Here is a 72089-nt window from a genome sequence, read left to right as displayed (position 1 = left end):
GGTTAAAGTTCTAACTCATGAACGCGAGTTACATGAGGTAATGGGTTCAAATATTGATGTTTGCATTTCTTCATGTTTTTATAAGAAAATATTACTCCCTCCGTATTTTTTTAAGAGATACACTTGGCCGGGCACGGGTATTAAGAAGAATAATTGAATGAAATAAAATAATAAAGCAAGTGGGGTTGAATAGATATTTTAATAATTAAGCATGTGGGGACCATGTCATTTTGGTGGGTGGAGGATGGGGTGAGTTTATGAAATTATTTGTTTAATAGGATGGTGGGTGATAGGTATATTAGATGTATTATTTAATTAGATGGTGGGGTTGATAAGTTACTAAAAATGGCAAGTTTATCTCTTAAATAAATACGACCGGAAAAGACAAGTGTATCCCTTAAATAAATACGGAAGGAGTATATGTCAATGTGGATATGACTTGACGCCATGGCACTTGCAATCTAATGCGGACGACATTTAGCTAGATGACATGAAATGTCATTAAATGTTAATAATAGTATAAGTACTCTCTTTTAAGTGTGGATACTATCAAGCCCAACTACATATAGAAAGTACTACATTTACTCAGCGCCTTGGGCTTGAGAGGAAACCATGAAGGCCTTAAGATAAGAAAGTACAAGCGTTGAGGTCACTTGGAATAGTTTTAGATAGATAGGATCGCAAGACAAAATGAACCACGTTTTTTTATACTTTTGTGAAATGGGAAAATATTATACTTCGTATTTGGCAGAATACATCAGTTATTTTGTTTCCTCCCATTTTTTATGGATAACAATATTAAAAGGATTATTATTAAAAATAACCTCAGGTCTTTTATGTGACCAGCAACACCATCAACTTGATGGTGTGGCATGTTCACACTTATAAATAAGTCTAGCGCGTTTAAAGCACAAAAAATAAAGTAACATCAGTATATACAAAGAAACTCTAACATGAAATTGAAGAAAATTCAATAAAACAAGAAAAATAACAGCGAATACAATGTATAAGTAACACCGGCATAAGAAGTCAAGTAACACCAGTCTATATGAGGAACCTCTAACATGAAATTGAAGAAACTGTAATAACTAAAAGTATCATGAGCATAAAAAGTCAAGTAACACCAGTCTATATAAGGAACCTCGAACATGAAATTCAAGAAATTGTAGTAAAACAAGAAAACAACAACGAATACATTTAATAAGTAACATCATCATAGAAAGTCAAGTAACATCTGTCTATACAATGAACTTCTAACATGAAACTGCAATAAAACAAGAAAAGTAACAACGAATACAATATATAAGTAACACCAGTATAGAAAATCAAGTAACACAAGTCTATACAAGGAACCTCTAACATGAAATTCAAGAAACTGCAATAAAACAAGAAATGTAACAATGTATAACTAACACCAGTATACAAAGTCAAGTAACACCCATCAATAACTTTCTTCATATTAGCAGCGCGCGTCACACCATCAAGTTGATGGTGTGGCTAGTCGCACATGAGTCGCGCTATGAAATAATGTAAAAGTGGAGGAAAACACATGTTTTAAATACTGCTACTTGGTGGCAGGGGCGGATCCAGAAAATTATATACGGGGGTCCAAAAAAATTATGATTTTATTTCCTTTTAGTGGATTATATTTGAAAGGTAAATAATCGAAATATTATAATCGCCTTAATAAAATATGTAGAGAATTTAAGAACTTTAATTTTAGGTTTTCATAACAATAAAATATACCTAGTCCAAATTACGACAAAAACTTGACGCGATTTCAATTTAAAATGAAAACGAGTTTTTCATACTTTGAAGGAGATACTTTATTAAAATAATTGGCATTATATACGAAGTAATTAATTAGACCTCTAAAAAGTTCAAAGTAACATGCAACTATAAGTCTATAAAAGTGAAGTATTACATACTTCCTCCGTCTTTTAATACTCGCAACGTTTGGACTTTTGCCACTATTCATATAATTTACTTTGACTATTCTTAGTGCTTTTTATATAAGATAAAACATAGTCATGTGGGATCTTGTTAGATTCGTCTCAATGTGTATTTTCAAAATATCAACTTTTTATAATTTTTGCATAAAGAAAATTTAAGATATAAATGATCAAAGTTGTACATTGGCATGCGTGAAACTAACAAACTTTGCGAGTATTAAAAGACGGAGGAAGTACATTATTAGAAGTATATCTTATGGAAATTCCAAAAACTTTTTGAAGAAAAAATAACACTACTATTTATTTTTTGGGTTTTTATATAGCAAAATCATAAATCATTATAGAAACAAAAACAATGAAAAGTGAAGAAGAAGAAACGACTTACAAAGGGAAAAAAATGAAGAATTTAGAGGATTAACGAATGACAAATAAAGTTAAAAGAAATTGTAAAAAATGTCTTTGATGAGGATTCGAACCCAGGTTGCCTAGATAAAATATAAATCAAGGAACCACTAAGCCAGAGGTATTTCATTGTCATTATTGCAGGTTTATTAGATATATTTTAACTATTTTAAGTGCAATTAATTATCTCAACATTAATTTAGCAAAATTTTTTGAAAAATAATGGGGGTCCCTTTGGACCCCTCTGGGGTCAAGTAGGTCCGCCCTGCTTGGTGGGAATAAGTTTGTCCCATATTGGTAGAAAAATGAAAATTTCTCTTGTTTAAATATGGACATGTGATGTATATATACTTTGAAATACTTCCTTAGTGGTTTGGGCTAGAAGGGGGCATCCCCACACGCGTCGTCTCTGCCGCCCGACAAGTTTGGGCCGTGACACGTGGGTGGTGTGATGGGGCCGCCTTTTAGAAGGGCCAAGTTGTAAATTGGACGGTCTAACCCTTATGAGACCGTCCAGTTACGAATCTCACTCAACAACCTTAATTGCTTTTGTAACTGTTGGAAGATTTTCGAAAATGGTCATTTGATTTCCGTCTTCTGTTTAATTGTCTCCCCTGATTTATTTCTTCGCTTACAAAGTTTTTCTGACTTTAAAATCAAGTTTTGGGTTGGTTTCAAAAGACACCGAAATATCTTCTTCCCCCTCTCTTCTCTTTTCTGTTGTTCTGAGCATTGTTAATGAGTTCCATCGTCCTCCTTAGTTGGGTGCACATTTTAGAGAATGGCCCTGTTTGGCAATTGGCTGTTGGCTGTTGGCTATCGGCTGTTTTACTTGGCTGGTTTGACTGGCTGTTCAAGTTGGCTGCTTTTGTTGGCTGTTTGACTATGGATTGGTTACAAATATGTTTGGTAAAATCAGTTGTTGGCTGTTGGCTGTAGCTATGTAAAATGACATTTAAGGACATTTAATGTATTTTATTCATTTTTCAATACATACTTTGTATTATGTACGGAGTAAAACGTAATTACAAATAAATAAAATATAAATTTAAAAATAAATTACTTTATGCAATAGTATTAATAAATTATTATTTTAATTAATAATTATGGAGTAATAATTAATGACTAATAATTAATAATCAATGATTAATAATTAATAATAATTAAATTAATAATAATTATTAATTATTAATTAATCATTAATAATTAATGATTAATTATTATTAATTAATAACTAATTATTTATTAATTAATCATTAATAATTAATGATTAATTATTATTAATTAATAACTAATTATTTATTAATTATTCACTTTTAGTTATTAGTCATTAATTAATACGGAGTACTCCGTAATTATTAACTTTTAGTTATTAGTTATTAGTTATTAATTAATAATTATTAGTTATTAATTATTAATTGTTAATTATTAATTATTAATTATTAATTGTTAATTGTTAATTGTTAATTGTTAATTGTTAATTGTTAATTGTTAATTGTTAATTGTTAATTGTTAATTTTTAATTATTAATTATTAATTATTAATTATTAATTATTAATAATTAATTATTAACTATTAGTTAATTAGTAAAAAATAAGGACAAAAAAGTAATTTAGAAAGTGAAAAGCCAAAAGCCAACTCCAAAAAGCTAGTGTTACTAGCTTTTCATTTTTGGCGGAAAAGCTGGCTTTTTAGCAAGATAAAAAGCCAGTTACCAAACATATTTTTTGGCTGTTTGACCAGATTAAAAAGCCAACAGCCAAAAGCCAACCAAAAAGCCATCAAAAAGCCATTTGCCAAACAAGGCCAATAACTGTGTTAAATTTTGGGGCATCGCACTATAGTAGAGCCGAGTTTTGCTTCAAAGACAATGTTCATTAACACGTCACGACGTTGTACACACATATCAAATATTCGGCCCACATTTCCTTAATCACATTCTGATTTTGCAGATTATATTTCCTACAATTATGTGTTTTGTTACCCCAAACCAGTATAACCAACTAATTAAGTAAAATTAAGTGTAAGTAGAAACTACAAAATTTGACATTGAAACTCATTTTCATTAATCCATTGGTACATGATGTTGATGTTTTGCTACAACGTAAGTAAATTGGTTTGGGTAGTTTGATATTGCAAGAGGAAGTCCAAATACATGCCTGGCATGTATTTGCAAAAACATGCCAACCCCAAATAAAAAGATAAATGTAAATGTTAAATATTTTTGGGGGAAAATGTATAACGGAATTGTAAATTTGTAAAACGGGGTGGTGATTTGGCATTGCTGAGTTGGTATTGGTATTACAAAAATGGTATTGGTATTACAAAAATGGTACTAAACTTTTTTTAAATGGTACTCGTTTTGTACTAAATTTTATAAAGTGGTATTAATATCACAAAAATGGTGCTAAATATTTTAAAATGGTATTCATAGGATCCAAGTTGGCAAACGGGGTTGACTATTCAACAATTTCAAAATGGCTGGGAAATTACAAACAAGCCCATGGCATGTATTTCATCATACATGCCTGGCTGCGATTTTGACGCCCTCATATTGCAAAGCTTCGTCACAAATGGTGCCTTGGTACGACTAACGAGGAACCTTCAACTTTTCTTTTATTCCAATCGTTATTTTTGAAATATTTGAGTAAAAGAATCCTCTATGTTGTACCTCCTTTATATTTTAAAAAGAGATAAATTTTGACCGACATGTAATTTTAGGAGAGTGGTCGAGTAGAATTAATTAAATTAAGTTGAAAGTTAAAATTAAGTTGAATTCATTAAATTAAGTTTTAGGAGAGTGATCGAGTTGAATTCATTATACTCCCTCCGTATTTTAAAAAGAGATACACTTTCCTTAAACGGCAATATTTTAAAAAGAGATACACTTTCCTTTTTTGACATGTTTTGGTCCCCACTTCCATTATATTAATATTTCTCTCTTTCTTGTGGTCCCCACACTTACTCACATCATCTTTTACTTTAAATAAATAATTCATCCACTACCCCACTTTCATCTTATTTTAATATATTCAACTCAATTTCCTAAAACTCTGTGCCGGTCGAAGTGTATCTCTTTTTAAAATACGGAGGGAGTACTATGTAAAAGTTATTTATTTTTTAGTAATTAAAATTTCTTTTTAATGAAAAGTAGAGATGACAAAAGCTGCCCCAACCCGCCAACCTGACCCGAACCCAACCCAATAATAAAAGGTTGTGTCAAGATTTTCACCCGTTTAATTAAATGGATTGGATCGGGTTGAAAAATCAACCCGCCTAACGCATATAACTATTTGGGTCAGGTCAATCCACATAACCCATATAAAAATTTAATTTTAATTTTTTTTTAGCTTTTACAAATTATAAATATAAAAAACACTTAACTAAGAATTAGCAGTCGTCACTATCTAACTTTCCATATCTATTTTCTCTACTTCATCTCAAATACTTTCAATCTAGATTTGTTTCTATGTTTGCCTAATGAAGCAAAAATTACCCCTTTTTTTTTTTTTTTTTTTTTTTTGGTGTAAATGAGCCACAAGGGCGGGGATGAGAATCGATCCCAGGATCACCTGGAACCGGGATGGAAGCTCTAACCAACTAAGCTATCCATCACTCTCAAAAAATTACCCCCTTCTTAGTCTCGCTTAAATGTCGTCTTTTCTTAGACTAATTTGATGACCAATTTTACTCATGACTTTTCTTCATTCATTTTCTAAAAGTTATTATTGTTGAATTATTGCACCAATTATTCAAAATTCAAGCAAGGATAAATAGTGTAGATCTTTAGAATGTTATTTGAAAGATTTCAACATTGAATAATTATTTGAAGTTTTTATATTGAAGTATTAGTTTTTTCTACGAGATTTTACTTGAAAACATTACCCTTAACTTTTAAAGTCAATTCAATTAACCCTCAATGGAAAAAGAACCTTAAACGGGTTAACCTTGGTCAACTAGTTTATAATCGAGTTGGGTTGGGTTGAAAATCTCAACCCATTTAAGTAAACAGGTTGGATTGTAAAAATCTCAACCCGTTTATAAGTGGATCTACATGATTTCGACTCAACTCAACCCATTGCCAACTCTAAAAAGTATCCCTTCATAACTTATTCATAATGTATGGAATAAAGGTAATCATGTAATCCTTTAAAAAATTTATCCACAAAACATTATTGCATAATATAAAAAATGAATCAAAACACGTACATGTTAAAAATTAAGAAAAACTGGGTAAAAGTTCACTCAGATTAGTGTGGACCGAGTGCATCCTTATAATATGATAAAAGTCAAGGTACGGAGTATCACTGATGGAGTGAGTAACTAATTATGAGTTGACAAGAACTAGTAGTTAAAACTACTTCATCGTATCAAAATAGTTGCATTACCTTGATTTTTATATTTGCCAACACATAATTTTTACCATCAATATTAACAATTTCGTGTTAGTAAAAGTTTTAAAAAGTTGATATATTTAAAATATAAATTGACACAAACCCAATAACTTTTACATAATAAAATTTTATTTTTATTTATAAGTAAAAAATTATGGTCACAATAAGATAAGTAAATAGTGTTAAAAGTAAAAATGATGTACTCCCTCCGTTCTTGAATGTTAGTCCTCTTTCTTAGTTGAGTTGTTCTTTTTTACTCCCTTTGTATTTTTTTAAGGGATACACTTGTCTTTTCCGGCCGTATTTATTTAAGAGATACACTTGCCATTTTTAGTAACTTATCAACCCCACCACCTAATTAAATAATACATCTAATATACCAAATCACCCACCATCCTATTAAACAAATATTTTCATAAACCCACCCCACCCTCCACCCACCAAAATGACATGGTCCCCACATATTTAATTATTAAAATATCTATCAAACCCCACTTGCTTTATTATTTTATTTCATTCAATTATTCTTCTTAATACCCGTGCCCGGCCAAGTGTATCTCTTAAAAAAATACGGAGTATTAGTCAATTTTGGAATATTTCATTATTTGTCTAACATTTATCCCCTTTACACCCTTATAAATATCTCAAAAGCACACTCGTGTACTTTCAAGTAAACTTTTATCAACATTAAACCCCCTAATTATTTATCTCTTATACCCAAATGAGTTATATTCTATGAAATTCATGTGACAATTATACTTTTCTTGAATTGTCTTAGATTCCAAAAGGAATTAACATTAAAAAATAGAGGGAGTAACTATTTAGAAATGAAGGTAATACTTGTTCGTCATTAATACTAGCTTGTACTCAAATTTGAGTACATTAAAGGATGATTTCATGATTGTATACATCACTGCATAACTATTGAATGAGGAAATAAAAATGCATTGCAAAATTCGTATTCAGTGCATAATACTTTCACTATTTAGCGCAACATCCCCGGAAGGTCAAAATTTACGCAACCTTACCATTATGTCAAAAAGAGACATCAAGTTTCACTTTTCAGGGATCGAACCCATGAGAGCATCAACAACCTTGACAGAGGCCTGCTGTCAAGGTGTATTTTGACCCTTCCATTTTTGTGCAATGTTGACAAAGAGAAATGTCAAGTTATTTCTAAACTTGACTTGGGTAAGGTGACAGGCTAAAGTCGTATCACCTTATCAAAAATAAACATAAGTCCACTAGCTAGGTAGCAAGGAAAGTCAGGATCGAATCCACAGGAAAACAGTGTTCTTTCTATTACTAAGAATGAAATCTAGACTATTGGGAACAAGAAAGTTGGCTGATTTGTGTACTAAAGCTACGACAATAATTAAACAAATAAGAATTCAGATATTAAAGAATCTAGGGCATAGGTTAACCATCAAATAACAATCCAGGATGATAAACAATCGACAATAATCAATAAAGTAATTAATTAGACTAGCATGCTCTCTCGAATCGATACTAATCATACTCTTAGAATTAACGGGCTCTCGCTACATATTAATCCTAATTCCACCTATTGACACAAGCCTAAACATCAAATTGCATCTCTCGAAACTTAACTTGATATTGCTAGACTATCACAATTAAACCTGCGCAAATCTAATCGCATAGTAGAATAAACCAATCAATACGAATCAATTACAATTACCAACATTCAACAATATTCAATCATCCCTTCATAATTATTCATGGATCCCCAAACCCTAGACTACTCACACATATTACCAATAAACAAAGCAACTAATATGATTGAAAACATGATTAAAGCAAACAATAAATTAAAGTAAGAAGCAATACCTAATTGAAGAACAACGAAATAAGAAAGCTTGAATTTTTGATTGAAAATAAAAACTAAGTCTTGGAACAAATTTAGAGAGAATAAACTAAGCTTAGGAAAATAAACTAAGTGCTTAATACTAGAATGAAAGATGTCCACTAAAAATAAAAGGGCTAGTATTTATAGTTTGCCCAAAATACAAGCCAAAAAACGGAAAGAAAACACGCGCATAAGCAGCAGGGGTTGGCGTCGCCCGATGGGGCGGCGCTTCGCCCGATCGGGCGAACTGCTCGATAGTCGGCCCGATCGGGCCGAATTTCGCCTGATCGGGCGGTTGCGAAAAGCTCACAGCAAGGCCTAAAATGACCGCCCGATCTGGACCGGGCGAAGCCCTCCCGATCGGGCGCGTATGGAAGACTTCAAATCCTTTTGTTTTCGCCCGGTCTTCTCATTCGCCCTCAGCTCAAAGGGCGATTTGCAAAAGTCATGATCCTTCGCCCATATCATCGAGTCTAACTCCCGGGGCTCAACCGTAAGCATCTAAGGCTCCCGAAAGTCGATGATAATGGTCCCGAACTTCCTCGGGCTCATGTAGTGGCCTAAATCACCATGAAACGGGTCTAAAAAGACCAATTTCTCACCAATTAATCCTGAAACTCAAGGCACACTCAATAACACAGATTAGTACTAAATACGGCTCCTAAGAGTTCATTTGATGCATAAAAGTACTAAGGGACGGGGGTAAAACTCTATATAAAACACACATATCAAACTCCCCCAAGCTAGATCCTTGCTTGTCCCTAAGCAAGGAAATCATCGATGAATACAAGATCAACTTCACCCCTAACATATTTCAAAACGAAAGACATAATTCAAGGCAAAATTCAACGAGCATGCATCAATGTCAACCAATCAAATCCACCCAACCACAAGTCCTCCCTAACAATCGTCACGCAAAGCGAACCACAAGTGCACAATGTAATTCAAGACTAGTGCTCACACACTCGTCACTCATTTATATGGCGGGTAAAATATGTACCCGTTCGCTCTCCTCCCAACATATAAGTGAACAATGCCCTCCCAAACTTACAACACTCGTGTGTCTAGAAAAACATACACTCAACCTAGTAGTCGACTCGAAATGTGTCATGTCATAACTTGCATTGATAAACAACTACTTTCATAATAATACGACTCTATGCACAAAGGTCGGAAGGTCTTCAAAGCTTGTAATGATAGGCTTAGGTAAGAGTGCGGTAAATTTGGGTAAAATGTGAGCTTAAAGCCTTGGCTTTGGGGAGCATAAATCCTAAATATAACCATGATCAACCAAAATAATGACCACAACTCTCCCACTCAATACATGACAAAACAACAAATAACAAATACCATACTTTCTTGCATTTTTTCACCATTATAACCAACCACTCATAAGGATATGAAATTACAAAACTTGAGTGAAACAATACTTTGAAAATTTTCTGAGAGTAATAGATTTTTTTTTACAATCTCCCTTTTTTTTTTCCTTTTAGAAACCTTCACATTTTTTTATTCTCCTCATCTCTTTCATTTTTCTTTTTCAATAACAATCATGATAAGAAGAACTCCCTTTTTTTCAATATTCAATATGCCCAAAATGTACCACACTACAACTCCCTCACCTCACTACTATTAGCTCCCCCAAGCTAGGCTTGAGACTAGTAACCAATGGGGCTTTCACAGGCTTGTAATATGGTTAGTCACCGAATAAAGGGCACAATCACAACATGGGTAGAAAAAGAGGGAACAAATGTATCTAATTTCATCTGAAGGCTACCTAAATAGAAAAATGCCTTCATCCTCCTCAATGTGCATGTATATGAGTCATAAAACATTACTGATAGTTGCAAACCAATACTCATAATCAACGTCACACCAGGAAACTATACACATTCCTAACCAAGTCAACTAGCCAAGCACCAAGTCCACAAATAGTTAGTCAGAGTTGGCTCATGTTATGGCATCAAAGTAATCAAATATCATATCATGGCTAACACATCCACATTGCTCGTCATCTACCAAGAATCAAAACAATTTTCAATCAAAGAGGCATAGGAAAGCATGATTTTGCATTCATCGGAACGTATTTTTGTATTTTTTTTTCTTTTCAAAGCGATAAACTAATCTAGAAAACAATAACACACCAAAATAAACACACCAAAACAAGTAAATGCAAAAATGAAAAGAAAACATACCTAATATGTACAGGTAAGTGAACACCCCCCCCCAAGCTAAATCAAACAATATCCTCATTGGCTCAAGGGGTACCGAACCATCTCTATCATCCTCAGCATCATTGATGGCCTTAACCATCATCACCATCATCACCACCGCGACCAACATGACCGCTAGGGCCCTCTCCATACCCACCGTAGTAGTGGGTGGGTGTGAAAGTGCCCATGGCACCGAGAGCTCCATATCCCTCAGCGGGATAGGTAAACCAGGAAGGGTGCTGGGCATCCTGAGGAATATAGCCCTGCCTGGCGTACTGATCATAAATAGGGAACATGGCTCTCTGGTGATCACTCTCAAAGTGATCAAATCTGATCTCGAGCCTTTCCAACCGCTCTTGAATGGAGCGTTGCTCCTCCTCTGGTGTCGGGCCACCCTGCGACCTCCCCTCATCCTCACGACGCCCCCTCCTAAAGTAGGTGCGAGGCTCGGGCTGAAACTGGTGGGTTTCTGGCTGTGGGTCGGGCTGGGGCTCAGGCTCCTGCTCTTGCTCAATCTCAACATACAAATAGTGAGCCTGGCCGGGTCTAAAACGGGTGCGGCCCTAAGGGTCAGCCAAGGTGAAAAGCATGTTCCCCTCAAACATCCAATACATGGCACCCGGGCGAAATAACCCATGCTCGCCCTGCAAGCGACGAAGCCCAGCAAAATAGGACAAATCTAGCAAGTTGTTTCCCAAAACTGGTGTCTGGTTGGCCTCTACAAACCCCATTGTGGCCATGGAAATGTGGGTGATCAACCCACCAATGGTGATGCGGGTGGTGTGTGGGAAGCCATATGATGGGCCAAGTTCATTGTATACTTATCCTCCCCCTCTAGCACATAACCACCCAAAATCTCCAACTCCGTACTCCTAATATTCTGGTTCTCCTCCCTTCCAAAGATGGTGACCCCAAAAACCTGTAAAATACAATGGGGACAGGGTGTTGAATCCTAGAAGCATGCAAGTGTTGCATACTACCGGGATCACTGTTTCAGGTCAGCTTTCCCCATATTTCATTATTGTTATGAGCATTCCCAGCCTTCCTACTGGGGGTAGTTGACAAACCAAAAATCCTACCAAAATCACTAATATCCAAATGCACATCTTGGTTCATCAAACGAAAATGAACCGACGAAACATCCCTATAACCATTCTTACGCAAATACATGGAACTCAAGAACTCCAACGTTAATCGCCGAAAAGTAAGACGTAACATACTATACATTCCTTTCATACCGACACCATAAAAGACTCGTTTGACATCATGTTCAATACCCATTTCATTCAATGACTTTTGACAAATAAATCGGGTTGGAATTACCTCCCTCTTTTTGAGGTGGGCGAGTCGTTCCTGTTGCCAATCCGTAGTGATGATAATATCCGGAAAATCCCGGTCAGATTCGAACTGGGGCGGCGGTGGTGGTGGTGTCGGCTCACGAGCCCGGCTTATAGAAGCCTCTCGTTGATTCCTTGCTTGGATGGTGCAATTTCTCTTAGGACGGTTAAGCATGGTTGAAAAAATCTGAATTTTTGAAGGGTTTTGGGGTTTTGGGATTTTGGGTGAAATTGGGGATTTTGTGGAGAGTGGAAGAATCTGAAATTAATTAGGTGGAGGTTGTAGAGGATGATGAGAGGAAGATTTTGATGTAAGGTATGTTGAATTTGGTGAAGAAATGAGTGAGATATGAGGGTTTGAAGAATTTTGAAGTTGGGAGTTTAATGGAGGAAGAGAGAGAAATTAGGTTTAAGAAGAAGATGAGAGTAAAGGAGAAGTGAAGCCTCGTGCCTTATTACCCGCAGAATCGCATTCCGCCTGATCGGGCAGCAGTTCGCCCGATCGGGCGAAAAAATAAACCTCTGAAACTGTCAACGCGCGTCCGATCCGACGCACCTCGCCCGATCGGGCGCCTGCAAATATCTGCCAGAACCTCCCCCTTCAGCCTAAATTTCAACCGCTTACCTCAAAGTGACGTCATCATCATCCGGCCGATCGGGCGAAATTTCGTCCGATCGGGCATTCTACTCGACAATCAGGTCGATCGGGCAGCAATCGCCCGGTCGGGAAAAAATCAGCGTCATTCCTGCTTTCAGCAACCGCCCGATCGGGCATTTCACTCGACAACCGGCCCGATCGGGCAAATTTCGCCTGGTCGGGCAAAATTTGATTATTTTGGACACGTCGGTACGCGCCCGATCGGGCTCACCTCGCCCGGTCTCCACCGGGCGATTTGCAGGGTGCTCCGTTTAAGCTATAATTTCACTTTTTCGAACTTGGAGACTTAGGCCTGCACACTATTAAACACCCAAACAACGTAATTCCCTCTTCTCACCTTTCCAATACCAAAAACCACACTAAAACACACACTTAAGTAAAACTTACACTAAAAACACACAAAAGAAAGCAAAAATCCAAAAAAGTATACTACTAAAGCGATAAAATACGGGTTGCCTCCCGCAAAGCCTGGTTTATTTCTAGGTCCCGCTCGACCTCATTACCTCAAATATGCAGTTCATGGGGCGGAATGATTGAGGCGTTGAACCTCAACCACTCCTACAGTAGCCCCTTCATGGTACAACTTCAGACGTTAACCATTTACTTTGAAGCGCTCACCACTGTTGTTTTCTACCTCAACTGACCCAAATTTTCTTACCATAGTCACGGTGAACGGCCCAGACCATCTAGACTTGAGTTTTCCAGGAAACAACTTAAGTCTAGAATTGAATAATAAAACCTTGTCGCCCACCGCGAACTCTCTGTGCAGAATGCGACTATCATGCCACCGCTTAGTCTTTTCTTTGTAGATTCGGGCACTATCATAAGCTTGTAATCGAAACTCATCTAGCTCACTCAATTGAAGTAGCCGCTTCTCACCGGCTAACTTAGCATCCATGTTGAGCTGTTTGATTGCCCAATAAGCTTTATACTCTATTTCTACCGGTAAATGGAACGCCTTGCCATACACCAACCGATACGGGGAGGTACCAATAGGTGTCTTGAAGGCAGTTCTGTACGCCCACAGAGTATCATCAAGATTATCGCTCCAATCCTTCCTAGACTTTGCCACCACTTTCTCAAGGATAGATTTTATCTCCCGGTTGGAGACCTCAACTTTCCCACTCGTCTTAGGGTGGTAGGCTAGTCCTGTGCGATGATAGACCCCATACTTGCGCAGGAGCGCATCCAGATGCTTCTCATGGAAGTGTGACCCTCCATCACTGATCAAAGCTCGCGGAACTCCAAATCTAGGGAAAATGACTTTCTTGAATAGAGAAATGTGTAGGGGAATACAGTTAAACATAATAACATATGCGGAACAATACCCAAAGCCAGGAAACATGTATAAAGCACAGATTAAGCAAACTTACATTCGAAGCGTGTTTTCCACAATAATCTGTCAACGAACACGAACAACCCAGCAGGCTTGTCGTCGCCCGGTCGGGCAGCCAACCGCCCGACGGGCGAGACGCTCGAAATCCGCCCGACGGGCGCAGGTCTGCCCGGCTGGCTGAGGGAGAAACTTTGGAAATCATCTGCACGCGCCCGGTCGGGCGCTCCTCGCCCGTCGGGCGATTGGAGATTGCTCTTGCCTGCTGCTTCGCTGGGCGCCCGGTGTGCACCGGGCGGTTGTCTGCCCGTCGGGCTCCGAGTGGCTGGAGAGTTCTTTGGCTTGCTCGCACGGTGGGCGATGGGAGATCTTCCGGGCGAAAAGCTAAATATGTCCGCAACACCGAGTCTAACTTCCGGGGCTCAATCATGAACATCTAAGGCTCCCTTAAGTCGACATTGATCGTCCCGAATCCCCTCGGGATCGTGTAGTGGCCTAAATCATCTTGAAACGGGTCTAAACAGACCAATTTCTCACTAAGTAGTCCTGAAACTGAAGGCACACTCAAATACACAGATTAGTACTAAAAACGGCTCCTAAGAGCTCATTTGACGCATAAAAGTACTAAGGGACGGGGGTGAAAACACTATATAAAACGCACATATCAAACCTCCCCAAGCTAGATCCTTGCTTTTCCCTAAGCAAGGAAATCATCGATGAACACAAGATCAACTTCACCCCCAACATATTTCAAAAATGAAAACATAATCCAAGGTAAAATCTAATAAGTATGCATCAATGTCAACCAATCAAATCCATTCAATCGCTAATCCACCTTAACAATCGTCACGCAAAGCGAACCACAAATGCACAATGGAATTCAAGACTAGTGCTCACACACTCGTCAATCATTTATGTGGCGGATAAAAGATGTACCCGTTCGCTCCCCTCCCAACATATAAGTGAACAATGCCCTCCCAAACTCACGACACTCATGTGTCTAGAAAAACATACACTCAACCTAATAGTCGACTCGGAATGCGTCATGTCATAACTTGCATTGATAAACAACTACTTTCACATTAATACAACTCTATGCACAAAGGTCGGAAGGTCTTTCAAGGTTGTAATGATAGGCTTAGGTAAGGGTGTGGTAAATTTGGGTAAAATGTGAGCTTAAAGCCTTGGCTTTGGGGAGCATAAATCCTAGCAAATCCATGACCAATCACGAATGATGACCACGACTCTCCCACTCAACACATGAATAAAACAACAAACAAACCACACTATACTTTCTTGCCTTGATCTCATAATTATAACCAATCACTCATGAAGATAAGAAATTGTAATACCGGAGTGACAAAAGCTTGAATCATTTTGAGAATAACGATTTTTTTCTTTTTCAATCTTTTTTTTTTTCAATCTCTTTTTTTTTTCTTCTTTTGGAACCTTCACATTTATTTATTCTCCTCATCTCATTCATTTTTCAGCTCATTTTTTTTTTAACAACAATCATGATAAGAAGAACTTCCCTTTTTAATACTCAATATGCTCAAAATGCACCACACTACAACTCCCTCACCTCACTACTATTAGCTCCCCCAAGCTAGGCTTGGGACTAGTAACCAATGGGGTTTTCATGGGCTTGTAATATGGTTAGTCACCGAATAAAGGGCACAAGCACAACATGGGTAGAAAAAGAGGGAACAAATATATCTAAATTCATCTGAAGGCTACCTAAATAGAAAAATGCCTTCGTCCTCCACAATGTGCATGTATATGAGTCATAAAACACTACTAATAGTTGCAAACCAATACTAAAAATCAATGACACACTAGGAAGCTATCACACATCCTAACCAAGTCAACTAGTCAAGCACCAAGTCCACAAGTGGTTAGTCGGAGTTGACTCATGTTAAGGCATCAAAGCAATCGAATATCAAATCATGGCTAACACATCTACATTGCCCATCATCAAATACCAAGAATCAAAACAATTTCCGCTCAAGGGGCACAGGTAGAGCTGTCAAAAATCGACCCGACCCGAAAACCGACCCGAACCCGACCCGAAAATATTGGGTCCTGAACAAGATTTTGTGACCCATAATCCGATTTTATCCGAACCCGAGCAACCCGAAAAGGAATGGGTCAAAACCCGACCGAACCCGTTTTGGACCCGACCGATTGAAAATCATTGTATTTATAGTAATAAATGAGATTATGAGAAAAATTTAAGCATAATAGACACGTTGTTTTTACTATTGTTGTGTGTAATATGATTTTAATTTGAATTATACGCCATTTTATGGTTGAATTTGACTAAATATAAACTTTCTTAGGAAAATTTGTTAATTTGTCCCAATATTTTGTATTTTTATAACCTAAATTAATGAAAATATAATGCGCGTTTTAAAATCTCTCAACCCGTTGGGTCAACCCGAACCCGAAAGTTCTGGGTCTTGAACAAGCATTTGCAAACCCGAACCCGAAAGTGACCGACCCGATTTAACCCGAACCCGAAAGTAAATTTTTACAACCCGACCCGACCGACCCGTTTGACAGGTCTAGGCACAGGGAAGCATGATATTGTATTCATCGGAACGTATTTTTGTATATTTTTTTTCAAAGCAATAAACTACTCTACAAAGCATTAAACACACCAAAGAAACACACCAAAATAAAGAAATGCGGAAATAAAAGGAAAACATACCTAATATGTACAGCTAATGTGAACCCCCCCCCCCCCCCCCCCAAACCAAATCAGACAATGTCCTCATTGGCTCAAGGGGTATCGAACCATCATCATCATCAACAACATCACTGATGGCCTTGGCCATCATCACCATCATCACCATCGCCACCTTGGCCACCTTGGCCACCATAGCCGCTACTGCCCGCTCCAAACCCCCGTAGTGGGTAGGCGTGAAGGTGCCCATGGAACCGGGGGCTCCGTACCCCTCCGCGGGATAAGTAAACCAGGAAGGGTGCTGATGATCTGGGGCAATGTAGCCCTGCCTGGCATACTGATCGTAGAACGGGAACATGGTCCTCTGGTGATCAGCGGCGAACTCATGGAAGCCTAGCTCAAGTCGACCCAACCTCTCATGAATGGCCCCCAGCTCCTCTGAAGACCCATGCTCCTCTTGTGGAGCCGGACTACCTCTCTGTCCCGACCCTCTCTCTCTACGCCCTCCCCGCCGGAAATAGGTGCGAGGCGCAGCCTCAGGCTGTGGCTAGGGCTGGGGCTGGGCTAAGGGTGGTGCCTGCTCACCTACATACAGATAGTGGGGCTGACCCCTCGTAAAACTGGTGAGCCCGGTAGTATCCGGTAGAGTAAAGAGAGCGTTCCTCTGGAACATCCATGACATCTGACCGGGAAGAAGTTCCCCGTACTCAGAGTGCACCCTGTAGAGGCTCCCAAAATACTCTAAATCTAACAGATTGTTGCCCCGGACTGCGGCATGGTCCCTCTCAGCAAAGTTTGCCACCGCTATGGCAATGTGGGTGACTAAACCCCCTAAAGCTATATCGGTCAAGTAGCGGTGGTTAGCAGTAGTGAGAAAATGCATGGCCAGGTGATGGGCCAAATTCATCCTGTATCCTTCATTTCCATCCAACAAAAACCCCCCGAGCACCTCTAACTCTGTGCTCCTCACATTCTCCTTTTGATCCCTCCCAAAGATGGTAAAGGCCATGAACCGGAACCAAACAAAAGGGACGGGGTGTTGCACGCTAGATGCGTGCAAATGCTGCATGCTAGTGGGATTGAAATCCCCAGTCAACTTTCCCCAAACTGAACTATTAAGATGTCCCTCCCCGGGGGACCTATCATGCTCAACAGATAATCCAAATATTGCACCAAAATCTTTAATAGGCATGCTAAAATCATTATTCAACAATCGAAAAGAAACTCTAGTGACATCCTTATATCCATTTTTTGTGACATTAAACGAGCTAAGAAATTCAAGAGTAAGATCCCTAAATGTCAACCGAACTATGGAAAACATGTGCTTCATACCCACCCCATGAAATAATCTCCTAACATCCCTCTCAATACCCATATCATGCAAAGTTTTCTGACAAATAAATCGAGTAGGGACTACCTTCCGAAGCTTGAGGTGTGCAAGACGGGTTTGTTGCTCCTCACTAGTTAGAATCATGTTCGGGAAGGCCGAATCCGGTGCAAACTGAGGTGGTGGTGGTGGACGGCTTGTGGAAACCTCCTCTTGTCTCCTTGTTGCTCCCGTGCAAGTTCTCTTTGGCCTTTAACCTATTGTTGAAGATGAATTGAGTTTTTGAAGTGTTTTTGGTGAAATTGGGTTTTTTGTGGAGAGTGAGAAGAGTGAAAATTGTTTGGTGGAGGTTGAAGAGGATGTGATGAGGATGATTTTGGTGTGTGGCTTGATGAATTTGAGTGAGAGATGAGGGAGATATGGAGAGTTGAAGTTCTTAGGGTTTGGGGTTTAATGGAGTATGTGAGAAAAAGAAGAAATGATTGAGAGGAAAGTGTGAAGGAAAAGGGATGAATCGTGCCCTTTTAATCCGCTTTTCTCCTTTCGCCCGCCGGGCCAACACCCGCCCGTCGGGCGGTTGGCGACACTGCTAATAGTTTCGACGCGCGCCCGGTCGGGCGGTTGGCGATCCTCCAATTTTTTTCATTCGACGCGCGCCCGGTCGGGCGCTTCTCGCCCGTCGGGCGGTTGGCGACTGACACACATCCTCGTATTGAGCCGCCCGTCGGGCGTCAGGCTGCCCGCCGGGCGAAGAGAGATCTTGCGAGTTCTTTCGACACGCGCCCGGTCGGGCGACCTTCGCCCGACGGTCGGTTTGCGACTTTGCTCCTCGCGGATTTTTCTATCTTTTCGTGCTTAGGAGCGGAACCTGTACATCATTAAACACCCAAGGACCGTAAAATACTCTCTCCTCACCACTCATGAACAAAGAGACTAGACTACAAAACACACAAAGCAAAACTAAACTATCGAAAGCAATGAAATACGGGTTGCCTCCCGCAAAGCGCTGGTTTATTTATAGGTCCCGCTCGACCTTGTTACCTTGAATATGCAGTCTATGAGGCGGAGGGGTTGAGGTGATGGACCTCAACCACTCCTACAGTAGCCCCATCATGGTACAACTTCAGACGTTGCCCGTTGACCTTGAATCGTTCACCATTCTCATTCTCTACTTCAACAGACCCGAACTTGCTTACCATAGTCACGGTGAACGGCCCAGACCACCTAGACTTAAGTTTTCCAGGAAATAACTTAAGCCTAGAGTTAAAAAGTAGAACCTTGTCGCCCACCGCGAACTCTCTATGCAAAATGTGATTGTCGTGCCACTTCTTGGTCTTTTCCTTATAAATCCGGGCCCTATCATAGGCTTGTAGTCGGAATTCATCGAGCTCACCCAATTGAAGTAACCGCTTCTCACCGGCTAGCTTTGCATCCATGTTGAGCTGTTTGATTGCCCAATAAGCCTTGTACTCCATTTCTACTGGTAAGTGGCATGCCTTGCCATACACCAACCGATACGGGGAAGTACCAATAGGTGTCTTAAAGGCGGTTCTGTATGCCCATAGAGTATCATCTAGCTTATCGCTCCAATCCTTCCTAGACTTCGCCACTACTTTCTCAAGGATAGATTTGATCTCTCGGTTGGAGACCTCAACTTGACCACTCGTCTGAGGGTGGTAGGCTAGCCCAGTGCGGTGATAAACCCCATACTTGCGCAGGAGCGCATCCAGATGCTTCTCATGGAAGTGTGACCCTCCATCACTAATCAAAGCGCGCGGAACCCCAAATCTAGGAAAAATGATCTTCTTGAACAGGGAAATGACTGTCTTAGCATCGTTAGTAGGTGAGGCAACGACTTCCACCCACTTGGACACATAATCTACAGCAACAAGGATATACAAGTTACCCTTGGACGATGGGAATGGTCCCATGTAATCAATTCCCCATACATCGAAAACTTCAACCTCAAGGATCCCGTTTTGTGGCATCTCATACCTCCTCGAAATAGTGCCGGCCCTCTAGCACGCATCACAAGGTATAATAAAAGCCTGTGCATCCTTGAACATAGTAGGCCAGTAAAAACCACATTGTGACAGCTTAGCGTTGGTCTTTGCTGGTCCATGGTGACCACCATAAGGTGAAGAATGACACCTACTGATAATACCTTGGACTTCCCATTCCGGAACGCAACGCTTGTACAACCCTTCAGCAGTCTCACGAAACAAATAAGGGTCATCCCAGAAATAGAACCGAACATCATGTAGGAATTTCTTCTTCTGTTGATATGTAAGATCGGCCGGAAGAATACCCCCTACAATGTAGTTAGCAAAATCTGCGAACCATGGTGACTGACTGGCAAGTGCAAGTAAGTGATCATCCAGAAATGAGTCATCGATCGGTGTAGGCACTTTACCATCATCATATCTCAATCTAGACAGGTGATCTGCAACAACATTCTCAACCCCTTTTTTATCGCGAATCTCCAGATCAAATTCTTGTAGCAGTAGTATCCATCGAATAAGCCTAGGCTTGGCTTCCTTCTTTGAGAGCAGATACTTAAGAGCCGCATGGTCAGTATAGACTATCACCTTGGACCCAATCAGATAGGTGCGAAACTTGTCCAAGGCATAGACTATGGCTAGAAGCTCCTTCTCAGTAGTAGCATAATTAACTTAAGCTTTATCTAAGGTCTCACTTGCATAATAGATGGCATGTAAAACCTTCTCCATTCTCTGACCCAAAACTGCCCCAACTGCATAATCACTTGCATCACACATTATCTCGAACGGAAGGTCCCATTCGGGAGAACGAATGATGGGAGCCGAAATCAGTGCCTATTTAATCCTGTCAAAGGCCTCAAGACAAGCATCAGTAAACGCAAACGGGGCATCCTTGAGGAGGAGTTGGGTAAGTGGTTAAACAATTTTAGAAAAATCCTTGATAAAGCGGCGATAAAACCCCGCATGACCAAGAAAACTTCTAACACCCTTCACATTAACTGGAGGGTGTAATTGTTCAATCACTTGGACCTTAGCTCGATCCACTTGAATGCCCTTATCAGATATCAAATGTCCCAAAACCACCCCTTCGGTAACCATGAAATGACACTTTTCCCAGTTCAAGACTAAATTACACTCTTCACATCTTTTCAAGACTTTAGTCAGATTTAGCAAGCAAGAATCAAAAGAAGTACCATAGACGCTAAAATCATCCATAAACACTTCCACGATAGACTCAATAAAATCAGAAAAGATACTCATCATGCAACGTTGGAAAGTAGCAGAAGCATTACACAGACCAAAAGGCATCCTACGATATGCAAAGATACCATAGGGAAAGGTGAAGGTGGTCTTTTCCTGGTCGTCTGGATGTATGGGAATTTGAAAGAAACCAGAATAACCATCCAGGTAACAGAAAAACTTGTGACAGGCTAGCCTTTCTAACATTTGATCAATGAAGGGAAGGGGAAAATGGTCCTTTTTAGTAGCAACATTAAGACGCCTATAATCAATGCACATGCGCCAACCTATGACTACCCTAGTTGGTATCAACTCATTTTTTTCATTTCTCACCACAGTTGTCCCCCCTTTCTTCGGCACTACCTGAACAGAACTCACCCACTTAGAATCAGACACATCATACACAATACCCGCATCAAGCAATTTCATAACTTCAGCTTTTACAACATCTTGCATGACAGGGTTCAAACGACGCTGGGGTTGGATGCATGGTTTATGATTTTCATCTAGATGTATCCTATGCATACAAAAGTCAGGGCTAATACCCTTTAAATCATCAATACTCAATGGCCTTTTTGTGCCTTTTAACCACAATAAGAAGTTGGGATAACTGGTCTGCATCAAGTGCAGTACTGACGATCACAGGGCAAAGTTGTTCATCATCTAAAAACGCATATTTAAGGTTAGCAGGAAGAGGCTTAAGTTCGGGTTTCTTTACCTCTTTAACAGAACAAACCGACCGAACTAACCTCTTCATTTTGGTGCTCTCCGGCTCAGATTCTCCACCATTAAGAGCCAACTCTAGAGCATCCACTTCAGCACTCCAAGAACTGCTATCACCTGCAGAAGACTCACAACAAAGCACTGCCTCCAAGGGATCTCTTTCGAGAACTTGGGAGACGTTATCACGAGTAATAAAATCAACTACATCTATACGATAGCATTGTTCTTCCTCTAGCATGGGACTTTTTAAGGCACTATTTAGATTAAAAGTCACCTTATCATCCCCAACAGACAAAGTCAATTTCCCACTTTTAACATCAATGACCGCCCCCGCCGTGTGAAGGAAGGGTCTACCTAAGATTATGGGAATTTGAGAATCCTCTTGCATGTCTAGTACCACAAAGTCTACAGGTATATAGAATTTACCTACTCTAACATGGACGTCTTCTAAAACACCTAAGGGGTATTTGACAGAACGGTCGGCCATTTGTAGAGTGATATTAGTAACCTTAAGCTCACCCATATTCAGTTTAGTACAGACAGACAAAGGCATGACAGACACACTAGCACCTAAATCACATAAAGCCTTATCAATAAATACAGTGCCAATGTTACATGGGATGGAAAAACTCCCGGGGTCTTTAAGTTTAGGTGGAGACTTGTTTTGCAAATAAGCACTACATTCCTCAGTGAAAGCTACAGTCTCTACCTCACAAAAAGCACGTTTCCTGGTCAAAATATCTTTCATGAATTTAGCATAAGCAGGAACCTGTAAAATTAATTCAGTAAAAGGAACCGTTACCTGCAAATTTTTGACCACTTCCAAGAATCTGCCAAACTGCTTGTCTAGCTTATTCTTGAGTTGTCGGTTTGGGAAGGGGAGTGCAACAGGTGGTACTTGAATATCTACCCCCTTCTTAACCTCAGTTGTTGCCTCATTCTCATTGACTACCTTTTCAGCTTCCTTACCATCCATAACTATCTTTGGGATTTCCTCACTGACCAGACCACTAGCAGACACCCCAGAATAAGCCTCAACTGGCATAGAAGGACCATCATAATCCCTACCACTCCTCAATGTAATTGCATTCGCAGTCTCCCTATTTTCGGGCTGTGAAGGAAATTGGCCTGGTGGCCTCCCTGCAATAGTAGTAACCATCTGTACCAACTGTGTATCAATGATCTTGTTGTGAGCAGTAAGAGCATCAATCTTTGCATCCTTTTCACTTACAGATTTTTGCATTTGTAGCATCATGTTTCTCATCTCTACTAGCATAGGGTCAGGCTGTGTGGTTTGAGGTGGTGGTGGTGGAGGTGATGTGTGTTGTCTAGGGAACCCAGATGGTCCACTAGACTGTTGGTTGTAGTTGTTCCGTGGTTGGTAGGATTGTTGATGTGGGGGTTGGTATGGTTGCTGTGGTGGATGTTGGACTTGGTGAGGGTTCTGGATATTGTTGCTCCTGTAGGATAGTAGAGGGTTGTTTTTGTAGCCCTCATTGTAAGAGTTGGAGAATGGGTTATTTTGTTTGTAGGATTAAAATGCGTTACACTGTTCAACAGAGCTCCTACATTCCGGTGCATAATGACCAGACATTCCACAACTTTCACAAACAGTAGCAGGTTGGGCACTCATAGCAGCTACACTAGCAGGTTGGGCAGATTGAGTATTGGCTGCTTGCATATTATCAAACTTATAGTGTAAAGCAGTCAATTAGGCAGTTAATTGTTCAATGGAATTTAAATCATGCTTACCACCCCTGTTAGATAGACCTCTAGGATTCCCATACTGGGCATTGTGAATGCCTATCTCCTGAATCACCTCCATAGCTCTAGGCACCTCTAGTTGCATTAACCTCCCACTGGCAGCTGAATCCAACAAACATCTAGACTCATTGCCCAGACCATTATAAAACTGCTGAATCAAGAACCAATCTTCCAAACCATGGTGCGGGCATTCTCTTTGCAAATCCTTGAATCTCTCCCAGACCTCGAACAAACTCTCATCCGCTTGTTGTGAGATACCTAATATCTGACCCCTCAGACGAGCCGTTTTCTCAGGTGGAAAATATTTAACATAAAAAGCAAGAGCCAAGGATTCCCAATTAGTGATTTTCAAATCCGCCCGATTCAACCCATTAATCCACAATTTAGCTTTCCCACTCAAAGAGAACGGGAAAAGTATCTCCATAGTCTGCTCCGGAGTCAATCCCTTTTGCTAGCTAGGTAGCAAGGGAAGTCAGGATCGAATCCACAGGGAAACATGCGTTCTTTCTATTATCAATTAATTAATCTAGACTATTGTGAACAAAAGTTGGTTTATGGTTTGTATGCTAAGACTACGAACGATAATTAAACAAGAATGAATCAATATATTAAGGAATCTAGGGCATAGGTTCGCCAACAAATAACAATCTAGGATGATAAACGATTAGGAATTATCAATAACGCAATTAATTAGACTAGCATGCTCTCTCAAGTCGATACTAATCATAGACTTAGAATTAACGGGCTCTCGCTACGTATTAACTCTAATTCCACCTATTGACACAAGCCTAAACATCAAATTGCATCTCTCGAATCTTAATTTGATATTGCATAACTGCCACAATTAAACCTGCGCAAATCTAATTGTATAGTGAAATAAACCAATCAATAGGAATTAATTACAATGCCAACAATCATAATCATTCAATCACCCCTTCATATTATTCATGGATCCCCAACCCTAGAAATTAAACTACTCAAGCATGTTGACAATAAACAAAGCAATAATCATAATTGAAAACATAATTAGAGCTAAACAAAGAATTGAAATAGTGAACAATACCTTAATTGAAGAACAATGGAAATAGAAATCTTGAATTTTTATTGAAATTGAAAACTAAGTGTTTGCATAAATCTAGAGAGAATTTAAACTAAGGAAATAAAACTAAGGGTCTAATACTAGGAAAAAAGATGATCACTAAAAATAATGAAGCCTAGTATTTATAGTTTTCCCATAAAAAATAAAGAAAAACCGGAAGAAAACCGCGCCTAAAGCCTGCTGGGTTGTCGTCGCCCGGTCGGGCAGCCAACCGCCCGACGGGCGAGACGCTCGAAATCCGCCCGACGGGCGCAGGTCTGCCCGGCGGGCTGAGGGAGAAACTTTGGAAATCATCTGCACGCGCCCGATCGGGCGCTCCTCGCCCGCCGGGCGATTGGAGATTGCTCTTGCCTGCTGCTTCGCTGGGCGCCCGGTGTGCACCGGGCGGTTGTCTGCCCGTCGGGCTCCGAGTGACTGGAGAGTTCTTTGGCTTGCTCGCACGGTGGGCGATGGGAGATCTTCCGGGCGAAAAGCTAAATATGTCCGCAACACCGAGTCTAACTTCCGGGGCTCAATCATGAACATCTAAGGCTCCCTTAAGTCGACATTGATCGTCCCGAATCCCCTCGAGATCGTGTAGTGGCCTAAATCATCTTGAAACGGGTCTAAACAGACCAATTTCTCACTAAGTAGTCCTGAAACTGAAGGCACACTCAAATACACAGATTAGTACTAAAAACGGCTCCTAAGAGCTCATTTGACGCATAAAAGTACTAAGGGACGGGGGTGAAAACACTATATAAAACGCACATATCACGCGCATGCACACGCACACTATATAAAACGTTAAGGCCGTGGGCCGCGCTGCTGCTGTGTCGTGGTCTCGGCCCGCATACACGCGCACAGCTCCGCGCCACAAGGGCCTCGCTGCTGCTGCGTTGCTTTGCTTGCTCGCCTATGCGCGCGCCCATGGGCCTCGAGTGCTTCGTGCACTCGGCTCGTGGACCGCTCCTTGTATTCGCGATTAAATATATTTCCGATATATTTATTTATCGTTTCGCATACGACGAATCACCGTCGTACGATACGATTTATTCGTTTCGCCTAGCTTACGAATATTCGCGATACGATATACGATTCCGATGCAAGATCGTATCGTATAATACGTTTCCAACTTAAATCCCGAAAAGCTATTAAATGAATTTCCGATTCATTTAATCCGGTGATCTGTTACGTGTCATTGGTGTGACCTTGTAGGTTCAGTCAAGAGTAAGTTGTGAGTTCAATATCCATTAGAACTTACTGATCGGAAACATTGCTCCAGCTAGCTGTTCCGATCACTTGATCTCACTGAATTAATTGTTCGCAATTAATCTGAACCTTGGTATTAGACTTAATGCACCTTAGGTGAAGGATATATTTCCTTCAATCTCCCACTTGTCATTCAGACAAGTGTGCATCCACATTCCTTTGTCGCTTAGTGTTACTTACTGAACATAAGGTAAGATCCAAGCCAGCCTTATTAGGTCCAGAAGTGTTTCTCGGATTACAGAGTTCAACTGTCAAACTTTTGCAGAAGGTTAAGCCTAACCATTCTGAGCACGGCCATGCATTTTACAGTATCTAACTCTCCGAGAGGCCTTGTTACACAACAACACCATATCCTATCAAATATAGGAGGACAATCTATTCTTGCAATCTATGAACACTCACTTTGATTCATAGTACGCCCAATAACTGCTTTTATAGCCTCCTTTTACGGTGCGACGTTTAGCTAGTATCAAAGCGAACTAATTCTCAAACGAGCAGACATAATCGCTCATGTTCTGAGGAACGGTTTCTAATCACCATTAATGAGAACTACCTATGACATGACTTTAATCTCTTAAAGCGTTCTCATGGTCAATCCGATACAAGATCCAATAAGTATCTATGCAAAAGATTCTGACATCCAGTCACTCTAGTTCAAGAAACAGAACTAAGTAATCTACTTGCAATCTAATCTTCATTAGTCATTGGTCGTCCACCTTCCAATGACCTGGATTAGGGATCCTTTGTGACTTCAATATTCAAGTTCACTTATGGGTGTTTCTTTGTCAAAGAATCCATCTTGACATCCCATTTGAATGATTTGAATCACATGGACTTATCATTTAATTCTAAACCACAATTAAATGAATATGAAATAAATAAATTTCATAAATATGAAATGGTTAAACCAATTGTTTTAAACATAGATCTAACAGATGTTCAAAAACAATACTTAGAAAATCAAAGCCATTCTCCAACATGCTTGATTCCCATGGTTGCTACATGTGCGTTGTGTTTCACTTGTGGCAACGGTTTAGTCAATGGATCCGCGACGTTGTCGTCAGTTCCAACCTTGCAAATCTCGATTTCCTTTCTTTCAACGATCTCTCGAAGTATATGAAATCGCCGCAGTACGTGCTTGGACTTCTGGTGGCTCCTAGGCTCCTTTGCCTGGGCAATGGCTCCGCTATTGTCGCAATACAAAGCCACTGGTCCTTTAATGGAGGGGACAACACCAAGCTCTTCGATGAACTTCCGAATCCAAACAGCTTCCTTTGCTGCTTCTGAGGCAACAATGTACTCGACTTCAGTTGTAGAATCCGCAATAGTTCTTTGCTTAGCACTTTTCCAGCTTACCGCTCCGCCGTTGAGGCAGAACACAAACCCAGACTGTGATCTGAAATCATCTCTGTCGGTTTGAAAGCTTGCGTCCGTATAGCCCTTAACAATCAACTCATCTGTACCACCATAAACCAGAAACTGACCCTTAGTCCTTTTCAGGTACTTTAGGATGTTCTTGGCAGCAGTCCAATGCGCCTCACCTGATTCTGACTGGTACCTGCTCGTTGCACTGAGTGCGAACGAAACATCCGGCCTTGTACAAATCATAGCATACATGATGGATCCAATAGCCGAAGCGTATGGAATTCCACTCATCTTTCTACGCTCATCAGATGTTTTGGGACACTGATTCTTGCTTAGATATACGCCATGTGACATGGGTAGATGACCTCTTTTGGCTTCCATCATATTGAACCTAGCTAGCACTTTGTCAATGTAAGTGCTTTGGCTTAGTCCAATCACCCTCTTAGATCTATCCCTATAGATCTTGATGCCCAATATGTACTGTGCCTCTCCTAAGTCCTTCATTGAGAAACACTTTCCGAGCCAAGTCTTTACAGACTCCAACATAGGAATGTCGTTTCCAATAAGCAGTATGTCATCAACATACAAGACTAGGAATTCAATTTTACTCCCACTGACCTTCTTGTATACACAAGATTCGTCCTGATTCTTGATGAAGCCAAACTTATTGACTGCTTCATCAAATCGTTTATTCCAACTCCTTGATGCCTGCTTTAGTCCGTAGATGGACTTCTTAAGCTTGCATACCTTTCCTTGGTTCTTTTGATCGACAAAACCCTCGGGCTGTGCCATGAACACAGTCTCTTCAAGAATACCGTTCAAGAAGACAGTTTTGACATCCATTTGCCATATTTCATAGTCATGAAAAGCGGCAATCGCAAGGATTATCCGAATAGACTTAAGCATCGCGACTGGAGAAAAGGTTTCATCGTAGTCAACGCCGTGAACTTGCCTGTAACCTTTTGCTACCAATCTAGCCTTGTATATGTATACAATTCCATCTTTGTCTTTCTTCAACTTGAAGACCCATTTGCATCCGCTAGGTGTGAACCCATCCGGCAAATCAACCAAATCCTAGACTTGATTTTCAGACATGGAGTCTATTTCAGATTGCATGGCCTCTAACCATTTAATGGAGATTGGGCTCGTCATAGCTTGCTTGTAAGTCAAAGGTTCATCACTATCCAATATGAGAACGTCTAAGTTTTCAGTCAAGAGGACGCCTGTCCATCTGTCCGGCTGAAAAATAGTTCTATTTGACCTACGAGGGGCAACAACGTTTTGAGGAACTACTCCCACTGGCTCTTCTAAAGACCTTGGAGGTTCATCAACTTGAACTACTTCTAAAGAGTTCTGAGTTCGTTGTTCGTCTCGAATCTCTTCGAGGTCTATTATTCTCCCACTTGTCAATTTGGAAATATGATTTCTTTCCAAAAAGACACCGTCACGAGCAACGAATACCTTGTTGTCTGACTTGTTGTAGAAGTAATACCCCATAGTTTCTTTTGGATACCCAACGAAGAAACATTTGTCAGATTTAGGTTGTATCTTGTCCGAAATTAATCGCTTGACATATGCTTCGCAACCCCAAATCTTCAGAAAAGACAACTTTGGAAGTTTCCCAGTCCATAATTCGTATGGAGTCTTTTCAACATCTTTTTTTGGAGCACGATTCAGTGTGAGTGCTGCAATTTGCAACGCATGTCCCCAGAACTGTAAAGGAAGTTCGGCCTGACCCATCATTGACCTGACCATATCGAGTAACGTCCTGTTTCTCCGTTCCGACACTCCATTCCATTGAGGTGTCCCTGGAGCAGTCAATTCAGAAAGAATACCGCATTCTTTTAGATGGTCATCAAACTCGTGGCTAAGATATTCACCTCCTCGATCCGATCTTAGAGCTTTGATTTTCTTGCCATGTTGATTCTCTACTTCATTTTGAAATTCTCGGAATTTCTCAAACGATTCAGACTTGTGCTTCATTAAGTAAATATAGCCATATCTACTAAAGTCGTCCGTAAACGTTATGAAATAGCTGAACTCACCTCTAGCTTTCGTACTCATAGGCCCACATACGTCCGTATGTATTAGCCCTAGTAGTTCGCTTGCTCTTTCTCCCACCTTTGAGAAAGGTTGCTTTGTCATTTTGCCAAGTAAACAAGATTCGCATTGATCAATCTTCTCTAAGTCGAATGGTTCTAGAATTCCTTTCCGTTGAAGTAATTCCATGCGCTTTATGTTTATATGGCCTAATCGACAATGCCACAGAAATGTGAGATCCGAATCACCAGTTTTAGCCTTTTTGGTATTTATGTTATAAATGTGTTTGCTCGTATCTAGCACATAAAGACTGTTTTCTTGTTGTGCTGAACCATAAAACATTCCATTCAAAGAAAAAGAACAACTTTTGTATTTAAATTGAAAACTAAAACCTTTAGAATCCAAACTTGAAACGGAAATGATGTTTCTGGTGATACTAGGAACATAGTAACAGTTTTCTAGTTCCAAAACAAACCCACTAGGCAAAGAAATAAAATAAGATCCTACGGCTAATGCAGCAATCCGTGCTCCATTTCCCACGCGTAGATCCATCTCGCCTTTATCAAGCTTTCTACTTCTCCTTAGTCCCTGTGAATTGGAACATAAGTGTGAGCCACAACCAGTATCTAATACCCAAGAAGTATAATTAGCAAGATTACAATGTATAACATACATACCTGAAGGAGAAGCAACGTTTTCGTCCTTCTTCTCTTCCTTTAGTTTGGGGCAATCTCGCTTGTAATGACCAATTTCATTACAATTGAAGCATTGCGATGTAGATGGAGAACGATCCTTCTTCATCTTCTTCTTGGATGGCGCCACTTGCCTTCCTGAAGTAGATGGAGATGCACCCTTGTGTTGGATCTTCTCCGGAACCTTTTTCTTGATTTTCTTACTCTTTACTTTTAGCGATGCTTGCTTATCACTTACAAAGTCCAATTCGTACTGATGAAGCAAGTAAATTAGTTCACTAAGAGTATTCTCCCTTTTCTTGGAGAAATAGAGTAGTTTGAATTTCTTATAACCAGGGTGAAGAGAATTCAAAAGTATTCCCGCAGCTGCAGAATCTGGGAATGGATCACCAAGTAACTCAAGCCGGTTGAGAAGCCCAACCATTTTCTTTGTATGAGTTCTAATTGGCGTCCGTTCTGTCATTTCAAGATCAATGACCCTTTCCCTTGCTTTTTGTCTTTCGACGTCAAAGCAACAACCCAGTGGAGCGTTAAGCTTTAGATCCTCAAATGAATTTACCAATTCAAAAACATTTTGGTCGACATGTTGACCACCATGTTGGAATCTACCACGACATATATCCCTAAGATGCCTTAGGAGTGCCCATGGCTCGTATGCAACGAACCTTGCACTCCAATCATTGGGGATAGAGCCAAGAATAAGATCCATCACTAGCGACACGTTGCTTGCCCACATACAGTGCTTTTCTGGAGTCATATCCTTTGAGTAATAGCTGGGGATGGGATGGTCAACTACATATTCAATGTTGTTCCACCTGAGGACTTGCCGAAGCTTCCTCTCCCAATCAAGAAAGTTTGATAGGTTCAATTTTACATCCAGAATTTCAGTTACTTTGAGTTTTGTTTTGATCGCGGCCATATTGATTACTACAATCGAAAAGAATTTGCAATAAATAACCATTCATACAATTCAATAAATTTGAAATAAAAGCAAAAACATGCAATCATTAAAGCTATTAAAAAATTTCATTCATGCAAAAAGAAAAAACATGGTCTAAAATGAATGAAACGATTCCAAGACCCCAAAAGTCCTAAATCCTTAAGCAGCTTTAGCATGTCTTAAGTAGTTTAAGATTTTAGGTAAGTAAAACCTATTGCTAGTAATCTCCAAATTACTCTTGGTTAATAAATTAATGCCATAATTTATCCCATTGCCACAACTTAATGCCATTGTTGTTTGAGTTGCAACCACAATCAACGTGCTCCTTTAGGACGCCTTACCACCTAAGTCAACTAAAATAGCACCTCGCTTTAGCGTAAACCTACTATCTTAGATCCCTAGATTTTTTGTAAGTGTTGATTTGGAAGGCAATTTTTAAAACTCAATATTACTTGGACCTAGTTGTTTCTATGTTGGTTCGATTATTTAGTGAACTTAAAACTAATCGATTCATAGGAAACAACCTGTTCATGCAAAGCATACATACATTCATACATTCACGCATAATATGTATATTAAATTGCATAAATAATTGGTGATCTAGTATGGCCCAAAACTTCTTGTCTTGAAGCATCCAATCTTCATCACCTCCTTGTTAGCTTGGCATCGTCTTGAATCTTCGTTCAAATGCTAACTTAAAGTTCTAAACTTAGAAATACTTGAAAATAATAAATTACATTAAAATTTCCATGGTACGCAAACCATATTTAAAACTTTACATTCAAAGATAGAACGGTACGCAGACCGTATTTAACTATCCTAAATTGGCCATATTAGTCACTTGGAGTACCTGCATTGCATAAAATATATATTCTACGCATTCACCCATTCGTATGCTAAAACGAATGGCCCATGTTAATATGCAAGTATTTACGTGAATTAATTAAAATTCACGTTCACATAAACGCGTCCTAAAAGATTAATCAATTTCCAAATTATTAATCCTTAGACTTTATTCTAATTAAAATTGAATTTAATTAAAATAATGCGACCTACGAAATAATTAAAATAATTATTTCATTTTAATTTCATTTAGTGGCTCCCACTCAAACCAATAATTATTCCGGATAATTAATTATGAAATATTAAATTAAAACTCGCGGCCCGGCCCTAGCAAATAAAATATTAAATTAAATATCCCGTTAGCCCAAATTAATGCAAATACACGAAGCCCAACGAATTAAACGATTTAAAAAAAAGTCCAATTGCTAAATCGGGCTAGGCTTGCGCCTAGCCCCGCCTTGCGTGAGGCCCAAGAGCACACGAGCAGAGCTCGCGCACCCCCAGCCCCATCGCTCGCGCGCGCGCGTCTCCGCAGCGATGCTGCCCTGCGCTGCGTGTTGTGCATCGTGAGCGCTCGACGTCGCAAGGCTTGCGCCTGCCCGTCCCTCGCCTATGCTGCCCTGCGCTGCATGTTGTGCATCGCTGCTGCTGCCCGTGTCGCATGGCTCGGTCGCGCACAATGGCCTCGTATGGCTCAAAGAGTCATACTTCCACCATGCTCATGTTCGTGTTTTTGGTTCGTAAAACGGACCAACTTAATTAAAATTAATTTTAATTCACGAACTTGGATTAATTTTATTTTTCAAAAAAAAGGTTACGATTTTTATTTTCGAAAAACAACGATTTTAACGATTTAATAAACTTTAACGACAATCCAATTTCGTAAAATTAATAAATCAAGGGCTAACAATATTCAAAATTTCAAGAACGATCGAATCAACTTTAAAGTTTGAACTTTTAATTAATAAAATCCGAAGCTTTAAATCGTTCATAAACAATTAAATTTTAGATTTTTAATAATTTGGTTTAAGTGCGATTAAAATTAACGAAACCATTCAATATTTTAATCCAATAATTTTTAAAATTAGCCACTGACCCATGAAATTATATCCCCTTCCCCAATTAACCTAATTATTAAACCAAAATTAATAAAAATTCAATTAGTGTTACGAATTCTACGAATTGGGGAAAGGCAAAATTAGGGTTTATACTTATCGGAAAAATGTGAAATTTTTACCATAGATCAAGCATGTACCCAGTTTAGATCGACCTTTTAATTGAATTACTGTCCGACACTTTTAATTTTTAATGAAAAATTAACAAAAACGCCCAAAAAACGATACTTCGAGGCCTGTTTTCGCAATTCTATTCTCATGAGTTGATCTTAGAAAATCGTTTTCCATCAGATTGGGGTTTTAAAAATCGAAAAAGCGAATATTTTTGATTTCGGAACTGTCAATTTCGCAATTAATCCCATAATTCGAAAAAATTCCGAAAAATCAACAAAAATTCCAAAAATTTCGACAATGCAAAAACAATAATAATCATGCTAGATCATGCTTTGAATACATAAGGCTCATGATACCACTGTAGGGGAATACATGTAAACATAATAACATGTGCGGAACAATCCCCAAAGCCAGGAAACATGTATAAAGCACAGATTAAGCAAACTTACATTCGAAGCGTGTTTTCCACAATAATCTGTCAACGAACACGAACAAAGAACTCCACTTGTCGTTCCTCTACTTGGTTCACCGACACGTTCAGATCCGTCTTGATTATCGTAGCTTAGACAATTGATCAAGAGATTTGCTTTTGGGATGAACACACTATGGAGGCACAGAGAGAATTAGGGTTCTCTGTTTTCTCCTAGGGTTGTGTGTAATCTGAATTGTGATTGTACTAAGTTGGAAATTAGGTTGCAAGGTTATTTACATAACCTTACTAACCGACCAAGCCAAGAGGCAAGGCTGGCTAGCAAGCCCGCAAGCCAAAACACACGGATACGCACAACCAGTGGGCCGTGGGCCGCGCTGCTGCTGTGTCGTGGTCTCGGCCCGCATGCACGCGCACAGCTCCGCGCCACAAGGGCCTCGCTGCTGCTGCGTTGCTTTGCTTGCTCGCCTATGCGCGCGCCCATGGGCCTCGAGTGCTTCGTGCACTCGGCTCGTGGGCCGCTTCTTGTATTCGCGATTAAATATATTTCCGATATATTTATTTATCGTTTCGTATACGACGAATCACCGTCGTACGATACGATTTATTCGTTTCGCCTAGCTTACGAATATTCGCGATACGATATACGATTCCGATGCAAGATCGTATCGTATAATACGTTTCCAACTTAAATCCCGAAAAGCTATTAAATGAATTTCCGATTCATTTAATCCGGTGATCTGTTACGTGTCATTGGTGTGACCTTGTAGGTTCAGTCAAGAGTAAGTTGTGAGTTCAATATCCATTAGAACTCACTGATCGAAAGCATTGCTCCAGCTAGCTGTTCCGATCACTTGATCTCACAGAATTAATTGTTCGCAATTAATCTGAACCTTGGTATTAGACTTAATGCACCTTGGGTGAAGGACATATTTCCTTCAAAATGACTGTCTTAGCATCATTATTAGGTGAGGCAACGGCTTCCACCCACTTGGACACATAGTCTACAGCAACAAGGATATACAGATTACCCTTGGACGATGGGAATGGTCCCATGTAGTCAATTCCCCACACATCAAAAACCTCGACCTCAAGAATCCTGTTATGTGGCATCTCATACCAACTCGAGATAGTGCCGGCCCTCTGGCACGCGTCGCAAGCCATAATAAAGGCCTGTGCATCCTTGAACATAGTAGGCCAGTAGAAACCGCACTGCGATAACTTAGCATTAGTTTTTGACGGTCCATGGTGACCACCATAAGGTGAAGAGTGACACCTACTGATAATACCATGGACTTCCCATTCTAGAACACATCGCTTGTACAAACCTTCAGCAGTTTCCCGGGACAAATAAGGATCATCCCAAAAGTAGAACCGAACATCATGTACGAACTTCTTCTTCTGTTGATATGTAAGATCGGCCGGAAGAATACCCCCTACAATGTAGTTTGCATAATCTGCGAACCATGGTGACTGACTGGCAAGTGCAAGTAAGTGATCATCCGGAAATGAATCATCGATCGGTGTAGACAATGTGCCATCATCATACCTCAATCTAGACAAGTGGTCTGCAACCACATTCTCAACCCCTTTCTTGTCGCGAATCTCTAGATCGAACTCCTGTAGCAGTAGTATCCATCTAATAAGCCTGGGCTTGGCTTCCCTTTTTGAGAGCAGATACTTAAGAGCCGCATGGTCAGTATAGACTATCACCTTGGACCCAATCAGATAAGTGCGAAATTTGTCCAAGGCATAGAATATGGCTAGAAGCTCTTTCTCAGTAGTAGCATAATTAACTTGAGCTTCATCTAAGGTCTTACTTGCATAGTAGATGGCATGCAAGACCTTTCCTTTCTCTGACCCAAAACTGTCCCAACTGTGTAGTCACTAGCATCACACATTATCTCGAACGGAAGATCCCATTCGGGAGAACAGATGATAGGAGTCGAAATTAGTGCCTGTTTAATCCTGTTAAAAGCCTCAAGACAAGCATCGGTAAAAACAAATGGGGCATCCTTGAGGAGGAGCTGGGTCAGTGGTTTAACAATTTAAAAAAAATCCTTGATAAAGCGGCGATAAAACCCCGCATGACCAAGAAAACTTCTAACACCCTTCACATTAACTGGAGGAGGCAATTGTTCAATCACTTGGACCTTAGCTCGATCCACCTGAATTCCCTTATCAGATATTAAATGCCCCAAGACCACCCCTTCAGTAACCATGAAATGACACTTTTCCCAATTCAGGACTAGATTACACTCTTCACACCTTTTCAACACTAAACAAGAATCAAAAGAAGTACCATAGACACTAAAGTCATCCATAAACACTTCCATGATAGACTCAAAAAACTCAGAAAAGATGCTCATCATGCAACGTTGGAAAGTAGCACGTGCAATACACAGACCAAAGGGCATTCTACGATATGCAAAGGTACCATGGGGACAGATGAAGGTGGTCTTTTCCTGGTCGTCTAAATGTATGAGAATTTGGAAAAAGCCAGAATAACCATCCAGATAACAGAAAAACTTGTGACAGGCTAGCCTTTCTAACATTTGATCAATAAAGGGAAGGGGAAAGTGGTCTTTTTTAGTAGCAACATTTAGACGCCTATAATCAATGCACATGCCCCAACCTGTGACTACCCTAGTTGGAATCAACTCATTTTTCTCATTTCTAACCACTGTTGTCCCCCCTTTCTTTGGCACTACCTGAACAGGACTCACCCACTTAGAATCAGACACAACATAAACAATACCCGCATCAAGAAATTTTATGACTTCAGCTTTTACAACATCTTGCATGATGGGGTTCAAACGATGTTGGGGTTGAATGCATGGCTTTTGGTTCTCATCTAGATGTATCCTATGCATGCAAAAGTCAGGGATAATACCCTTTAAATCATCAATACTGTACCCAATGGCCTTTTTGTGCTTTTTCAACACATAAAGAAGTTGGGACAACTGGTCTGCATCAAGTGCAGTACTGACGATTACAGGGCAAAGTTTTTCATCATCTAGAAATGCATATTTAAGATTAGCAGGAAGAGGCTTAAGTTCGGGTTTCTTTACTTCTTTAACAGGACAAACCGGACGAACTAACCTCTTCAATTTGGTGCTCTCTGGTTCAGACCCTCCATCATCAAGAGACAACTCTAGAGCATCCACTTCAGCACTCCAAGAACTGCTATCACCTGCAGAAGATTCACAACAAAGCATTGCCTCCAAAGGATCCCTTTCGAGAACTTGGGAGACGTTATCACGCATAATAAAATCAACTACATCAATCCGATAGCATTGTTCTTCCTCTAGCATGGGACTCTTTAAGACACTATTCAGATTAAAAGTCACCTTATCATCCCCAACAGACAAAGTCAATTTCCCACTTTTAACATCAATGACCGCCCCCACCGTGTGAAGGAAGGGTCTACCTAAGATAATGGGAATTTGAGAGTCCTCTTGCATGTCTAGTACTACAAAGTCTACAGGTATGTAAAATTTACCTACTCTAACAGGGACTTCCTCTAAAACACCTAAGGGGTATTTAACAGAACGGTCGCCCATTTGCAGAGTGATATTGGTAACCTTAAGCTCACCCATATTCAGTTCGTACAGATAGATAAAGTCATAACAAACACACTAGCACCTAAATCACATAAAGCCTTATCAATAAATATAGTGCCAATGTTACATGGGATGGAAAAATTCCCGGGGTCTTTAAGTTTAGGTGGAGACTTGTTTTGCAAATAAGCACTACATTCCTCAGTAAAAGCTACAGTCTCTACCTCACAAAAAGCACGTTTCCTGGTCAAAATATCTTTCATAAATTTAGCATATGCAGGAACCTGTAAAATTAATTCAGTAAAAGGAACCGTTACCTGCAAGTTTTGACCACTTCCAAGAATTTGCCAAACTGTTTGTCTAGCTTATTCTTGAGTTGCCGGTTTAGGAAGGGGAGTACAATAGGTGGCACTTGAATATATGTCCCCTTCTTAACCTCAGTTGTAGCCTCGTTCTCACAGACTACCTTTTCAGCTTCCTTACCATCCATGACTATCTTTGGGATTTCCTCACTAACCAGACCACTAGCAGACACCCCAGAATCAACCTTAACGGGCAAAGAAGGACCGTCATAACCCCTACCACTCCTCAATGTAATAACATTCGCAGTTTCCCTATTTTCAGGTTGTGAAGGAAGTTGGCCGGGGGGCCTCCCTGCAAGAGTAGTAGCCATCTATGCCAACTGTGTATCAATGATCTTATTGTGAGCAGTAAGAGCATCGATTTTAGCATCCTTTTCATTTAGAGATTTCTGCATCTATAAATCATATTCCTCATCTCTACTAGCATAGGGTCAGATTGTGTGGGTTGAGGTTGTGGTGGTGGAGGTGATGTGCGTTGTCTAGGGAACACAGGTGGTCCACATGACTGATGGTTGTAGTTGCTCTGTGGTAGGTATGATTGTTGGGGTGGGGGTTGGTATGATTGTTGTGGTGGTAGATGTTGAACTTGATGGGGGTTCTGGATATTATTACTCCTGTAAGATAGTAGGGGATTGTTTTTATGCCCCTCATTGTAAGAGTTGGAGAATGGGTTATTTTGTTTGTAGGCCTGGAATGCATTGCATTGTTCAATAGAGTTCCTACATTCCTGTGCATAATGACCAGACATCCCACAACTATCACAGACATTGACAGTTTGAGCATTCATTGCAGCTACACTAACAGGTTGGGCAGATTGAGTATTTGCTGCTTGCATATTATCAAACTTATAATGTAAACAGTCAATTGGGAAGTTAATTCTTCTATGGAATTCAAATCATGCTTACCACCCTTGTTAGATAGGCCTCTAGGATTCCCATACTGGGCATTATGAATGGCCATCTCCTCAATCACCTCCATAGCTCTAGTCACAACAAGTTGCATGAATCTCCCACTAGCAGCTGAATCCAAAATAAGTCTAGACTCATTACCCAGACCATTATAAAACTGCTGAATCAGGAACCAGTCACTCAAATCATGGTGCGGGCACTCTCTCTGCAAATCCTTGAATCTCTCTCACACCTCGAACAAACTCTCATTAGCTTGTTGAGTAATAGAAATTATCTGACCCCTCAGACGAGCTGTCTTCTCCGGTGGGAAATACTTCACATAGAATGTGAGAGCCAAAGACTCCCAATTAGTGATTTTCATGGCTGCCCGATTCAACCCATTGATCCACAACTTTTCTTTCCCACTCAAAGAGAACGGGAAAAGCATCTCCATAGTTTGCTCCGGAGTCAATCCCTTTTGCTTAATGGTAGAGAAGTATTTGATGAAGGACTGAATGTGAAGATTCGGATCTTCACCTACTTCCCCACCGAACTGGCGTCTCTCAATCATGTTAATCAATGCAGGCTCGATCTTGAAGGTCTCAGCTGCAATAGAAGGCATGATTGCCTTGGGTAGCACAGACAGACTTGGCGTAGAATAGTCTGTAAGCCTTGGCTCAGGTGGTGGTGGTGTTTCGTCACCCATCTCTACCTCTGAAACTGAATCTGTATCTGAAGGAAAAAGATCGCCAATATTATGACCAGAATCAGAGTAATTCCCACACTGTGCAATGAAAGTTCTTCGTCTACGAAAGATTCTTTCGGGCTCAGGATCGAATGGAGTAAGATTACTAGTACCTACGGTCCTGGGCATAGACAAAGAAACTACAAAAAAGTGTGAGATCCGGTCTCAAGGAACGGGAGTTCCTTGAGAAGTAACAAACAATAATCTTGAATAAACAATCAATAACAGAAAATAAAACCGTCTCCCCGGTACCGGCGCCAAAATTTGACAGGCTAAAGTCATATCAACTTATCAAAAATAAACCTAAGTCCACTAGCTAGGTAGCAAGGGAAGTCAGGATCGAATCCACAGGGAAACAATGTTCTTTCTATTACTAAGAATGAAATCTAGATTACTGGGAACAAGAAAGTTGGTTGATTTGTGTACTAAAGCTACGACAATAATTAAACAAATAAGAATTCAGATATTAAAGAATCTAGGGCATAGGTTCACCAACAAATAACAATCCAGGATGATAAACAATCGACAATAATCAATGAAGTAATTAATTAAACTAGCATGCTCTCTCTAATCGATACTAATCATAGACTTAGAATTAACGGGCTCTCGCTACGTATTAATCATAATTCCACCTATTGACACAAGCCTAAACATCAAATTGCATCTCTCGAATCTTAACTTGATATTTGTAGACTATCACAATTAAACCTACGCAAATCTTATCGCATAGTAGAATAAACCAATCAATACGAATCAATTACAATACCAACATTCAACAATATTCAATCATCCCTTCATAATTATTCATGGATCCCCAAACCCTAGAAATTAGACTACTCACACATATTACCAATAAACAAAGCAATTAATATGATTGAAAACATGATTAAAGCAAACAATAAATTAAAGTAAGAAGCAATACCTAATTGAAGGACAACGAAATAAGAAAGCTTGAATTTTTGATTGAAAATAAAAACTAAGTCATTTTAAAACGGGTACTAGTCCTATAAAGTCAATATCGGCGTCTTAATTTGTTGGGGGTTTAGTTTTTTTAATAGTACGTACAATTAACTAAGGGCTGCTCCCGGCCTCCCGCTGCTTGCCTGGTTCCTTCATTACTCTAATGATCCACCTACGAAGCCCACTATTATTGATTCAACCTTGAAATTAGTATACTTGATTGACAGTTTGAGCATTCATTGCAGCTACACTAACAGGTTGGGCAGATTGAGTATTTGGTGCTTGCATATTATTAAACTTATAATGTAAACAGTCAATTGGGAAGTTAATTGTTCTATGGAATTCAAATCATGCTTACCACCCTTGTTAGATAGGCCTCTAGGATTCCCATACTGGGCATTATGAATGGACATCTCCTCAATCACCTCCATAGCTCTAGTCACAGCAAGTTGCATGAATCTCCCACTAGCAGCTGAATCCAAAATAAGTCTAGACTCATTACCCAGACCATTATAAAACTGCTGAATCAGGAACCAGTCACTCAAATCATGGTGCGGGCACTCTCTCTGCAAATCCTTGAATCTCTCCCAGACCTCGAACAAACTCTCATTAGCTTGTTGAGTAATAGAAATTATCTGACCCCTTAGACGAGCTGTCATCTCAGGTGGGAAATATTTCACATAGAATGTGAGATCCAAAGACTCCCAATTAGTGATTTTCATGGCTGCCCGATTCAACCCATTGATCCACAACTTTTCTTTCCCACTCAGAGAGAACGAGAAAAGCATCTCCATAGTTTGCTCCGGAGTTAATCCCTTTTGCTTAATGGTAGAGCAGTATTGGATGAAGGACTGAATGTGAAGATTCAGATCTTCACCTACTTCCCCGCCGAACTGGCGTCTCTCAATCATGTTAATCAATGCAGGCTCGATCTTGAAGGTCTCAGCTGCAATAGAAGGCATGATTGCCTTGGGTAGCACAGACAGACTTGACTTAGAATAGTGTGTAAGCCTTGGCTCAGGTGGTGGTGGTGTTTCATCACCCATCTCTACCTCTGAAACTGAATCTGTATCGACTGAAGGAAAAAGATCGCCAATATTATGATCAGAATCAGAGTAATTCCGACACTGTGCAATAAAAGTTCTTCGTCTAAGAAAGGTTCTTTCGGGCTCAGGATCGAATGGAGTAAGATTACTAGTACCTACGGTCCTGGGCATAGACAAAGAAACTACAAAAAAGTGTGAGATCCGGTCTCAAGGAACGAGAGTTCCTTGAGAAGTAACAAACAATAATCTAGAATAAACAATCAATAACAGAAAATAAAACCGTCTCCCCGGCAACGGCGCCAAAATTTGACAGGCTAAAGTCATATCACCTTATCAAAAATAAACCTAAGTCCACTAGCTAGGTAGCAAGGGAAGTCAGGATCGAATCCACAGGGAAACAGTGTTCTTTCTATTACTAAGAATGAAATCTAGACTACTGGGAACAAGAAAGTTGGTTGATTTGTGTACTAAAGCTACGACAATAATTAAACAAATAAGAATTCAGATATTAAAGAATCTAGGGCATAAGTTCACCAACAAATAACAATCCAGGATGATAAACAATCGACAATAATCAATAAAGTAATTAATTAGACTAGCATGCTCTCTCGAATCGATACTAATCATAGACTTAGAATTAACGGGCTCTCGCTACGTATTAATCCTAATTCCACCAATTGACACAAGCCTAAACATCAAATTGCATCTCTCGAATCTTAACTTGATATTGCTAGACTATCACAATTAAACCTACGTAAATCTAATCGCATAGTAGAATAAACCAATCAATACGAATCAATTACAATACCAACATTCAACAATATTCAATCATCCCTTCATAATTATTCATGGATCCCCAAACCCTAGAAATTAGACTACTCACACATATTACCAATAAACAAAGCAATTAATATGATTGAAAACATGATTAAAGCAAACAATAAATTAAAGTAAGAAGCAATACCTAATTGAAGGACAACAAAATAAGAAAGCTTGAATTTTTGATTGAAAATAAAAACTAAGTCTTGGAACAAATTTAGAGAGAATAAACTAAGCTTAATAAAATAAACCAAGTGCTTAATACTAGAATGAAAGATGTCGACTAAAAATAAAAGGCCAGGTATTTATAGTTTGCCCAAAATACAAGCCAAAAAACGGAAAGAAAACACGCGCATAAGCAGCAGGGGTTGGCGTCGCCCAATCGGGCGAACTGCTCGATAGTCGGCCCGATCGGGCCGAATTTCGCCCTATCGGGCGGTTGCGAAAAGCTCAAAGCAAGGCCTAAAATGACCGCGCGATCCGGACCGGGCGAAGCCCGCCTGATCGGGCGCGTATGGAAGACTTCAAATCCTTTTGTTTTCGCCCGGTCTTCTCATTTCGCCCTCAACTCAAAGGGCGATTTGCAAAAGTCATGATCCTTCGCCCATATCACCGAAGTCTAACTCCCAGGGCTCAACCGTAAGCATCTAAGGCTCCCGAAAGTCGACGATAATGGTCCCGAACTTCCTCGGGCTCATGTAGTGGCCTAAATCACCATGAAACGGGTCTAAAAAGACCAATTTCTCACCAATTAATCCTGAAACTTAAGGCACACTCAATAACACAGATTAGTACTAAAAACGGCTCCTAAGAGCTCATTTGATGCATAAAAGTACTAAGGGACGGGGATAAAATCTATATAAAACACACATATATATCATAAGGTTTCTTACCAAAAGTCAAGTAAATAAGTGAGCCTGTATTTCTTTAATTCCATGCATGTTTCATTTTTCTTTGTGTCTGATGCATTGCATATTTTCTTTTCATGTTCATTTTTTTTCATGTTTATCTTTCATTGGCTTAGAATATTTGTTTTGTGGTATTCTTTTTTAAAGAAGATTTTTTTTGTGGTGTCAATTCGCTGTTTTTGTATGTATGAAAATAATTTGCATAATTTTTATATATTAATTAAAATTTTTAATTTAAATTTTAGTAGTTGTTAAAATTAGCAATTGTGTAGGAAAGATAATTTGAGGTGGAATTTACGTAAATAGTAGGCGAAAGAAATTATTGACCTTGAGTCAAGATTATAGAAGAAAAAGTAAGAGTCGGAGTGAGAGGTGTGTCAAGTTAGTGGAAAATGAGGTGGAAGAAGAAGAAAGATAAGAGGGAAATTATTTAACACTTGACCAAGGGTCAAGAATGCACGTACATGGTCTGACCTAACGGATAACTAGTAGAAACTTGATCATCGCGCCAAGAAAAAAAATTGCATCGGGATTATATAATAAGTTAGCCTATGTCGAAGTTTAGAAGTAGGAAATTATATTGTCTCTTTTAGCATATTTAACAATGTTTATCTTGGTAGAAGGACTCCTAAAAAATCTATGGTAGTTGGAAACGTTGCACCCCAAATTAAAGGCCATTACAATAGATTATGTACCGGTAAACAATAAATCAATTCTATTGTTATAACATAGAATGTAACAAGGAAAATGGTGTTATAATAAATTCGGTGTACGTAACACTTTCAATCTACTTTGTCGAGATTTTTGGTGTTACAAAAGGCCTTAGAATGTAATATTGACAAAAAGGGAAGTTTCAAATTATCAGTGATTCTAATTAAGAGATAAAATTGGATATGTTTCAAGCCAACTCCCATACCTACTTGTATGGTGCACCTCGATGCTTATGAATTTGTCATCGATATTACATTAGAGATCAAAAAGACAATAACTTTGTAATTATTGCTCCATGAAAGAAACTAAAAAGGGGAAATGGCTATCTTATGAAAAACAATACAAACCCCGTGGATGCCAAACTGGAATTTACATACTATAATTTCCACCAAAAAAAAACTATCTTATAGGTCGAACTTCCGATCTCTTTTACTCCGTACAATATATTATGGCATTCCGTTGAATGTGTACGCCAAATATTAATTTGATTAAGAACAATCATTCATACTTAATTATGTTTATTAGAAGTTTTTGCTGCCTTCAAATGTTTGGCCAAATTGCCAATTAGCCGGTACGACGTTATCGGACTGCACCATTTTACCATCACTAGTTGTCACTTGGAATGACAAACTTTGGCCTATCAAATTTCGCGTAAATTGCCAATTTTGCCCCCAATTACGCGTCATTTGCATCCAAATTTTGGAATTAGACGGCTTAATCTTAACATCAACAACATTTCCAACACCTCCAACATTAAACACTAGTACAAGGTACCAACCTTGATTCCCTTGTAGTAGGAATTTCAAGCCACCCTTCCTATCACAAGGAACTCGGCGAAATCGTACAGGAACAATCCCGGCTTTGTATTCCGCAATTGTTAAGAACATCTTAAGTGATAAATCGAAGTGTTTTTGAGGAGGATTACACCAAATATCGACTGTTTTTGTGTAGTTAGGAGGGCAAAAGTTTGTGGCAGTGATCTTAATAGTATTTTTGTTTGGTTTGCACCATTTGGAGTTTATGCATTGTATTTCATAACATGATCCACATGCCGATCCATTGTTGAATAACGCTGTGCTTAATGCTGCTGTTTCAAGGCCGTAACCTTGTGTATATAGATCTTTATACCCACAAGCACCATCTGAAAATCAAATCAAAATAAGTTTTAGCAAATTATTTTCACAACCATCACTACAAAATAATCACTTTATGTAGTTTATAGAGATGATGAACTTCGTTTCTAAATAGTCAAATGTCGTCTTAAACTGATGATAGAGACGGATATGAGACTGAAATAGTAAAAACTTTTGAGATGGAATTTTGACTGATGCATTACAATTTAGTAATACGTAGTACATAATTATATCGTGGTTCTAGAGTTTTAGAAACGCTTTAGTGATTTGTTTAAAAGCAACGGAAAAAAGAATGTTATGTAAGCCTTTGTTGAAATTAATGTAGTTATTCTAGTTGATAAATACTCGTGAATTCATGAGCTTCTCACGCCCAAAATATAATTAGGTTAAAATAAATTCTTCGTATAAGATTGAATAGCTTACACATAGTCTCGCCTCCTTTCATATCACCATAAAATGTGGCATGGGCATCCGTCACCCACTTGTCGTTGGCGGCTTGACAACTTAAAGACAGTGTCAGTGTAATAGCGAAGAAACAATAATACAAAAATGGAAGAAATCTAACCATTTTTACTGTAAAAATGTATGAATTTTACTGTAAAAATGTATGATTTATACTCAATTTTTGTAATTAATTAGATTATGATGAGATTATCATATATAATGGTAAAAGCAAACCAATATATAGGAGAGGATAGTCCAAATTTGGTAAATTTTTAGTAATATGGTAAATTGATAATGAATCAATAATCTTTTGCACGTAATTAAATTACATCTCACTTACTATGTTTGTTAGTATTATTTTCTAATTTTTTTTCCTAACTTTTAGGGATTTTTCTATTAATGAAGGAGTTATATTCTCCTTGATTATAGACTTAGAGTACATAAATTGATCGATTAACAATCAATCAACATAACTTAATTTTAGTACAGTTTTTGTTCTTTTATTTGAAAACCAAAGTATAAGTATGAGTCAAACTTGTTAGGTTATGAACAATCTAATCGTTATGCGGAATAAACCTAGATTGCCAGAAAACATGTAAAATTCACATAATCAATTAACATAATTATTGGAAACATACTTTATGATACGTGAAAGACGGATTCTTTTACTCAAAATATATCCGAACATCTGAACAAATTTATTTGTGTTTTAAAAGTAAAGAAATCTCGTTTTACGTCTAATTTGGATGATATCAAGTTTTCTTAATTGGATTTAGGCGTTGTCATTCCGCAAATTTGAAAGTCTTGGTGGTAAGATATTTACACAGGCTTTGAAGTTTTAAGTTCAGAAGTACTAACTATCTTCTAAAATGATCTTTATATTTTTTGTTTTAATCTGTTTGATAAGGTTCTTTATACTTTGCTTTATTCTATTTTTGAACATAAAAATTTACTATCTTACCCTTATTATCCCTACAACACACTTTCCACCTATTTTCTTTTACTTTATTCATTTTTTTTTCTTACATTCACCCACATCTTTCATCTATCAAACTTTATCCACATTTTATTATAGGTAAATTTGCCAAAAATTACCTTATAATATTGGATTTTTGCCAAAAAGCACCTTAAAAAATAATGTTGTAGTTAACTACCTTTAAAAAAATTTACGTTGTATTACATTTGGTTGGATTATAAGCATTGATAAAACATTTTGGGGTTGACTTACAAGGTGCATATCTCGTGGCATGTCACCGAAATGTGTAATTAAATGACACATGAGATACATATGATAAAATCAATCCCAGAATCTTAATTCAACATTTATAATTTGGGAAAAGATAGTGTCTTACAACATAATTTTTTTATAAGGTAGTTAATTTCAACATTTTTTTTATAAGGTAGTTAATTACAACATGTTTTTTATAAAGTAGTTTTTTGCAAAAAAAAAACCAAATTTATAAGATAGTTTTTAACAAATTCACCACTTTTTTTTTTTTCAATGAATCTATTATAAAAACTTGCCTTATTATATCCACCACCTTTTTACATACTTTTTCTATATTGTGTTAATATTGGTGTAAATAGTAATCATAAAAATCATTTTAAAACGGGTACTAGTCCTATAAAGTCAATATCGGCGTCTTAATTTGTTGGGGGTTTAGTTTTTTTTAATAGTACGTACAATTAACTAAGGGCTGCTCCCGGCCTCCCGCTGCTTGCCTGGTTGCTTCATTACTCTAATGATCCACCTAAGAAGCCCACTATTATTGATTCAACCTTGAAATTAGTATACTTGATTGACAGTTTGAGCATTCATTGCAGCTACACTAACAGGTTGGGCAGATTGAGTATTTGCTGCTTGCATATTATCAAACTTATAATGTAAACAGTCAATTGGGAAGTTAATTGTTCTATGGAATTCAAATCATGCTTACCACCCTTGTTAGATAGGCCTCTTGGATTCCCATACTGGGTATTATGAATGGCCATCTCCTCAATCACCTCCATAGCTCTAGTCACAGCAAGTTGCATGAATCTCCCACTAGCAGCTGAATCCAAAATAAGTCTAGACTCATTACCCAGACCATTATAAAACTGCTGAATCAGGAACCAGTCACTCAAATCATGGTGCGGGCACTCTCTCTGCAAATCCTTGAATCTCTCTCACACCTCGAACAAACTCTCATTAGCTTGTTGAGTAATAGAAATTATCTGACCCCTCAGACAAGCTGTCTTCTCAGGTGGGAAATACTTCACATAGAATGTGAGAGCCAAAGACTCCCAATTAGTGATTTTCATGGCTGCCCGATTCAATCCATTGATCCACAACTTTTCTTTCCCACTCAGAGAGAACGGGAAAAGCATCTCCATAGTTTGCTCCGGAGTCAATCCCTTTTGCTTAATGGTAGAGCAGTATTGGATGAAGGACTGAATGTGAAGATTCAGATCTTCACCTACTTCCCCACCGAACTGGCGTCTCTCAATCATGTTAATCAATGCAGGCTCGATCTTGAAGGTCTCAGCTGCAATAGAAGGCATGATTGCCTTGGGTAGCACCGACAGACTTGGCTTAGAATAGTCTGTAAGCCTTGGCTCAGGTGGTGTGGTGTTTCGTCACCCATCTCTACCTCTGAAACTGAATTTGTATCTGAAGGAAAAAGATCGCCAATATTATGATCAGAATCAGAGTAATTCCCACACTGTGCAATGAAAGTTCTTCGTCTACGAAAGGTTCTTTCGGGCTCAGGATCGAATGGAGTAAGATTACTAGTACCTACGGTCCTGGGCATAGACAAAGAAACTACAAAAAAGTGTGAGATCCGGTCTCAAGGAACTCCAACGGAAGTTCCTTGAGAAGTAAGAAACAATAATCTAGAATAAACAATCAATAACAGAAAATAAAACCGTCTCCCTGGCAACGGCGCCAAAATTTGACAGGCTAAAGTCGTATCACCTTATCAAAAATAAACCCAAATCCACTAGCTAGGTAGCAAGGGAAGTCAGGATCGAATCCATAGGGAAACAATGTTCTTTCTATTACTAAGAATGAAATCTAGACTATTGGGAACAAGAAAGTTGGTTGATTTGTGTACTAAAGCTACGACAATAATTAAACAAATAACAATTCAGTTATTAAAGAATCTAGGGCATAGGTTCACCAACAAATAACAATCCAGGATGATAAACAATCAACAATAATCAATAAAGTAATTAATTAGACTAGCATGCTCTCTCGAATCAATACTAATCATAGACTTAGAATTACCGGGCTCTCGCTACGTATTAATCCTAATTCCACCTATTGACACAAGCCTAAACATCAAATTGCATCTCTCGAATCTTAACTTGATATTGCTAGACTATCACAATTAAACCTGCGCAAATCTAATCGCATAGTAGAATAAACCAATCAATACGAATCAATTACAATACCAACATTCAACAATATTCAATCATCCCTTCATAATTATTCATGGATCCCCAAACCCTAGAAATTAGACTACTCAAACATATTACCAATAAACAAAGCAATTAATATGATTGAAAACATGATTAAAGCAAACAATAAATTAAAGTAAGAAGCAATACCTAATTGAAGAACAACGAAATAAGAAAGCTTGAATTTTTGATTGAAAATAAAAACTAAGTCTTGGAACAAATTTAGAGAGAATAAACTAAGCTTAATAAAATAAACTAAGTGCTTAATACTAGAATGAAAGATGTCCACTAAAAATAAAAGGGCTAGTATTTATAGTTTGCCCAAAATACAAGCCAAAAAACGAAAATAAAACACGCGCATAAGCAGCAGGGGTTGGCGTCGCCCGATCGGGCGGCGCTTCGCCCGATCGGGTGAACTTCTCGATAGTCGGCCCGATCTGGCGGCTGCGAAAAGCTCACAACAAGGCCTAAAATGACCGCCCGATCCGGACCGGGCGAAGCCCTCCCGATCGGGCGCGTATGGAAGACTTCAAATCCTTTTGTTTTCGCCCGGTCTTCTCATTTCGCCCTCAGCTCAAAGGGCGATTTGCAAAAGTCATGATCCTTCTCCCATATCACCGAGTCTAACTCCCGGGGCTCAACTGTAAGCATATAAGGCTCCCGAAAGTCGACGATAATGGTCCCGAACTTCCTCGGGCTCATGTAGTGGCCTAAATCACCATGAAACGGGTCTAAAAAGACCAATTTCTCACAAATTAATCCTGAAACTCAAGGCACACTTAATAACACAGATTAGTACTAAAAACGGCTCATAAGAGCTCATTTGATGCATAAAAGTACTAAGGGACGGGGGTAAAACTCTATATAAAACACACATATATATCATAAGGTTTCTGACCAAAGGTCAAGTAAATAAGTGAGCCTTTATTTCTTTAATTCCATGTATGTTTCGTTTTTTCTTTGGGTCTGATGCATTGCATATTTTTATTTCATGTTCATTTATTTCATGTTTATCTTTCATTGGCTTAGAATATTTGTTTTGTGGTATTTTTTTTTAAAGAAGATTTTTTTTGTGGTGTCAATTCGCTGTTTTTGTATGTATGAAAATAATTTGCATAATTTTTATATATTAATTATAATTTTTAATTTCAATTTTAGTAGTTGTTAAAATTAGCAATTGTGTAGGAAAGATAATTTGAGGTGGAATTTACGTAAAAAGTAGGCGAAAGAAATTATTGACCTTGAGTCAAGATTATAGAAGAAAAAGTAAGAGTCGGAGTGAGAGGTGTGTCAAGTTAGTGGAAAATGAGGTGGAAGAAGAAGAAAGATAAGAGGGAAATTATTTAACACTTGACCAAGGGTCAAGAATGCACGTACATGGTCTGACCTAACGGATAACTAGTAGAAACTTGATCATCGCGCCAAGAAAAAAATTGCATCGGGATTATATAATAAGTTAGCCTATGTCGAAGTTTAGAAGTAGGAAATTATATTGTATCTTTTAGCATATTTAACAATGTTTATCTTGGTAGAAGGACTCCTAAAAAAATCTATGGTAGTTGGAAACGTTGCACCCCAAATTAAAGGCCATTACAATAGATTATGTACCGGTAAACAATAAATCAATTCTATTGTTATAACATAGAATGTAACAAGGAAAATGGTGTTATAATAAATCCGGTGTACGTAACACTTTCAATCTACTTTGCCAAGATTTTTGGTGTTACAAAAGGCCTTAGAATGTAATATTGACACAAAAGGAAGTTTCAAATTATCAGTGATTCTAATTAAGAGATAAAATTGGATATGTTTCAAGCCAACTCCCATACCTACTTGTATGGTGCACCTCGATGCTTATGAATTTGTCATCGATATTACATTAGAGATAAAAAAGACAATAACTTTGTAATTATTGCTCCATGAAAGAAACTAAAAAGGGGAAATGGCTATCTTATGAAAAACAATACAAACGCCGTGGATGCCAAACTGGAATTTGCATACTATAATTTCCACCAAAAAAAATCTATCTTATAGGTCGAACTTCCGATCTCTTTTACTCCGTATAATATATTATGGCATTCCGTTGAATGTGTACGCCAAATATTAATTTGATTAAGAACAATCATTCATTCTTAATTATGTTCATTAGAAGTTTTTGCTGCCTTCAAATGTTTGGCCAAATTGCCAATTAGCCGGTACGACGTTATCGGACTGCACCATTTTACCATCACTAGTTGTCACTTGGAATGACAAACTTTGGCCTATCAAATTTCGCGTAAATTGCCAATTTTGCCCCCAATTACGCGTCATTTGCATCCAAATTTTGGAATTAGACGGCTTAATCTTAACATCAACAACATTTCCAACACCTCCAACATTAAACACTAGTACAAGGTACCAACCTTGATTCCCTTGTAGTAGGAATTTCAAGCCACCCTTCCTAACACAAGGAACTCGGCGAAATCGTACAGGAACAATCCCGGCTTTGTATTCCGCAATTGTTAAGAACATCTTAAGTGATAAATCGAAGTGTTTTTGAGGAGGATTACACCAAATATCAACTGTTTTTGTGTAGTTAGGAGGGCAAAAGTTTGTGGCAGTGATCTTAATAGTATTTTTGTTGGGTTTGCACCATTTGGAGTTTATGCATTGTATTTCATAACATGATCCACATGCCGATCCATTGTTGAATAACGCTGTGCTTAATGCTGCTGTTTCAAGGCCGTAACCTTGTGTATATAGATCTTTATACCCACAAGCACCATCTGAAAATCAAATCAAAATAAGTTTTAGCAAATTATTTTCACAACCATCACTACAAAATAATCACTTTATGTAGTTTATAGAGATGATGAACTTCGTTTCTAAATAGTCAAATGTCGTCTTAAACTGATGATAGAGACGGATATGAGACTGAAATAGTAAAAACTTTTGAGATGGAATTTTAACAGATGTATTACAATTTAGTAATACGTAGTACATAATTATATCGTGCTTCTAGAGTTTTAGAAACGCTTTAGTGATTTGTTTAAAAGCAACGGAAAAAAGAATGTTATGTAACCCTTTGTTGAAATTAATGTAGTTATTCTAGTTGATAAATACTCGTGAATTCATGAGCTTCTCACGCCCAAAATCTAATTAGTTTAAAATAAATTCTTCGTATAAGATTGAATAGCTTACACATAGTCTCGCCTCCTTTCATATCACCATAAAATGTGGCATGGGCATCCGTCACCCACTTGTCGTTGGCGGCTTGACAACTTAAAGACAGTGTCAGTGTAATAGCGAAGAAACAATAATACAAAAATGGAAGAAATCTAACCATTTTTACTGTAAAAATGTATGAATTTTACTGTAAAAATGTATGATTTATACTCAATTTTTGTAATTAATTAGATTATGATGAGATTATCATATATAATGGTAAAAGCAAACCAATATATAGGAGAGGATAGTCCAAATTTGGTAAATTTTTAGTAATATGGTAAATTGATAATGAATCAATAATCTTTTGAACGTAATTAAATTACATCTCACTTACTATGTTTGTTAGTATTATTTTCTAATTTTTTTTACTAACTTTTAGGGATTTTTCTATTAATGAAGGAGTTATATTATCTTTGATTATAGACTTAGAGTACATAAATTGATCGATTAACAATCAATCAACATAACTTAATTTTAGTATAGTTTTTGTTCTTTTATTTGAAAACCAAAGTATAAGTATGAGTCAAACTTGTTAGGTTATGAACAATCTAATCGTTATGCGGAATAAACCTAGATTGCCAGAAAACATGTAAAATTCACATAATCAATTAACATAATTATTGGAAACATACTTTATGATACGTGAAAGACGTATTCTTTTACTCAAAATATTACCGAATATCTGAACAAATTTATTTGTGTTTTAAAAGTAAAGAAATCTCGTTTTACGTCTAATTTGGATGATATCAAGTTTTCTTAATTGGATTTAGCTGTTGTCATTCCGCAAATGTGAAAGTCTTGGTGGTAAGATATTTACACAGGCTTTGAAGTTTTAAGTTCAGAAGTACTAACTATCTTCTAAAATGATCTTTATATTTTTTGTTTTAATCTGTTTAATAAGGTTCTTTATACTTTGTTTTATTCTATTTTTGAACATAAAAATTTACTATCTTACCCTTATTATCCCTACAACACACTTTCCACCTATTTCCTTTTACTTTATTCATTTTTTTTTCTTACATTCACCCACATCTTTAATCTATCAAACTTTATCCACATTTTATTATAGGTAAATTTGCCAAAAATTACCTTATAATATTGGATTTTTGCCAAAAAGCACCTTAAAAAATAATGTTGTAGTTAACTACCTTTTAAAAAAATTTACGTTGTATTACATTTGGTTGGATTATAAGCATTGATAAAACATTTTGGGGTTGACTTACTAGGTGCATATCTCGTGGCATGTCACCGAAATGTGTAATTAAATGACACATGAGATACATATGATAAAATCAATCCCAGAATCTTAATTCAACATTTATAATTTGGGAAAAGATAGTGTCTTACAACATAATTTTTTTATAAGGTAGTTAATTTCAACATTGTTTTTTATAAGGTTCTTTCGGGCTCAGGATCGAATGGAGTAAGATTACTAGTACCTACGGTCCTGGGCATAGACAAAGAAACTACAAAAAAGTGTGAGATCCGGTTTCAAGGAACGGGAGTTCCTTGAGAAGTAAGAAACAATAATCTAGAATAAACAATCAATAACAGAAAATAAAACCGTCTCCCCGGCAACGGCGCCAAAATTTGACAGGCTAAAGTCATATCACCTTATCAAAAATAAACCTAAGTCCACTAGCTAGGTAGCAAGGGAAGTCAGGATCGAATTCACAGGGAAAAAATATTCTTTCTATTACTAAGAATGAAATCTAGACTATTGGGAACAAGAAAGTTGGTTGATTTGTGTACTAAAGCTACGACAATAATTAAACAAATAACAATTCAGATATTAAAGAATCTAGGGCATAGGTTCACCAACAAATAACAATCCAGGATGATAAACAATCAACAATAATCAATAAAGTAATTAATTAGACTAGCATGCTCTCTCGAATCAATACTAATCATAGACTTAGAATTACCGGGCTCTCGCTACGTATTAATCCTAATTCCACCTATTGACACAAGCCTAAACATCAAATTGCATCTCTCGAATCTTAACTTGATATTGCTAGACTATCACAATTAAACCTGCGCAAATCTAATCGCATAGTAGAATAAACCAATCAATACGAATCAATTACAATACCAACATTCAACAATATTCAATCATCCCTTCATAATTAATCATGGATCCCCAAACCCTAGAAATTAAACTACTCACACATATTACCAATAAACAAAGCAATTAATATGATTGAAAACATGATTAAAGCAAACAATAAATTAAAGTAAGAAGCAATACCTAATTGAAGAACAACGAAATAAGAAAGCTTGAATTTTTGATTGAAAATAAAAACTAAGTCTTGGAACAAATTTAGAGAGAATAAACTAAGCTTAATAAAATAAACTAAGTGCTTAATACTAGAATGAAAGATGTCCACTAAAAAAAAAGGGCTAGTATTTATAGTTTGCCCAAAATACAAGCCAAAAAACGAAAATAAAACACGCGCATAAGCAGCAGGGGTTGGCGTCGCCCGATCGGGCGGCGCTTCGCCCGATCGGGCGAACTGCTCGATAGTCGGCCCGATCGGGCGGTTGCGAAAAGCTAACAGCAAGGCCTAAAATGACCGCCCGATCCGGACCGGGCGAAGCCCGCCCGATCGGGCGCGTATGGAAGACTTCAAATCCTTTTGTTTTCGCCCGGTCTTCTCATTTCGCCCTCAGCTCAAAGGGCGATTTGCAAAAGTCATGATCCTTCGCCCATATCACCGAGTCTAACTCCCGGGACTCAACCGTAAGCATATAAGGCTCCCGAAAGTCGACGATAATGGTCCCGAACTTCCTCGGGTTCATGTAGTGGCCTAAATCACCATGAAACGGGTCTAAAAAGACCAATTTCTCACCAATTAATCATGAAACTCAAGGCACACTTAATAACACAGATTAGTACTAAAAACGGCTCCTAAGAGCTCATTTGATGCATAAAAGTACTAAGGGACGGGGGTAAAACTCTATATAAAACACACATATATATCATAAGGTTTCTGACCAAAGGTCAAGTAAATAAGTGAGCCTTTATTTCATTAATTCCATGTATGTTTCGTTTTTCTTTGGGTCTGATGCATTGCATATTTTCTTTTCATGTTCATTTTTTTCATGTTTATCTTTCATTGGCTTAGAATATTTGTTTTGTGGTATTTTTTTTTAAAGAAGATTTTTTTTGTGGTGTCAATTCGCTGTTTTTGTATGTATGAAAATAATTTGCATAATTTTTATATATTAATTAAAATTTTTAATTTAAATTTTAGTAGTTGTTAAAATTAGCAATTGTGTAGGAAAGATAATTTGAGGTGGAATTTACGTAAATAGTAGGCGAAAGAAATTATTGACCTTGAGTCAAGATTATAGAAGAAAAAGTAAGAGTCGGAGTGAGAGGTGTGTCAAGTTAGTGGAAAATGAGGTGGAAGAAGAAGAAAGATAAGAGGGAAATTATTTAACACTTGACCAAGGGTCAAGAATGCACGTACATGGTCTGACCTAACGGATAACCAGTAGAAACTTGATGATCGCGCCAAGAAAAAAATTGCATTGGGATTATATAATAAGTTAGCCTATGTCGAAGTTTAGAAGTAGGAAATTATATTGTCTCTTTTAGCATATTTAACAATGTTTATCTTGGTAGAAGGACTCCTAAAAAATCTATGGTAGTTGGAAACGTTGCACCCCAAATTAAAGGCCATTACAATAGATTATGTACCGGTAAACAATAAATCAATTCTATTGTTATAACAAAGAATGTAACAAGGAAAATGGTGTTATAATAAATCCGGTGTACGTAACACTTTCATTCTACTTTGCCGAGATTTTTGGTGTTACAAAAGGCCTTAGAATGTATTATTGACACAAAGGGAAGTTTCAAATTATCAGTGATTCTAATTAAGAGATAAAATTGGATATGTTTCAAGCCAACTCCCATACCTACTTGTATGGTGCACCTCGATGCTTATGAATTTGTCATCGATATTACATTAGAGATCAAAAAGACAATAACTTTGTAATTATTGCTCCATGAAAGAAACTAAAAAGGGGAAATGGCTATCTTATGAAAAACAATACAAACGCCGTGGATGCCAAACTGGAATTTGCATACTATAATTTCCACCAAAAAAAATCTATCTTATAGGTCGAACTTCCGATCTCTTTTACTCCGTACAATATATTATGGCATTCCGTTGAATGTGTACGCCAAATATTAATTTGATTAAGAACAATCATTCATACTTAATTATGTTCATTAGAAGTTTTTGCTGCCTTCAAATGTTTGGCCAAATTGCCAATTAGCCGGTACGACGTTATCGGACTGCACCATTTTACCATCACTAGTTGTCACTTGGAATGACAAACTTTGGCCTATCAAATTTCGCGTAAATTGCCAATTTTGCCCCCAATTACGCGTCATTTGCATCCAAATTCTGGAATTAGACGGCTTAATCTTAACATCAACAACATTTCCAACACCTCCAACATTAAACACTAGTACAAGGTACCAACCTTGATTCCCTTGTAGTAGGAATTTCAAGCCACCCTTCCTAACACAAGGAACTCGGCGAAATCGTACAGGAACAATCCCGGCTTTGTATTCCGCAATTGTTAAGAACATCTTAAGTGATAAATCGAAGTGTTTTTGAGGAGGATTACACCAAATATCGACTGTTTTTGTGTAGTTAGGAGGGCAAAAGTTTGTGGCAGTGATCTTAATAGTATTTTTGTTGGGTTTGCACCATTTGGAGTTTATGCATTGTATTTCATAACATGATCCACATGCCGATCCATTGTTGAATAACGCTGTGCTTAATGCTGCTGTTTCAAGGCCGTAACCTTGTGTATATAGATCTTTATACCCACAAGCACCATCTGAAAATCAAATCAAAATAAGTTTTAGCAAATTATTTTCACAACCATCACTACAAAATAATCACTTTATGTAGTTTATAGAGATGATGAACTTCGTTTCTAAATAGTCAAATGTCGTCTTAAACTGATAATAGAGACGGATATGAGACTGAAATAGTAAAAACTTTTTAGATGGAATTTTGACTGATGCATTACAATTTAGTAATACGTAGTACATAATTATATCGTAGTACATAAGTAAAAGCAACGGAAAAAAGAATGTTATGTAACCCTTTGTTGAAATTAATGTAGTATTCTAATTGATAAATACTCGTGAATTCATGAGCTTCTCACGCCCAAAATCTAATTAGGTTAAAATAAATTCTTCGTATAAGATTGAATAGCTTACACATAGTCTCGCCTCCTTTCATATCACCATAAAATGTGGCATGGGCATCCGTCACCCACTTGTCGTTGGCGGCTTGACAACTTAAAGACAGTGTCAGTGTAATAGCGAAGAAACAATAATACAAAAATGGAAGAAATCTAACCATTTTTACTGTAAAAATGTATGAATTTTATTGTAAAAATGTATGATTTATACTCAATTTTTGTAATTTATTAGATTATGATGAGATTATCATATATAATGGTAAAAGCAAACCAATATATAGGAGAGGATAGTCCAAATTTGGTAAATTTTTATTAATATGGTAAATTGATAATGAATCAATAATCTTTTGCACGTAATTAAATTACATCTCACTTACTATGTTTGTTAGTATTATTTTCTAATTTTTTTTACTAACTTTTAGGGATTTTTCTATTAATGAAGGAGTTATATTCTCCTTGATTATATACTTAGAGTACATAAATTGATCGATTAACAATCAATCAACATAACTTAATTTTAGTATAGTTTTTGTTCTTTTATTTGAAAACCAAAGTATAAGTATGAGTCAAACTTGTTAGGTTATGAACAATCTAATCGTTATGCGGAATAAACCTAGATTGCCAGAAAACATATAAAATTCACATAATCAATTAACATAATTATTGGAAACATACTTTAGGATACGTGAAAGACGGATTCTTTTACTCAAAATATTTCCGAACACCTGAACAAATTTATTTGTGTTTAAAAGTAAAGAAATCTCGTTTTACGTCTAATTTGGATGATATCAAGTTTTCTTAATTGGATTTAGCCGTTGTCATTCCGCAAATTTGAAAGTCTTGGTGGTAAGATATTTACACAGGCTTTGAAGTTTTAAGTTCAGAAGTACTAACTATCTTCTAAAATGATCTTTATATTTTTTGTTTTAATCTGTTTAATAAGGTTCTTTATACTTTGCTTTATTCTATTTTTGAACATAAAAATTTACTATCTTACCCTTATTATCCCTACAACACACTTTCCTCCTATTTTCTTTTACTTTATTCATTTTTTTTCTTACATTCACCCACATCTTTCATCTATCAAACTTTATCCACATTTTATTATAGGTAAATTTGCCAAAAATTATCTTATAATATTGGATTTTTGCCAAAAAGCACCTTAAAAAATAATGTTGTGGTTAACTACCTTTTAAAAAATATACGTTGTATTACATTTGGTTGTATTATAAGCATTGATAAAACATTTTGGGGTTGACTTACTAGGTGCATATCTCGTGGCATGTTACCGAAATGTGTAATTAAATGACACATGAGATACATATGATAAAATCAATCCCAGAATCTTAATTCAACATTTATAATTTGGGAAAAGATAGTGTCTTACAACATAATTTTTTTATAAGGTAGTTAATTTCAACATTTTTTTTATAAGGTAGTTAATTACAACATGTTTTTTATAAAGTAGTTTTTTGAAAAAAAAACCAAATTTATAAGATAGTTTTTAACAAATTCACCACTTTTTTTTTCAATGAATCTATTATACAAACTTGCCTTATTATATCCACCACCTTTTTACATACTTTTTCTATATTGTGTTAATATTGGTGTAAATAGTAATCATAAAAATCATTTTAAAACGGGTACTAGTCCTATAAAGTCAATATCGGCGTCTTAATTTGTTAGGGATTTAGTTTTTTTTAATAGTACGTACAATTAACTAAGGGCTGCTCCCGGCCTCCCGCTGCTTGCCTGGTTGCTTCATTACTCTAATGATCCACCTACGAAGCCCACTATTATTGATTCAACCTTGAAATTAGTATACTTGATTGACAGTTTGAGTATTCATTGCAGCTACACTAACAGGTTGGGCAGATTGAGTATTTACTGCTTGTATATTATCAAACTTATAATGTAAACACTCAATTGGGAAATAAATTGTTCTATGGAATTCAAATCATGCTTACCACCCTTGTTAGATAGGCCTCTAGGATTCCCATATTGGGCATTATGAATGACCATCTCCTCAATCACCTCCATAGCTCTAGTCACAGCAAGTTGCATGAATCTCCCACTAGCAGCTGAATCCAAAATAAGTCTAGACTCATTACCCAGACCATTATAAAACTGCTGAATCAGGAACCAGTCACTCAAATCATGGTGCGGGCACTCTCTCTGCAAATCCTTGAATCTCTCCCACACCTCGAACAAACTCTCATTAGCTTGTTGAGTAATAGAAATTATCTGACCCCTCAGACGAGCTGTCTTCTCAGGTGGGAAATACTTCACATTGAATGTGAGAGCCAAAGACTCCCAATTAGTGATTTTCATGGCTGCCCGATTCAACCCATTGATCCACAACTTTTCTTTCCCACTCAGAGAGAACGGGAAAAGCATCTCCATAGTTTGCTCCGGAGTCAATCCCTTTTGCTTAATGGTAGAGCAGTATTGGATGAAGGACTGAATGTGAAGATTCAGATCTTCACCTACTTTCCCACCGAACTGGCGTCTCTCAATCATGTTAATCAATGCAGGCTCGATCTTGAAGGTCTCAGCTGCAATAGAAGGCATGATTGCCTTGGGTACCACAGACAGACTTGGCTTAGAATAGTCTGTAAGCCTTGGCTCAGGTGGTGGTGGTGTTTCGTCACCCATCTCTACCTCTGAAACTGAATCTGTATCTGAAGGAAAAATATCGCCAATATTATGATCAGAATCAGAGTAATTCCCACACTGTGCAATGAAAGTTCTTCGTCTACGAAAGGTTCTTTCGGGCTCAGGATCGAATGGAGTAAGATTACTAGTACCTACGGTCCTGGGCATAGACAAAGAAACTACAAAAAAGTGTGAGATCCGGTCTCAAGGAACGGGAGTTCCTTGAGAAGTAACAAACAATAATCTAGAATAAACAATCAATAACAGAAAATAAAACCGTCTCCCCGGCAACGGCGCCAAAATTTGACAGGCTAAAGTCGTATCACCTTATCAAAAATAAACCCAAGTCCACTAGCTAGGTAGCAAGGGAAGTCAGGATCGAATCCACTGGGAAACAATGTTCTTTCAATTACTAAGAATGAAATCTAGACTATTGGGAACAAGAAAGTTGGTTGATTTGTGTACTAAAGCTACGACAATAATTAAACAAATAAGAATTCAGATATTAAAGAATCTAGGGCATAGGTTCACCAACAAATAACAATCCAGGATGATAAACGATCGACAATAATCAATAAAGTAATTAATTAGACTAGCATGCTCTCTCGAATCAATACTAATCATAGACTTAGAATTAACGGGCTCTCGCTACGTATTAATCCTAATTCCACCTATTGACACAAGCCTAAACATCAAATTGCATCTCTCGAATCTTAACTTGATATTGCTAGACTATCACAATTAAACCTGCGCAAATCTAATCGCATAGTAGAATAAACCAATCAATACGAATCAATTACAATACCAACATTCAACAATATTCAATCATCCCTTCATAATTATTCATGGATCCCCAAACCCTAGAAATTAGACTACTCACACATATTACCAATAAACAAAGCAATTAATATGATTGAAAACATGATTAAAGCAAACAATAAATTAAAGTAAGAAGCAATACCTAATTGAAGAACAACGAAATAAGAAAGCTTGAATTTTTGATTGAAAATAAAAACTAAGTCTTGGAACAAATTTAGAGAGAATAAACTAAGCTTAATAAAATAAACTAAGTGTTTAATACTAGAATGAAAGATGTCCACTAAAAAAAAAAGGGCTAGTATTTATAGTTTGCCCAAAATACAAGCCAAAAAAACGAAAATAAAACACGCACATAAGCAGCAGGGGTTGGCGTCGCCCGAGGTGTGAGGGGGTCGAAAAAGCACGAGGCTAATGCGTGACCTCGTCCCTCGTGGGTGTGACGCTTCTTTTTGTCAAATCAAGTGTAATTGGATTTCCTTTGAGTTTACACCCAATTGACTAGTAATATAGGAGTCGCCATTCAGTTTTTAACGACAATGAGAAAAACTGACAAAACCCGGTTATCGTGACATAAAGGAAGTGCTGTTATGTTTGACCACGACGGCCGTAGGTTCCCTTGTGATCCCTGGTGGTGGGGATCGCTCAACGTACACCCGCAGGGTAGAGATTGAGGGTTCGGGGGACTGTAACTACCGAGAGGAGTACTCGCTCTTCGATAACTCCAGAGGCAGGATATCCTTACTAGCTCAGCATAAATAATTGAAGGGACATGCGTTAACTATTAAACTAATCTGAGTTGATTTTATCAATATGCAACATATAGTACTAGATCGAACGCAGAACTCTAATCCACGAGGAATTAGGAAAAAACACGTACCAGGTATTTTCAGCGCCCAGGCCTGGGCGCCGAAGATTTCGGCGCCCAGAGCCAGGCTTTGAAAATAGGATCTGGGCTGTTTTTCTTAGTCAGATTCGGATTCCTAGAATCCGGAGTATTTGAGATTTAATTGAGTCCTTTAGTGCGTATTAACCTTGTGACGAGATGTGTCTGGGCCCGTTACGAACTCTAGGCTCGTTAGGATTTTAATTAATACGTGACTCTTACTTTCGAATCATATTAGGAATAGGATTCTCTCGCAATTTCTATCTCATTTAGGATTTATGTTGGAGTGCAACACCTAATTCTGACAGGTTTCTATCTTTTATGACGTGCCACTTTTAACAACTACCCATTACGGCAGTTACTATTTTTAGCAGGTTTCCATAAATAGCAGGTTTCTATAAATAGCAGGTTTCGGGTGAAATGAAAAGGGGTAATGAGATTCGTTATTTTATAGGAGATGCGTTGTCAAGTGGAGATTTACGTTCTCATCATCGAACCTTCCCTTTCGGGAATGGGGACAAAAGTAGGTGTCTACAGTTAGCCCCCACTTTGACTGAGTCTTGGAATAAGACGATGGTCAAAGTACTAGACGGAGTGCGCCACACAAGCCATGGTGACCTGTTTTTGCGAGGGTCTCACGAGCCCTCGAGTGATAACAGTTGACTTAAGGGTCATCACTTGGAGTGTCGACATATCCCTCACGTGTCATTGGGATTTGTCAACGGATAGTATAGAAACTTCCTCACTTTGTCATTGGAAAGATCTAAAGAAGTGTAGACACTCCCTCACTTTGTCATTGGGAGTAGCTACAGATGTTTTTGAAATCAAAGCTATAAAGTGTAATTGGGCCTGGCCAAGCCCAACCACGAGGTAAAAATGTTTTTAAAGATTCTCATTTTCAAGGCTAGTTAAACGAGAAAACCCCCTTGTTTTTATGGGACGTAAAACGAAGGAAAATCCAGCACATCGCTCTTTTATGGAAAAAACGGAAAATCAATCCTTTAATTTTTGGAAAAAGGGAAAACCAATCACATCGTTCTATTTTGGAAAAACGGAAAACCAATCTTTTAATTTTTGGAAAAAGGGAAAACCGATCCTTTAATTTTTGGAAAAAGGGAAAACCGATCCTTTAATTTTTGGAAAAAGGGAAAACCGATAAAGGTTATCGCTACAGCGACTAAGGACCTGCGCGGTTAGTGACGCAGACCCTGCCGGCTAAAGATGGCGAGCCTGTCCGCTAAGGGTGGACACCCCGTCCGATAGAAGTGGACGAATCTGTTTTTGAAATTTGAAGATAAGGACCTACGCGGTTTGTGACGTAGACCCCGGCGGCTAAAGATGGCGAGCCTATTTTAAATTTGAAGACTTTATTTTCCGAAAACTGAGGACCTGCGCGGCTAGTGACGCAGACCCCACCCGTTGAAGGTGGGCGAGCCCATTTTGAATTTCTTACTTTCTTTTCATTTTTCCTATGTAGAAGGGCTTTTGTGATTACAACCTGTTGGTGGGTCGCAATATTTCCTGATTAGGTGTGTCCTCTAAGTGGGCCCACACTGAGTATATTTCTGCTAACGATATTTTTAAAATACCGTTTTTTTTCCTTTTTTTTTGAGACTATCCAAACACGGGACTTGTGTATAGCGCAGCCCGGGAATGTTGTTTTAACTTTGCATAATATATATTTTCTTTCGAGCCCCCAAGCATTCGTGCTTGACGGTCATTTCTTGTCAAAGAGGTTCCTTGGGGATACGCATTCTGTAATGTCCTTGATCGTGTTTGGGATTGTACTCGTAAGTGCGAGCGATCTTTGTAGTGGTGTGCTACTCTTGACAAAGTCGTGAGGTGTGACTTTTAGTAAGGAAATCGGCAATTTTCGAGTCGAATGGATACGACAGGGCCCTATAGAAGTCAGAGCTTTTTTCGGGCCTGGGTTGATTTTCGGCGCCCAGGCCTGGGCGTCAGAAATAATTCACGCCCAGGTGGGGCGTTGAAAATGTTGTTTGGGCTGGTCTTTTGATGACACAGTTGGCCTCTTGGAAGTTCTACGTATTCTCTTCTCTTTTGTTTTTCTTTTTTTTTAGAACGTAGAATTTTATTAGAGATCACAATGAGCTGAGTGATCGTGATGATTTCTCGAGAAGCCGTAGCCGATTGGTGAACTACGGTGTTTGTCGTTCTTAGGCGATTATTTAAAGGAACTGTTGCTCTTAAGGCGTGCAGTTATTGCAATAGTTGGGCAAGTCTATATGGCCCGAGGAACATACCTTGAGGCGTATATTTTTTATCGCTCGTATATATTTTTTTCTTTGGACGCGTTCGTGAATGTTCGATACTTAGAATGATGATATGTATGTGCGAACGAGCGTTCATAGAATGGCCGTTGTGTGCGGTTGATAGATTAAAAAGTGATACCGCAAGTGCACGGTGTCTGTTGTTAGCAGATACTTAGAAAATACGGGTCGATCCCACAGGGAGACAAGTTCTATTAGTTTTTGCCCAATTATACGAACTATTTCAACAACGAAAGTTGAGTTTGAGTATTAACTACTGAAGCTAAAGCAATAATAAAAATGCGTAATTTATCAATGAATTAAAGGTCTAGGGCGTCTGTTCGGTTCACCATGCTTATACCAATCCAATAACACAATTCAATTCGACAACGAATAAACTAGGCCGAGTAATTAAAGTACATGCTAATCCTACGGTCGGGTCTTAACACTTTCAATTCAACATATGCAGTGCGATCGCTAACATAATCAGAATTGCCAATTGTACAAAGCCTCTAAAAACACGATCTTTCGATTCTAATTCCTATTAGCTAGATAATTAATCCATGAAATTGGCCGATAACATGAACCAACGATTAAGAACAAATCAATTGGAATTACTCAAGCAATAATCTATAAATTAGCAAACTTTAATGCATAACAATCATGGTATAAACATGGCTTCCCTAACTTAGCCCTAGAATATAACTACTCGCTCATAATTGAATTAACAAGCATGAAATACATAATGAAAACGAGATTCATAATCAAAGGACGAATTAATCTAAGAAACGGAAATAATAAGAAAGAATTAAAGCAAAAGAAATTATTGAATTACCTCTAGATTGATGAATTGAAAATTGAAAGCTAGGGTTCGACAATGGAATAAGAGAGGAATAGAAAACTAGAACTGACGTGAAAAAATTATCAGGGAAAAAAAACGTCAAAAAAATAAAAGCATAAGGGAATACATTAATTCCCTTGAGGTATTTTAGTGTTTCCTAAATTCTCAACAAAAAAGGAAAAAAATAATAATTACATAAGTTATCATTTAATTGAACGATCACGAGAAACGACGCAACGAACCCCCATGGAAGTAGCTGGGCGGAGAAACCAGCGGGCCCGCTGGTGGGTCGCTGGTTTTCGCGCCCAAGGGGAAGATTGGGCCATCGTTTTGGGCTTCGGGCGAATCGGATAGTCGAGCCATCTTGTTTATGTCATAACTCTTGTTCTACAATACCTATAAGGACGTGTGACCTGTCGTTGGAAAGCCCTTGAAGTCTACTTTCTAGGCCAATAAAAATCGCCTCATTCCGACATGTAGAACTTGAGATATCATTAAAAGAGTGAATGCTTGTCCGTTTTGATGCTTAGAAAAATAGCGTTTAGCTTCGTTATTGACTCAAAATTATCCCTAGAGATATGCAATGATCCTCGAGTCAACATTCCATCCGTTCATCATCCAAATCAACTCATAACACTCCGAAAGCATCCAAATGACCGTAAAATCACCTGAAACATTAAGAAAACACAAATGGGGCGTAATAGAGTACGACAACGATAACTTATGCAAATGTGATCCTAAATGCAACTAAAATGATATAAATGCCTAATAATGCAACCTAAATGCGCCTAAAATACCCTATACAAATATGACTCATCAAATTCCCCCAAGCTAGACTGTTGCTTGTCCCCAAGCAACACTAAACCAAAGATAGAGAAACAAGACGCATATGACTTTCATAAAACCATGGTAAGACCAACCCAACTCTCGAGCAAACAATCAAACAGAGTTATTGAGACAGAAATCTAGCTCGGATACAAATAGAACCACAAAGCATCATGATCCACAATTAAAACAACCAAGCTTAGCCACAAACTATTCTCAATCAAGCTAGTCGTCGCCGCATACCTTGTAGAATATAAATATATGATGCAACATAGGGTAAGATGACAATAACAAGAAACGATTTTCATTCAATCACAAAACAAACATGCCGATCAAGAGGTCTTTATAATAAGCTTGTAATGGGGCTAGGTGAAAAGGAAGGGTAGGGTATAATTTGGGAAAAAGTGAGAGTAAGGTCCAACTTGGGGAGCATATGTGAACTATATGCGTCGGCGTGATAATGCCGCAAATCCAACTCCATCGAACCATGAAACCCGAACAATCAACCAAGTTACAACCAAGGGAAAACATAATATTATGTCAATGATCTTTCTTCATTCCCCTTTCCTTGCTTTCAAATTACATACAAAAACGAAAAACATATTTTTTTTTATTTTTCTTTGATTTTTCTCTCTTTTTTTTTTCTTTTTTTTTCTATTTTTTTTCTTCTTTCTTTTCCCTTTTTTTTTCTTTTTTTTTCTGTTTATTTTGGTATGAAAATGAAACTAGATAATGAAATCGAAAGTACATAAATAAATCTAATGCTAACTGTTACAAGCTTGGGTGCCAACAATAATATACACCATTTCCGAACCACAAATCCAAACATGGCCTCGAACCACGAACTATTGGCTTAGTGTGCCAATCAATCAACATCAATGAAACCATTACGAACACCGAAGCTCCCCCAAGCTAGAATCGGGACAAGTAACCAACGGGGCTAATAGGGCTCAATTTTGTGGAGTTAAAACAATAAACGGACAAGGCTACAACATGGGTATGAAAGGCAGGAACTGATGTTTCTAAGTTCGTCTGAAGGCTTCCTAAGAGAATGGCCTCTGTCATACGCGGCATGCGTGAGTTGCAACTAAACTACTAATGAATCTCAAGCCAAAATCATACGATAACAAGTCACATCAATCACACAAACACATAGTAAGGTGACCTACAAGATAATTGGCTAGCTATTCTTGACACGAGACCAACATCTTACCGCATACCATTCAATTGGTTCACACAATGCCAAGCAGTTATCAATGTATAGCATGACCGACTGAATTTCAGAATCATAACTAAGTTCAAAAGAAGCTCAAGAGAGTCAAATAAAGCCCGAACATAGTTTGAAAGTCAATTGCACAATGCAGGGTATAAAGACATATGAATGCAAGTAAGAATGCAAGTAAGAATGCAACTAAATTGAACAATAACACTAGGAAAGCAGTACATTTTTTTCGTTGCACGTAAACTCCCACCCCTAATGGACGGTACAAAGCGTACAACACCTAAACAAAACAATAAAACTATACTAGAAAGCAACAAAGATAGATATCCCTCCCCCAAGCTAAACAAAACACAGTGCCCTCACTGTGAAAATAGCAACAATATAACTCAAACAAGGGAGAGAGATGGAAAGTGCTCACTCGTGATGAGCCTCGTTGGCCGAGTAAGACTCGGTAGGACTGGCGACAGTAGAAGCGGTGGGGCCAGAAGCTTCAAACTGATGACGCAAAGAGCCAATCTCCATGCCCATTGCCTCAACCTTCTTGTCAAGGCCATCAAAGTTAGCCTTGATATCCTTGGAGAACTGAGTAAAGCAATCTAGGAGCGTTCGGAACGCTTCCATGGTGACTGGGGCAGAGCTCGGGGTCGCAAGATCATGCTGTTAGGTTATGATACATATGACAATTTCATAAATCATGCGGAAACAACCATTAAGCCAGGAATACATATTATTTACACATAATCATATAGCATAATTTAGATGCATACTCTTTGTTGCGTGCCTTCCCTAGCTGCGCCCGAACCGAACAAGAACAAGTCTTTATTACTCCAAGTGTCGTCCCTCCGTAGATAGTCCACAGCACGTCCGGATCCGCCTTAAGATTGACCAACTAGAATCGCCCTTAAGGTACTAGAATTTTCGGCACTATTGAGCAAGGAATGTGGCTGAATTTTTCTCTCAAAACTCACTTTGAATACTTGAATTAATCTCAGAAAATATGTGACCCTAGGCACGTATTTATAGAGTTATGGAAAGGGAATTGTAATCCTAGTAGGACACGAATTAATTAAACTTAGAATCCTACAAGAACTCTAATTAATTAATTTATCCTTTTAGGAATAGGAATTTAATCATATACTAACTCTAATAGTTTTAGGAATCATGCATGAACACAAACTCACACACACACGGCAGCCACAAGGGCTGCCCATGCGCGTGCGTGCGAGCAGCAGCCCACGCAGCGAGGCCCACGCAGTCGTGGCCTTGGCGCGCGCTGGGCCTGCCTTGCGGTAGGCCTGGGCGCTGCCTTGGCTGGGCTTGTGGCGCGCGTTTGGCTTGCTGGGCGATGGCCCGACTTCGTGCTGGGCCTTCGTCCGGCAGGCCTCGTCCGATGCTAATTCGTACGATACGCTTCCGATTAAATTCCCGGTTCCGGAATTCATTTCCGATACGAACAATATTTAATATTTCCGATTCCGGAATCAATTTCCGTTTCGAACAAATATTTAATATTTCCGTTTCCGGAATTATTTTCCGATTCCGATAATATTTCCGATTCTGACAATATTTCCGTTTCCGGCAATATTTCCGATTCTGGTAATATTTCCATTTCCGATAATATTTTCCAATACGTACCATGTTTCCGTTTCCGGCAACATCTACGACTTGGAAAATATTTATATTTCCGATACGATCCATATTTCCGTTTCCGGCAATATCACCGTTTCCGGAGTATTCATTTCTTGCCTGTGACGATCTCAGCTCCCACTGAAACCAAGATCCGTCGATTCCGAATATCCATAGATGGAGTATCTAATGCCATTAAATACTTGATCCGTTTACGTACTATTTGTGTGACCCTACGGGTTCAGTCAAGAGTAAGCTGTGGATTAATATCATTAATTCCACTTGAACTGAAGCGGCCTCTAGCTAGGCATTCAGTTCACTTGATCTCACTGAATTATTAACTTGTTAATTAATACTGAACCGAATTTATTAGACTTAACATAGAATGCATACTTGGACCAAGGGCATTATTTCCTTCAGTCTCCCACTTGTCCTTAGGGACAAGTGTGCATTTCCTAATTCCTTTGTCGCTCGATGCTTGCTCTTGAACATAAGGTAAGAGTTGTCATCCTTATTATGTCCAGAGGTGTTCCTCGGTTTCAGAGTTCAACTGATCAAATAAACAGATAATCATAGCCTTTGATTCATCCGAGCACGGCCATACATTTCACAGTTTCTAGCTCTCCGAGTGGCCTGGTACAACTTTTAAGCATCTCATCCCGATTTATGGGAGGACAATCCCAATCTTGTGATCTTGAGATTAGACTTCGTTTGATAGGTGATTACCTGAGCGTTGCCTTTATAGCCTCCTTTTACGGTGCGACGGTTGGTCAACGTCAAAGCAACCAGTTCTCAAACAAGTAATCTCAAATCACTCAGGTATTGAGGATTTAGTATCTAATAATTTAATGAAATTTACTTATGACAGATTTTCATCTCTTACAGTAAAGTTTCATAGGTCTTGTCCGATACTAGTCTTCCCAAAGTAAGTATCTATGCAAATGATTATGACATTGCCATGTCCACATAGTTCAAGAAACAGAACTACTAGTCATCTTGCATTCTAGTCGTCTAACGTTTTCTATGCGTCCAATTTTATAGAAAACTCCGACTAGGGACCATTTTCAACCTTTGACATTCAAGTTCACTTGATAGACATTTCTTAGTCACAGGACTGGTCTTGACAGTCTATCTTGAATATATTGTCAAATTGAAGGGACTCATCATTTAATAAACCACAAATTAAATGGAAAAATGAATTCTTTTCATTTATTGTGAATGATTAACCAATAATGTTTTACAAAGATTTAAACTCTAAAACTTTAAAACATTAAACAGAGACATCAAAGCCATTCTCCAATATGCTTGATTCCCATAGCTGCAGTGTGCGAGTTGTGCTTCGCCTGCGGCAGAGGTTTAGTTAATGGATCTGATATGTTGTCATCAGTTCCAATCTTGCTTATCTCGACTTCTTTTCTTTCAACGAACTCTCGTAGAAGGTGAAATCTACGAAGTACATGCTTGACTCTCTGGTGGTGTCTAGGCTCTTTTGCCTGTGCAATAGCTCCGTTATTGTCACAATACAGGGCTATTGGTCCTTTAATGGAGGGGACTACACCAAGTTCACCTATGAACTTCCTTAGCCATATAGCTTCCTTTGCTGCTTCATGTGCAGCAATGTACTCCGCTTCAGTTGTAGAATCCGCAATGGTGCTTTGCTTAGCACTTTTCCAGCTTACTGCTCCTCCGTTGAGGCAGAAGACAAACCCAGACTGTGATCTGAAATCATCTTTGTCGGTTTGGAAACTTGCGTCCGTATAGCCTTTAACAATTAATTCATAATCTCCACCATAGACCAGGAAGTCATCTTTGTGCCTTTTCAGGTACTTCAGAATGTTCTTGGCAGCAGTCCAATGCGCCTCTCCTGGGTCTGACTGGTATCTGCTCGTAGCACTGAGTGCGTACGCAACATCCGGGCGTGTACATATCATAGCATACATTATTGAACCAATCAATGATGCATATGGAATCCCATTCATTCGTCTACGCTCATCAAGTGTTTTTGGGCACTGAGTCTTGCTTAGAGTCATTCCATGAGACATGGGTAGGTAGCCTCGCTTGGAGTCCGCCATCTTGAACCTATCAAGCACCTTATTGATATAAGTGCTTTGACTAAGTCCAATCATCTTTTTAGATCTATCTCTGTAAATCTTGATGCCCAATATGTACTGTGCTTCTCCTAGATCCTTCATCGAAAAACATTTCCCAAGCCAAATCTTGACAGAATTCAACATAGGAATGTCATTTCCGATAAGCAATATGTCATCGACATATAATACTAGGAAAGCAATTTTGCTCCCACTGACCTTCTTGTATACACAAGATTCGTCCGCGTTCTTGATGAAACCAAAGTCACTGACTGCTTCATCAAAACGTATATTCCAGCTCCTGGATGCCTGCTTCAATCCGTAGATTGACTTCTTTAGCTTGCATACCTTTTTAGCATTCTTTGGATCCTCAAAACCTTCAGGCTGTGTCATAAACACAGTTTCTGTTAAAACGCCGTTTAAGAAAGCAGTTTTGACATCCATCTGCCATATTTCGTAATCGTAATATGCAGCGATTGCTGACATTATCCGAATAGACTTTAGCATTGCAACTGGTGAAAAGGTTTCATCGTAATCCACACCGTGGACTTGCCTGTAACCTTTTGCAACCAATCTAGCTTTGAAAACTTCAAGTTTCCCATCCTTGTCCTTTTACAGTTTGAAAACCCATTTGCTTCCAATGGCTTGGTAGCCATCTGGCAAATCGACCAAATCCCATACTTGGTTTTCAGACATGGAGTCCAATTCAGATTGCATGGCTTCTTGCCATTGCTTGGAGCTAGGGCTCGTCATAGCTTGTTTGTAAGTCGCAGGTTCATCACTTTCAAGTAATAGAACGTCATAGCTCTCGTTCGTCAAAATACCTAAGTACCTTTCCGGTTGAGATCTATATCTTTGCGATCTACGCGGGGTAACATTTCTAGATTGACCATGATTCTCACCAGATTCTTCTGATCTCTGAGTTTCATCCTGAATGTCATCTTGAGCATTCTCTAGAGTTTGTTGTTCGACTCGAATTTCTTCGAGGTCTACTTTTCTCCCACTTGTCATTTTGGAAATGTGATCTTTCTCCAAAAAGACACCATCTCGAGCAACAAACACTTTGTTCTCAGATGTATTGTAGAAGTAATACCCCTTTGTTTCCTTTGGATAGCCCACAAGGATACATTTGTCAGATTTTGGATGAAGTTTGTCTGAAATTAATCGTTTGACGTATACTTCACATCCCCAAATCTTAAGAAAAGACACATTTGGAGGCTTTCCAAACCATAATTCGTATGGAGTCTTTTCGACAGCTTTAGACGGAGCTCTATTTATAGTGAGTGCAACTGTATTTAGTGCATTTCCCCAAAATTCTAATGGAAGTTCGGCCTGACCCATCATTGACCTGACCATGTCTAGCAAGGTTCTGTTCCTCCGTTCCGACACACCGTTCCATTGTGGTGTTCCAGGAGGAGTCAATTCTGATAGAATTCCACATTCTTTCAGATGGTCATCAAATTCATAGCTCAGATATTCACCGCCTCTATCAGACCGCAGTGCCTTAATCTTCTTGCCTAATTGATTCTCTACTTCACTCTGAAATTCCTTGAATTTGTCAAAGGATTCAGACTTATGCTTCATTAGGTAGACATAACCATACCTACTGAAGTCATCAGTGA

The 72089-nt window shown here is 38.4% G+C and overlaps 3 protein-coding genes, 1 non-coding gene and 4 pseudogenes across 4 annotated transcripts; 5 read left to right on the top strand and 3 right to left on the bottom strand.

Moving 5' to 3' along the window:
• Window positions 1-24068: 24068 nt before the first annotated feature.
• LOC130460180 (small nucleolar RNA R71) lies at window positions 24069-24175 on the top strand. The gene has a single exon (XR_008920124.1). It is a non-coding gene; the product is annotated as a small nucleolar RNA R71 (small nucleolar RNA).
• Window positions 24176-38796: 14621 nt separating this feature from the next.
• LOC130460329 (uncharacterized) lies at window positions 38797-38896 on the top strand (annotated as a pseudogene).
• A 1945-nt stretch (window positions 38897-40841) lies between these two features.
• LOC130460312 (uncharacterized) lies at window positions 40842-40941 on the top strand (annotated as a pseudogene).
• Window positions 40942-43918: 2977 nt separating this feature from the next.
• On the bottom strand, window positions 43919-45588 carry LOC110798819 (expansin-A23-like). The gene is made up of 2 exons (XM_056826966.1): window positions 45339-45588; window positions 43919-44923 (listed from the first exon to the last, which is right to left on the bottom strand). Exons 1-2 carry the CDS (start codon window positions 45481-45483, stop codon window positions 44304-44306), a joined length of 765 nt encoding a protein of 254 aa, XP_056682944.1. The 5' UTR covers window positions 45484-45588; the 3' UTR covers window positions 43919-44303.
• Window positions 45589-47481: 1893 nt separating this feature from the next.
• Window positions 47482-47581, top strand: LOC130460328 (uncharacterized; annotated as a pseudogene).
• A 2980-nt stretch (window positions 47582-50561) lies between these two features.
• On the bottom strand, window positions 50562-52241 carry LOC110798820 (expansin-A23-like). Its single transcript, XM_022004022.2, has 2 exons — window positions 51981-52241; window positions 50562-51565 (listed from the first exon to the last, which is right to left on the bottom strand). The coding sequence occupies exons 1-2, from the start codon at window positions 52123-52125 to the stop codon at window positions 50946-50948; spliced, it is 765 nt and encodes a 254-aa protein (XP_021859714.2). The 5' UTR covers window positions 52126-52241; the 3' UTR covers window positions 50562-50945.
• Window positions 52242-55754: 3513 nt separating this feature from the next.
• On the bottom strand, window positions 55755-57492 carry LOC130459526 (expansin-A23-like). The gene is made up of 2 exons (XM_056826967.1): window positions 57256-57492; window positions 55755-56867 (listed from the first exon to the last, which is right to left on the bottom strand). Exons 1-2 carry the CDS (start codon window positions 57398-57400, stop codon window positions 56248-56250), a joined length of 765 nt encoding a protein of 254 aa, XP_056682945.1. The 5' UTR covers window positions 57401-57492; the 3' UTR covers window positions 55755-56247.
• Window positions 57493-59391: 1899 nt separating this feature from the next.
• LOC130460283 (uncharacterized) lies at window positions 59392-59491 on the top strand (annotated as a pseudogene).
• Window positions 59492-72089: the final 12598 nt, after the last annotated feature.

Source organism: Spinacia oleracea, chromosome 4, assembly GCF_020520425.1.
Source record: "Spinacia oleracea cultivar Varoflay chromosome 4, BTI_SOV_V1, whole genome shotgun sequence".
NCBI lineage: Eukaryota > Viridiplantae > Streptophyta > Magnoliopsida > Caryophyllales > Amaranthaceae > Spinacia > Spinacia oleracea.
This window is presented reverse-complemented; position numbering and strand designations above follow the sequence as displayed.

Excerpts from the sequence above, each read along its gene's own strand:
- LOC110798820 (XM_022004022.2), bottom strand. The coding sequence starts at position 52,125 with ATGGTTAGATTTCTTCCATTTTTGTATTATTGTTTCTTCGCTATTACA. Across the intron at positions 51,566-51,980 it reads GAAAGGAGGCGAGACTATGT|ATGGTGCTTGTGGGTATAAA; the intron begins GTAAGCTATTCA and ends TTTGATTTTCAG.
- LOC110798819 (XM_056826966.1), bottom strand. The coding sequence starts at position 45,483 with ATGGTTAGATTTCTTCCATTTTTGTATTATTGTTTCTTCGCTATTACA. Across the intron at positions 44,924-45,338 it reads GAAAGGAGGCGAGACTATGT|ATGGTGCTTGTGGGTATAAA; the intron begins GTAAGCTATTCA and ends TTTGATTTTCAG.
- LOC130459526 (XM_056826967.1), bottom strand. The coding sequence starts at position 57,400 with ATGGTTAGATTTCTTCCATTTTTGTATTATTGTTTCTTCGCTATTACA. Across the intron at positions 56,868-57,255 it reads GAAAGGAGGCGAGACTATGT|ATGGTGCTTGTGGGTATAAA; the intron begins GTAAGCTATTCA and ends TTTGATTTTCAG.